The sequence below is a fragment of the Nannobrachium achirus genome (assembly GCF_963921795.1).
Source record: "Nannobrachium achirus genome assembly, chromosome: 22".
NCBI classification, from domain to species: domain Eukaryota; kingdom Metazoa; phylum Chordata; class Actinopteri; order Myctophiformes; family Myctophidae; genus Nannobrachium; species Nannobrachium achirus.
The window spans coordinates 55,054,062-55,126,150 of NC_137829.1; the positions used below are offsets into that span (position 1 = coordinate 55,054,062).

General features: G+C 41.6%; 2 protein-coding genes and 1 pseudogene across 4 annotated transcripts in view; 1 reads left to right on the plus strand and 2 right to left on the minus strand.

Annotated features, from left to right (window-relative positions):
• The window catches only part of LOC308308348 (glutaminase kidney isoform, mitochondrial-like), a 61,731-nt gene extending 61,250 nt beyond the window's left edge, over positions 1–481 (minus strand). For both annotated transcript variants that reach the window (XM_080753769.1, XM_080753768.1), the window contains exon 1: positions 1–481. This exon is cut by the window's left edge and continues 47 nt beyond it. In XM_080753769.1, the coding sequence (XP_080609895.1) occupies positions 1–255 (255 nt within the window). In that variant the 5' untranslated portion in view covers positions 256–481.
• Positions 482–6,806: 6,325 nt separating this feature from the next.
• Positions 6,807–29,912, plus strand: fkbp7 (FKBP prolyl isomerase 7; the record flags this gene model as incomplete). Its single annotated transcript, XM_080753505.1, has 4 exons — positions 6,807–6,997; positions 9,575–9,726; positions 28,061–28,191; positions 29,751–29,912. 4 exons carry the CDS (start codon positions 6,807–6,809, stop codon positions 29,910–29,912), a joined length of 636 nt encoding a protein of 211 aa, XP_080609631.1.
• An 8,558-nt stretch (positions 29,913–38,470) lies between these two features.
• LOC308308139 (protein NLRC3-like) lies at positions 38,471–54,557 on the minus strand (annotated as a pseudogene). Its single transcript has 9 exons — positions 54,470–54,557; positions 51,915–53,732; positions 51,641–51,814; positions 51,348–51,521; positions 49,664–49,756; positions 49,488–49,528; positions 42,059–42,129; positions 41,598–41,670; positions 38,471–38,499 (listed from the first exon to the last, which is right to left on the minus strand). The product of its transcript is annotated as a protein NLRC3-like (transcript).
• Positions 54,558–72,089: the final 17,532 nt, after the last annotated feature.

Below are 72,089 nucleotides of genomic sequence, written 5' to 3' on the forward strand. Positions count from 1 at the left end.
AGAGTCACTTTTAGTGCAATAATAATCAGAGCGATAAAAAGGGCTGTCGGTGGCGGTCCGCGGACCCCCCATCATCATCCTCATCATCAGCAGACCCCTCCTCCTCCTCCTCGACAGATATATAGATCCACATGCTGCGCTGCTGCTGCTGTGAGATCTGATGGGATCTGCTGTAGATCTGTAGAACCAGCTGGTGGTGGTGGTGTGACTGGTAGATCTGTAGACCCAGCGGAAGGTCTGCCCTCTGAAGAACATCTCAACGCAACACAAAGTCCTTCTGCCTGCTTCCACAGTTTAATGGAAACACAAGTCTTTCTCCAGCTTGCACAATGATTAAATGAATGATAGTAATAACATCAGTCAGTCAGTCAGTCAGTCAGTCAGTCAGTCAGTCAGTCAGAAGTGAATATTAAACTACACTTCTTCTCCACAACGCAGAGCTTTGATGACAACACTGTGTTGGAGCCAAGCTAACTGTCAGTTACAGCGTCAGTCAGTTAATACTGTCTAACCGACACACGCATACACACACACACACACACACACACACACACACACACACACACAGAAGCTCTCTATAAATACACACCGCCCAGGCCCCGCCCACCGGGCCATGCCATTGGTCGGCCACCGCGCCCAGGCCCCGCCTCCTCGACGCCGCCATTGGTCGTGAGCCCGAAGCCGGTGTTGCCACATCTGCTCGTTATAAGCAGACCTTTTTTTTTTTTTTTTTGCAGCGTAGAGTTGGTGGTAAAAATGTTGGTGTTTGAGATTGATTGATTGATTGATTGATTGATTGATTGATTGATTGATTGATTGATTGATCGATCGTCAGGTTGCATAGCAAAACGTACAGTTCCATGACAGTACAGTTGACTGATACAAGATTATTATTAAAACAGAAACCTTATTTAAACAGAAACCACTAAATGTATCTCATACAACATTGAAAGACAGATAGAACACAGTAGGCTACTATGCAGACAGAGGATAACATCAATAAACAACATGACTGGTGATCGGACTCGGCTGCGCCTCGTCCGATAACACCCTCACTGCGGACATTATGAGAGCATAATGTCCTCTCACTCGGGGTAAATTGCTTACATAATTATTAATTTTATAATTAAAGAATATAATTATATTACCTTGTTAACCGTTTTGTTAAATGTTGCATTTGTGGGTCCGGGACCCCTAGGGGGTCCGCAGAGTTACTACAGGGCCAGGGGGTCCTCCAAATCAAACCTTTTTATATTAACAACTTTAACGTTGGTATCCATATTCTGAGAACTGTAGCCAAACATAGTAGATCTACAAGCTCACAACGCCTCGCAGCTTGTAGATCAGCTATTTTCGGCAAAGAGGTTTGGTGTAGAGGGGAAAAAGAGCAGACTAAGTACAGAGTGAAAGGTCAAGTTTATTAAGTATTGACGGTTCAAGTGGTTAAATATCTGAAAACACAAATTGACATGAATCCAAAATGCACTGATGATTGTGCTGTCAAACGATGAAACTATATGGAATATATGAACAGGTTGTGGGGGTCCCTGCTTCATCTCTCTCTCAACTAAGGGGCCCCTGCTTCATCTCTCTCTCAACTAAGGGGTCCCTGCTTCATCTCTCTCTCAACTAAGGGGTCCCTGCTTCATCTCTCTCTCAACTAAGGGGTCCCTGCTTCATCTCTCTCTCAACTAAGGGGTCCCTGCTTCATCTCTCTCTCAGCTAAGGGGTCCCTGCTTCATCTCTCTCTCAGCTAAGGGGTCCCTGCTTCATCTCTCTCTCAACTAAGGGGCCCCTGCTTCATCTCTCTCTCAACTAAGGGGTCCCTGCTTCATCTCTCTCTCAACTAAGGGGTCCCTGCTTCATCTCTCTCTCTCAGCTAAGGGGTCCCTGCTTCATCTCTCTCTCAACTAAGGGGTCCCTGCTTCATCTCTCTCTCAGCTAAGGGGTCCCTGGCCTGAAAACGTTGAGGACCCCCTGGGATAGATTTATAATAGTGGTGTGATGTGTTCTATATATCAGATGTCTAGTGTATAGGACAGTTTTATGATATAGTGGCTTCTTTTGGCTTGTTTTCATGTGAACCTGGCAACCCCGCCTGAAGCCGGCTCGGGGTTGCAGAGAACAGCGCAGAGCTACAAACCCACGGAGCGTCGGGTCCACGGCGCCGCCTGGGCTTGCAGATCTGCGTTGTTCTCGTGCGCGCGACACCGCGGCGCCGCGGAGCATAAACGCACTGTGGAAACACGACGCGCTGTGACGTCATGCCCACATCCCATTGGACGGCACGTGCGTCCGTCAAATGACGTCACGACCTCCATAAATAGAAGGAGAGAGAAAAAAAAGAATGAGCGGAAAAACTGAAACACATTGACGTCATCATCATTAGAATATTATTTTTATTATTATTACATTTATTATTAAAGCTGGAAATGTATATTTATATTTTTATTAATAAATTAATGATTTGGAATTATTATAAATCAGAGGAGCTGGGATCACTGTTACTTCACAAACTGTCACAATATAGAGCTATTTAACACTGTTACTGAACACTCTATAGCAATGATTACTGTCACAATATAGAGCTATTTAACACTGTTACTGAACACTCTATAGCAATGATTACTGTCACAATATAGAGCTATTTAACACTGTTACTGAACACTCTATAGCAATGATTACTGTCACAATATAGAGCTATTTAACACCGTTACTGAACAAACACTCTATAGCAATGATTACTGTCACAATATAGAGCTGTTTAACACTGTTACTGAACACTCTATAGCAATGATTACTGTCACAATATAGAGCTATTTAATATAGAGCTATTTAATACTGTTACTGAACACTCTATAGCAATGATTACTGTCACAATATAGAGCTGTTTAACACTGTTACTGAACACTCTATAGCAATGATTACTGTCACAATATAGAGCTATTTAATATAGAGCTATTTAATACTGTTACTGAACACTCTATAGCAATGATTACTGTCACAATATAGAGCTGTTTAACACTGTTACTGAACACTCTATAGCAATGATTACTGGCACAATATAGAGCTATTTAACACTGTTACTGAACACTCTATAGCAATGCTTACTGTCACAATATAGAGCTATTTAACACTGTTACTGAACACACACTCTATAGCAATTTAACACTGTTACTGAACACTCTATAGCAATGATTACTGTCACAATATAGAGCTATTTAACACTGTTACTGAACACTCTATAGCAATGATTACTGTCACAATATAGAGCTGTTTAAAGGGGTGGTGACATCCAAAAATACATTTTGAGTTTTGTATGCTTTTTTTAATGTTTCCTGGCCTCAATTACACCAAAAAAACACCAACTTTTAACTTGCAGTCGTTCCCCTGTTATCTGTGTTTTTTTGACGATTTCTGCATAATGAGGCTCTGATGCTCTGATCATTGGCTCTCGGACAGTGTCGTCACTAGCAGTTAGTGCACCCCCCCCCCCCCCCCTCCTCCTCCTGGGCTCTACTCTCTCCCTGTCTGTATTTCTCCACAAGTTTTGAGGAAGTAATCTCTACATTATATTGTCCTTTAATTGTAAATATGGGCATATAAAATACATGTGTCCATTCAAATCTCTTATTTACATCAATATCCTTCATATCAAGTAGTCAGTTTATGCTTTTGTGAAATAGTGAAAATCGCTATGTATCGCTATGTATTTTCCGCCCTGGCTGGGTCCTTGGACAGCGCCTCCCTCCTCATTACCGAGGCCGAGGACAGCGCTCTGCTCCTGGGGCAGCAGAGCTCCGTGGAGCAGCCGACTATAACTCCACGCTGCCCTGTCCTCCCTCCACACACACAGGCACGGCGACTCGGAGAGCAGACAGTAAAACGCTATGATAACACAAGCAATAGGTGGTTCTCTAAACGGAGGCATTTAGACAAAATATGTTACTATAATAACTACAGAAGGACCGTGAAGTGTTTCTGCAGCGCAGAGCAGAGCTATTGAAACGTTACCGCGTACGGTCTAAATTGAACTCCGCGGGGGTACAGATGTAACCACAGAGATCCGGTAACGTCGGTCCCGGGGAAGAAAAAAACACTTGCGACGAGTCTCTATGCTGTTTGTGTGTGCCTCGTCAGGGCTCAGCTCAGCCTCTGTGTGTCAGTGTGTGTGTGTGTGTGTGTGTGTGTGTGTGTGTGTGTGTGTGTGTCACAGTGTGTCTTGTAGTCTACCAAAGCAAAGCAGCGAAACACATGCATCACGTCTGCGAGCATGCATCTCTCGGTCATTGTGTTGGAGCTGGGCGGACCTCTGTGTGTGTGTGTGTGTGTGTGTGTGTGTGTGTGTGTGTGTGTGTGTGTGTGTGTGTGTGTGTGTGTGTGTGTGTGTGTGTGTGTGTGTGTGTGAGAGCGTGCGTGCGTGTGCGTGTGTGTGGCCAGTGGCCACTTTGGGTACCAGTTTGAGAACTGCTGGCCTAGGCTATAAGGGCTGAAGTGAGTGATTTGTATTAATAATCCAAATCCAAATGATTGTAGTGGAGAGATAAAGTGCATTTGCCTCTGAGATGTAGTGGAATAGAAGTATAAGAATTGAAAATTGGAAATACTCAAGTAAAGTACAAATATTCAAAATTGTACTCAAGCTATACTAATATCTGTTAGAATGAGTGGGAGAGAGAGGCTCCCCTGGTGGTGATTATAGAGTATTTCAGGTGACAGACCGTTTTTCATGACACCTAAACAGAGAGAGAGACCATGGCTCCATGAAGTGGATTTTCAAGTTTAAACATTTTAAAACATGTTTTTAGGACCAGGGCAAAGACTTTTATGATTGGTAAAAACAGAATGTCATTTGACCTTTAACACTGTTACTGAACACTCTATAGCAATGATTACTGTCACAATATAGAGCTGTTTAACACTGTTACTGAACACCCTATAGCAATGATTACTGTCACAATATAGAGCTGTTTAACACTGTTACTGAACACTCTATAGCAATGATTACTGTCACAATATAGAGCTGTTTAACACTGTTACTGAACACTCTATAGCAATGATTACTGTCACAATATAGAGCTGTTTAACACTGTTACTGAACACTCTATAGCAATGATTACTGTCACAATATAGAGCTATTTAACACTGTTACTGAACACTCTATAGCAATGATTACTGTCACAATATAGAGCTGTTTAACACTGTTACTGAACAAACACTCTATAGCAATGATTACTGTCAAAATATAGAGCTATTTAACACTGTTACTGAACACTCTATAGCAATTACTGTCACAATATAGAGCTGTTTAACACTGTTACTGAACACACACTCTATAGCAATGATCACTGTTTCTCCACACCCACACACACACACACACACACACACACACACACACACACACACACACACACACACACACACACACACACACACACACACACACACACACACACATTTATAATATTCCGTGAGTGTTGTACCTTCTCCTATGTAAACCTCTAATGAAGTTTATTCCATTCTCTAGTCTTCTTTTATAAAGGACTACAAACATGGCTGTTTTCCATTCTCTAGTCTAAGGACTACAAACATGGCCGTATTCCATTCTCTCTGACCACCAGGGGGCAGTGTCTCTCACTCGGCTTTCTTCGGCCATCTCCGCCGGTCACGTGGTTTCCTCTCGGCTCCGTGTGTGGGAGCCAAAAAAACTGAAAAAACAGCAGATGTAAAAGCTCACAACGCGTCTCAGACGTAAGGCTCTGTGAGCTCGTAGATCTGGTGTTCTTCCCCCTCCTTCTTTCCATATGACACGAAGCAAAGGGAAGTGTTGCCTTGTCTGTTTATTATAAGCAGTTCTTTTTCTTCTTTCTGTAAAGTCACTCATAAACAGTTGTGGGGAAAGTACACTTTTTGTTACGCGTTGTGAGCTTGTAAATCTGCTATTTTCAAATAACTTTGGTATAAAATATAGGGCTACAATGTGGTTAATGTTGTGTGCAGTGCTAGGGATGTTACTTTGAAAGCGTAACTTGTACAGCTACAAGTAACTCACCATGCCAGTAACTTGATCAAGTGATGTGATCCCCTGGAGAAATGTAACTTATAAAGTTTCAAGTTACATAGAAAAAGTAACTTGAGTAACTTGAGTTACTTTTTTCCAGCGTTAAATTGAGAATGTACATTGGTGTGCATGAAACTAAATATAATATTCTACAAAAAAAAGTCACATGCCACACCAGCAGAAATATGCCTCTATTTCAAAAAGGTTGACATTTTTTTTAGTAAACATCTGTGTTCCTAAAATAAAGTTAAAAAAGAAGAAAATTATGATATGTTGAGGACATTTGATCGTAAAATTATAACTTCGCTTGTAACTTCTTGTAACTTGTAACTTGAGCCAAAAATAACCCAAAAAGTATCTCCGTTACTTGACGAGTTAACGAAATATGAATGTAACTCAGTTACCAGCAAGTTACAGCAAATGTAACTTAGTTACGTAACTCAGTTACATATAACTTTAACTTCCCCAACACTGAATGTGTGCAGTGGAGTATAAGTAAAAGTATTGGAAATGGGAAATAGGCCACTAAGTACGCAAGTAAAGTACAAATGCATAAAAATCTACTTTACACCACGTGTTACTTGTTTCCCTCCCAGGACGTGGCAACCTCTTAAAGAGACCTAGAAGTTTTGCCACGAAGACAAAAAAGCTCTGCTTTTCATTCCACACCTCCATCCATTCATCCAGTCATCCCTCCTTCAGTCTTTCTTTCTTTCTATCCATCCATCCTTCCATCACCACGACCATGAGCTGCTGCTGGCTGTGCGCGTGCGTGTGTCTGTGTGTGTTTGCGTGCGTGCACGCCGCCGTGCAGGACGAGGTTAAAATAGAAGTAGTTTTTTTACCTGAAGAATGTCAACAAAGGAGCAAGAGAGGAGATTTAATGAATGTTCATTATGATGGATATCTAACTAATGGAACCCAGTTCTACTGCAGGTAAACTATGTGACTATAGTCTATAGATCTGTTATTATGATCTATATATACTGTATCTGTATCTATATCTGTCTGTCTATAGTCTATATATCTGTTATTATTATGATGGATATCTAACTAATGGAACACAGTTCTACTGCAGGTAATATACATGTCTATAGTCTATAGATCTGTTATTATGATCTATAGGCTATATACAGCTGTATCTGTATCTATATGTGTCTGTCTATAGTCTATATATCTGATGAATGTTCATTATGATGGATATCTAACTAATGGAACCCAGTTCTACTGCAGGTAAACTATGTGTTTATAGTCTATAGATCTGTTATTATGATCTATAGGCTATATACAGCTGTATCTGTATCTATATCTGTCTGTCTATAGTCTATATATCTGTTATTATGATCTATATATACACACTGTATCTGTATCTATATCTGTCTGTCTATAGTCTATAGATCTGTTATTATTATGATGGATATCTAACTAATGGAACCCAGTTCTACTGCAGGTAATAGATCTATATATACTGTCTCTATATCGGTCTCAGACTGTCTATAGTCTATATATCTGATGAATGTTCATTATGTACATACAGTATATCTACAGTATAATATACAGTATAATATATACTAACCCTAACCATAGGAACTAAATAAGGTAATATTTATGTATTCATTATGTACATACAGTATATCTAAAGTATAATATACAGTATAATATATACTAACCCTAACCATAGGAACTAAATAAGGTAATATTTATGTATTCCAGTCACTCTGACAGACAAGGACTTCCCCAGTGGTTCTAAATTAATATTAATATTAATGTGTTTACAGTCGCTCAGACAGACAGGGACATCCTCACTGGTTCCTGCTGGGTGTGGGTCTATATAATATTTATATGTAATAATGTATATATTTATGTTTACAGTGTCTACACTCATCCCATCAACATGTATCTGTCCCATATAGCGCCACCTTCAGGCCGATTTTTAAAAACACATCTTGGGCCAATGCTCCTACAGATTTTGCCCTAAAATCACGAAAATCACTACACAGTATGTCTACACTCATGTCATCAACATGGATCAGGAATATTTTGGAAAAACACATTTTTGCCCTATTTGTGGAGATAAGCGACCTACGGTCGCTTATCTCCCGATTAGGGAGTCTTACTGGTTATTTATGTTTACAGTCGCTCAGACAGACAGGGTCATCCTCAGTGGTTCTATAGTAATATGTATATTGTTATTTATGTTTACAGTAGGTCAGACAGACAGGGCCATCCTCAGTGGTTCTATAGTAATATGTATATTGTTATTTATGTATTACAGTCGCTCAGACAGACAGGGACACCAGTGGTTCTATAGTAATATGTATATTGTTATTTATGTTTACAGTGGTTCTATAGTAATATTTATATTGTTATTTATGTTTACAGTGGTTCTATAGTAATATTTATATTGTTATTTATGTTTACAGTAGGTCAGACAGACAGAGTCATCCTCAGTGGTTCTATATTAATATTTATATTGTTATTTATGTTTACAGTGGTTCTATAGTAATATTTATATTGTTATTTATGTTTACAGTGGTTCTATAGTAATATTTATATTGTTATTTATGTTTACAGTGGTTCTATAGTAATATTTATATTGTTATTTATGTTTACAGTAGGTCAGACAGACAGAGTCATCCTCAGTGGTTCTATATTAATATTTATATTGTTATTTATGTTTACAGTGGTTCTATAGTAATATTTATATTGTTATTTATGTTTACAGTGGTTCTATAGTAATATTTATATTGTTATTTATGTTTACAGTAGGTCAGACAGACAGGGTCATCCCCAGTGGTTCTATAGTAATATGTATATTGTTATTTATGTTTACAGTCGCTCAGACAGACAGGGACACCAGTGGTTCTATAGTAATATTTATATTGTTATTTATGTTTACAGTTGATCAGACAGACAGGGTCATCCTCAGTGGTTCTATAGTAATATGTATATTGTTATTTATGTTTATAGTAGGTCAGACAGACAGGGTCATCCCCAGTGGTTCTATAGTAATATGTATATTGTTATTTATGTTTACAGCAGGTCTGATAGACAAGGTCACCCTCAGTGGTTCGTGCTGGGTGTTGCTCTATATAATATTTATATGTAATAATGTATATATTTATGTTTACAGTGGTTCTATAGTAATATGTATATATTTATGTTTACAGTCGCTCAGACAGACAGGGTCATCCCCAGTGGTTCTATATTAATATTTATATTGTTATTTATGTATTACAGTAGGTCAGACAGACAGGGACATCCTCAGTGGTTCTATAGTAATATGTATATTGTTATTTATGTTTACAGTTGATCAGACAGACAGGGACATCCTCAGTGGTTCTATAGTAATATGTATATTGTTATTTATGTTTACAGTCGCTCAGACAGACAGGGTCATCCCCAGTGGCAGTGCTGGGTGTGGGTCTATATAATATCTATATGTAATAATGTATATTTTTATGTATTACAGTGGTTCTATATTAATATTTATATTGTTATTTATGTTTACAGTCGATCAGACAGACAGGGTCATCCTCAGTGGTTCGTGCTGGGTGTGGGTCAGGTGATCAAGGGGTTGGACCTGGGAATGATTGACATGTGTCCTGGAGAGAAGAGGAGGATCACCGTGCCTCCAGCACTGGGCTTTGGAGAGAAGGGGAAAGGTAATCTATTACATTACTACATTACATTACTATTACTATTACATTATTACATTACTCCAGCACTGGGCTTTGGAGAGAAGGGGAAAGGTATATTACATTACATTACTATTACATTATTACATTACTCCAGCACTGGGCTTTGGAGAGAAGGGGAAAGGTAATCTATTACATTATTACATTACTATTACTATTACATTATTACATTACTCCAGCGCTGGGCTTTGGAGAGAAGGGGAAAGGTAATCTAATACATTATTACATTACTGGAGCCTGGATGCCGAAGGCCAGGGAAGGTAATCAGGTAATCAGTTTAGGTAATCAGGTAATCAGTTTAGGTAATCAGGTAATCAGTTTTACATCATCAGGTACATCAGGTTGACGTAAAACTTACAGTTAAATAAATGATATTTATTTTCTGTCACTTCAGACTCCTATACTTCAGTACACATAAATAAATAAAGCAAACTTAACGGACAACTTTAGTTTTTTACAACAAGGGTTCATATTTTAGATTGTAATTAAAGAATATAAAAGATGAGTGTTAAAATTATTTAATTTACTTCTTTCTATTGTTTTAGAGATTCTTATTTCAGTGGTTGGGGGCATGCGTACAAGTGGCTAAATAAGTCATTTTACACAGAATAGGCCCATTCCCAAGATACAAGGCAACCTTTCATGGTTGGATGTGACTTATGGGGGCTAGAAGTGTTACTGTAAATAGCAATAAAGAAACTGCTGGCTTATTGTGTCTAAAAAGACATATTTAGCCACTTGTACGCATGCCCCCATGCGTACGCATGCCCCACATTTTAGCACGGTAAACGCAATAAAACAATAGAACGAAGCAAATGAAAACATTTTAACACTCACTTTTCTTTTCTCTGATTACAATCTAAAATATGAACCCTTGTTGTAAAAAAACAAAGTTGTCCTTTAACACATTGCTTAGAGTGAGAGAAGGTGAAAACACTGTTCATTAGTTGAACTAACACACACAAACCTCTGTTTTAGAACTTTTGATATGCTGTTACCATCATATTTATGGAACAAAATGGTATCTGGTGCTGCCGTGAGCAATATGGGACGAGTACGAGTACAGCAGAATAGGCTGGTATCGGGGCGAGTACCGATACTGCGAGTACCGATACCGCATCCCTAATCGTAACCACACTGTTTTAGAGTTAAACTTCCAAATCAAACATCATGCCGTATTTAGAGCAGACCCTGAGTAGCTCGTAAGCCAGCACTGTATGGAGTCAGTACTAACTAATAAGGTTGTAATCTAGCCTGACTGCAAGCGTCAGACTCTATCACACAGTCTGGTTTATTAACCAGGCTAGTTATAATCCCCCACCATGCAAGCAGTTTTACACTCATTTAACTGTTTAGATAAGTGATCCATGCCCAGCAAGCACGGTCAGGACCTGGACCAATCAGTGAGGTTCAGAACTCGGCCAGATCACAGCTTAGATGGGGATGATCTTGACGTCATTACCAGGACGTCATATGGACCAGAGCCTTCTACCTTCGGAGAGTTGCGTCACTCCCGTTCACTTCATGGGGCCAGGTCTTCTACGCACACATCTATTGGTGTATAGTGACAAACGGCGAACCGGAAGTTTACAGAATGCATTGAAGTCTATGAGGTGTAAAGTGACCATGAACCACGTGACCAGCGCTGTTTCTGACCCCGCAGTGGCAGGACTCTCTGATTATTGTTATTTTTGTATATGTTAGTTGAAATATGAGCATGTCTGGGACATATCAGACTAGTTATGATATTTATCTGGCCTCGATCGGACCCTCTCTGATTAATCCAGGACGTCCGTTTTGGTGGGCAGGATTTATGTTGGTTGAAATCAGGTGATATTCCAGATCTGACTAGTCATGGTTTGACTTGATCTGGACCCAATGGAGACGTCACTGATTGGTCCAGGTCCTGACCGTGGAGACGTCACTGATTGGTCCAGGTCCTGACCGTGGAGACGTCACTGATTGGTCCAGGTCCTGACCGTGGAGACGTCACTGATTGGTCCAGGTCCTGTGAACAAACTGAAGACTACCGGAGACAGAACTCCATTTCAGACCCTAACCGTCAAATAGATAGATAGATACCTTTATTATCCCAAGGGGGAAAATGTGTTGCCCAGAGGCAGCACAGCAGTATTAGGTTATCTACAAAGTTACAGAGAAGTATGAAAAAGATAAAAAGAAAAAACAAGAACAGAGTACAGTAAGTACAGTAAGAGCAAGGTACAACAGGAAAGGGAACGAATAATATATATACATAACGTGTCTTAAAGCAGTAGAGTCTACATCATGTCAAACACAAGCAGAAAAAAAAAAAAAAAAAAAAAAAAAATACCAACACAACCTAATAGTGCAGTGTCCAAAGGTCAGAGCGATAAAAACAACTAGCAAACGAAAAAAAAAAAAAAAAAAAAAAGAAATTACATTTTTCTTAGAGCCGCATCCCACTTCCACGCCCATTTCGCCTCCACTTCAACTCATAGCTAGAGCAGATGTCGGTAGAGCAGATGTCGGTAGAGTGTATAAAACCGCCCATAACTCTATCATTGGCCCCCCGTTGCCATGGTGAACGCCGTCCATTGGCTCGTATTCCCAGCTATGGGACCGGCGGATCCAATTTCAACTGAGGGGGGCGTAGCCAGAACACACACACACACACACACACACACACACACACACACACACACACACACACACACACACACACACACACACACACACACAAAAATAGCTAATAGTTAGCTCACAACTTTCCACTTTTCTCTTTCACCTCAATCGCAGTAACATCCGTATACACCACGTCATCTCATCACCAATACGTTTTATTTATTATTATTTTTTTTTTTTTCCAATTTTTTTTTCTCAAACATTTTTTTATTCTCAAATTTTGTTTTTCTCAAACATTTTTTTTTCTCAAAAAATTTTTTTTCTAAATTTTTTTTTCTCCAAAAAATTTTTTTTCTCAAATTTTTTTTTCTCAAATTTTTTTTTCTCAAATTTTTTTTTCTCAAACATTTTTTTTCTCAATTTTTTTTTTCTCAAAAAACTTTTTTTTTCTCCAATTTTTTTTTCTCTAATATTTTTTTTTCTCAAAAATTTTGTTTTCTCAAAATTTAAAAAACATTTTTTTCTCAAAAAACATTTTTTTCTCAAAAAAACCCTCAGGGATTTGTTTTCGACGAATATTTACTCCTATAGACGCAACGCGACGACCTAGAGGGGAGGCCGGCGTAGCCGGCCGACCTTCTAGTACATGTACAATATACAATACATGTTTTGCTATTTTGCTTTTTCCAAAATAAGAAACTAAGAATCATTTCCATGGTCTTTTAGATGTGGCTGTGTTTCCTTAATCTATAGAGCAGGGGTTCCCAAACTTTTTTTTATCTCAGGTCACCCCATAAATATTGTTTTAATCCGAGGCATGCTATTTATAGAATATCGTCGTTGTCGGGTGGAAACCTTGTATGTCTAAAACTGTTTATTTATTTTGTATTTATCATCTATAAAATGTACTAAACTAGTGAAAACAGCAGATCTACAAGCACACAACGCCTCGCATCTTGAGGCGTTGTGTGCTTGTAGATCTGCTGTTTTTACTAGTGTTGTGCGACAGTCTTGTATGATGAAGCAGGGCTTTGCTTGCCCGACAGTGACGATATTTTAGTGATTATGTTGTGAGGAAAACGTTGAGATAACAGCCATTTTGGTTAGAACTGACTGAAAATAACTTTGTACTTCAAGTTTAAAATTATACTAAATAATATATTTTCAAGTGTCCAAATAAATTCCAATTAATGTCAAATTATCTCACGGCACCCCAGGGTGCCCCGTCACCCACTCTGAAAACCCCTGCTATAGACTACTCAAGTGTTACAAAATCATTGCCTAAACATCCAAAATAGTACCGTCATTTTTAGCTTGCAGTGTTTTGCTGAATGGCCCCTGAGCCGTCTTAATATGTTGGATATTATTATACATGCCAGTGCAATGGGTCTTTACTTATTAATGCTTGTTAACCTAACAGTTTAGTTTTTCACTACTGGCACTAATAGAACAGACAGCATAGCTTGAAGCAATAAGCCACAAGAGGCGAGTGGTTACCTGGTATTTTACACCGGCTGAGAGGCGTAGGGAGACCCTCTCAGCCGGTGTAAAATACAGGTAACCACAAGCCTCGCGTGGCTTATTGCTTTTCTAAACCGGTTACAATATGGCAACATGAAAAATCTAGACATGTACCAATTAAAACTTTTCTATTTCACTAATAATTCACGATAAGGTCTGCTCTGCAAGAAAGTTCCCAGCTACAAGAAAGTAGTTCCCGGCCAGGCTGCTGAAACAACACAGGTGCAGATAATTGGTGCACTGTGGAACACTGTGGAAAGAAATAACACACCTGGGTTTGATATAAACTGATTCAAGGTGTGGGTTATAGTCTCATATACCACAGCAACCAGCCAATCAGAATCAAGGAATGGAACTAGCCGTTTTAGAAACAAGCAGTATCCCATGCATCAACAACCTTGAAAAACACACAGCAAGCAGCAGTGAAACTCTCTGTTGTTATCTGATCCATCCTGGCCTTTGTTTAAAGACAGTATCAGTTTACAGTTTACAGTTTAGCAGACGCTTTTAATCCAAAGCGACTTACAATAAGCAGACAATACATCACTATAATAAACAAGATAATATGTCAGTACATCAACAACAATATAAGAAATGCATATGAATATCAATCTAAAAAACTATATAATCAGTAAAGAAAAAAGGATTCTAAAAAAAACAAAAAAAACAAACAAATGCTAACTAGCTTCCTGTATGGTCATTGAGTGTTTCAGTAGTGCTATGGGTTTAGGTAGAGTCTGAAAGAGTCTTCAGTCCACGGCGAAAGCTAGCCAGTGAGTCTGTAGTTCTAATGGGAAGCTAGCGATTGAGTCCGTTGTTCTAAGTGCGACAAGGAGTTTATTCCACAGCTTGGGGGCCAGGAGGGCAATCAGGTTGCTCACCTCATCTGATCTAATAATCACACCATCACTGTGGGTAACCTACTGTAACCTCACCGATATTAAAAACATCTTTCTTGACACAGTTAAACATATTTGTCTTCTCCACAGCTCAGCAACATGTTGTTCAGAGCATCAATACTGGAATGCACTGGCATCTTACTGTTGTTAACCACCTTCACTTCCTTCCAGAACTCATAAACATTGTGTTTTTCTGTAGCTTTTTGGCCGTTGGATTTTCCCTCATGGCCTGCTTGTCTCTTTTAATATAAATTAGTTTGCATACAGCATATTTAAACCTAGCATTTCCTCAGAGCCATGCCTGGGTTTACCTGCTAAAACCCAACATTTAAAAGCTTCTTTAGCCATGAAGCTCATGAACATGAAAAGGTTTGCATCCATGAATTAAACATTTTACTATTAGGTCATACATTTTACACAGGTCACTATAAAGGCCAACATCTTGACAGTTAATATTCCCACACACAATAGCGTCAACTGGTAAATCAATTGTATTTAAGTATACGTCAGTCAGTGACTGTCTGCTGTATTAATTCCTCTTCAGTTAGAATAGCCCAGTCCAACTTATCAATGTGTTTTGGACCACCATAGCTGGCCAGCTCGGGCAGACCTTTAACATTTACAGTCATAATGACAGGCATGTGATCAGCTGTGGCCACAGATCATACAGGATATCAACCTTCTCTATGCTGTCATGAGCATCAGCTGTAGATATACAGTGATGCAGCCAGGATGTTGTATGCCATGATTCACTGACATACAGTATGTATAACTGTATGATTCACTGACATACAGTATGTATAACTGTATGATTCACTGACATACAGTATGTATGATTCACTGACATACAGTATGTATAACTGTATGATTCACTGACATACAGTATGTATAACTGTATGATTCACTGACATACAGTATGTATGATTCACTGACATACAGTATGTATAACTGTATGATTCACTGACATACAGTATGTATAACTGTATGATTCACTGACATACAGTATGTATGATTCACTGACATACAGTATGTATAACTGTATGATTCACTGACATACAGTATGTATGATTCACTGACATACAGTATGAATAACTGTATGATTCACTGACATACAGTATGTATGATTCACTGATATACAGTATGTATAACTGTATGATTCACTGACATACAGTATGTATAACTGCTGTATACTGTATGTAAGAGGGAAGACATGGAAAGACATGGAAAGGTTTTGCCGTCAGACCGTAGGGATTCTTCCTTTGAGGTTTTGAAGCTGTACCCCTGTGGTTAATTTATCATACACCAGTCGACATACACCAGGTCCGTACACACTGAGGGCGAATTGGCGAATAGCGAATTAGCGTATAATTCGCCTTTTTTAAAAAACCTTATAAAGTCAATGGAAGCATCCACACCAAACGCGAATTTCGAAAAAGCGAAAAGGCGTCTGTTTTTTATTCGCCCTTGTGTCGAATTTAGCGAACGTTCAAAGGCGAATTCCTCTCTCTCTCTCTGTATCAAAGTAAGCTCACTCTACCCTATTTCAAGAGAGAGAGAGAGAATGGTGGAGGGACCTTCACGTTACATTGAGGCCGAGGGGAAAAGTGTCTTTCTCCTTTTCCGTGTCTCGTCTGCGTGGCTGCTTGGAAAAAGTAGCCTCGAATGTCTTACTGGTAAAAGCATGGTTTATGTGTTTGTTATTGTAGGCTACTTTATATCTGCAAAAAGACTAATGTTTTAAAATAAATCGCTGGGTATTAAATAGCCTACAATAGGATCCGAAATTAGTGGATTAGAAGGAAAGTACTGGAAATTCGACTCAAGTACAAATACCTACAAGTACAGGCTACTCAAGTAAATGTAGGCTACTTTTAGTTACTTTACACTGACTTTCTTTTTTTACAGACCGAAACCCGTGACATGTTGTCCCGAAATCCTTTTATTTCCGAGAGACTCATTAATTAATCATTATTAAAACCCTCTTTCATGTAACTCACTGCAGCTGTGCAGCGTGCGCTGTTAACTGATTGACAGGCAGAAGAAGGCTACCAAGGAATCTATAATATTAAGATCGAAACAAAAGCCAGAGATTAAAAGGAATACTTTTAGGCTATTTTCTAACTACAGAGAGGCAATTCATGGTTTAACTTGTACGCGGTCGCGGCTGCTTTCTCATCATCCTGGCAGCAGGCTACGCATCACGCATGCATTACGCACACACCAATATCTTTCCCCCCTGCTGTTAAACTGATCCTAGACCAGCATTATCATCTCACTGTACACAGCCATTCATCTCGCTGCCTCACGGCTAACAGACCATGATCCTAGGTCAGGCCAGCCTAAACACAGCACACACGTTAAACAGAACTCCAGTAGTTTGTTCCTTATAGCGCACGCCAGCGCGCACACACACATTGATTGATTGCTTTACAGTTTGCATAAAAAAACAGAAAGTACACACACAGTACGGGTCCTCTTGGGTCCTCTCGGGTAATACACATAATGATTGACAGCCCCGTATTCCGAGGGTGATGCGGCCATTCCGACCCGGCTATGATAAAAAGCAAAGTGACCGACACTGTCTACTCTGCCCCCGGCCGGAGCTGAGGGGAGGGGGAACGGAGAACGCGTGTTGTCACTTGTCTCTTCTGTTCTTTTTCTTATTTAATAGGCTAACAACCACGGCCAGGTCTCATCATCACCTGTCCTGAGGATGTATTTTCAATTTTTTTATTTGTTTCCCTGTCTCCGTTCTCCTCTCTCCTTTCTTCTCCTTTCTCCTGTGGCTATGCAGGCAGATATCGCCCCCTCGTTTTTAGTGCATAATGCTCTGTCCAGACCGGCGAATTAGTGAAAGCGACATGAATAAGCGAACCAAAAAGGCAAAGAATTCGCCATTCGCCCTTTTCCATACACACCAAAAAGCGACGCGAATATGCGTATAATATTTCGCTTAATTCGCCTAAAAACGAGGGGGCGATATCTGCCTGCATAGCCACAGGAGAAAGGAGAAGAAAGGAGAGAGAGGAGAGAGGAGAACGGAGACAGGGAAACAAATAAAACAATGGAAACTATATCCTCAAGTGATGATGAGACCTGACCGTGGTTGTTAGCCTATTAAATAAGAAAAAGAACAGAAGACACCACGCTTTCCCCCTCCCCTCAGCTCCGGCCGGGGCAGAGTAGACAGGTCGGTCAGTGTTTTATCATAGCCGGGTCGGAATGGCCGCATCACCCTCGGAAGGTAACAGGTAGACTCGCCGAAATGAAGGTCGCCGGAAAACGTGGAAGAGTCGCCGAGGAAGGCTCACCAATTTCGGTGGAATTCTCGCCTGCCGGATTTGGAATTGTCGCCGACAGCTTTTACATGTCGCCGACAGTGTCGCCGACGTTTTTGGAATAGTCGCCTATATTTATACCATTATAGACAACAAAGGTATAAAGGGAGTGAGTGAGTGAGTGAGTGAGAGGGGTATTCAAGTGAGTGTAGGCTACCCTACCCATATATTTATAAACCATTATAGCCTACTTAGCATTTAAAACTCTGATGCCCAAAATAGACAACAAAGGGAGTGAAGTAGGCTAGTTATATCTATCAATGTGAAGCCAATCAAAGCTCAGAGCTTTGAGAATCAACGTCGGGAAATGTCAGTTTTGGGACAGGAGTCTGGAGAGCTGGTAGATAAGCCAACGTTTAAATATTTAGATTTAATAGGGACACTAGGCTACTATAGGTTACAGTCATTGGTCATGGAAGTGGGGCTTTCCAATGAATGAGGTGACGTTTAAAAAAAAATTGCTTCATAATTGACCGAGCCATGTTCGAATGAAACTGGTGTCTTAAACTCTTACTTTGCTTCCTAAGCGCATATGGACAAAGCAGCAAAGTGGCATTTGACATCATATTGAAATGTGCACAGTCGCGCATATATGGACAAAGCAGCAAAGTGGCATTTGCCATATTGAAATGTGCACAGTCAAGTATCTGTTTCACCAAACAGAAAGATTAATAGCCCACATTGAAATTGTGGGCACATTGAAATTGCCAAAGTAGGCCTAAATACAAAGTGCATTTTGTATGGACATTCAACAATCATAGGCCTATTAAGAAAACAATCCCAGGCCAGTAACATTAAATGAGAATAGGCGCAGATTTTTCTTTTCTTTCTTTTTTTTTTTAAGATTCGATTAAATCAATGCAGTCACTGGTATCAAATAGAAATAATTTACTAAATGCCACAACTTAGACCTGACATTATAGAGTAGGCTATCATATGAACATTATAGCTTTGCGTCAAGAGTTAGGGATTAGGGGAACGTTTAGAGTTCACACTTCACATCACACTAATTGTAGGCTAATATTAGGCCTACATCCCAGCCAATTATTGTAGGCTATTACAATAGGCCTATAGGCAATTTGTGTCGGAGATAAATCGCCGTCTGATATGACGGTAAAAACAATTGAAACTCAGCCTGCACAGGACAGACCTGCCAAACTAAACGGACGTGGGTACCCTTTTAATTGATTGACTGATCATTTACAGCTGATGGCTTTGATTACTTCTACATGGCCCCGTATAGAGAAATCTCTCTGTCCATATGGCAATGGCAAAACACAATTAAATGGGCTGGCATTACGCACGACGCGTAATGCGTGCCATGTCTCCATTAGTGTTCCATACATCATTGTTGTATCAATTATTTGCTATAATATAACATCCAATTCATAAAATGTATAAGGTAGTCATATCTGTCAAATATTGTTTTAGTTCACTAATAAAAAAGCTAGTATGAAAGCAACTTCGTTAAGGTGATCTTTTGCAAGAAATATAGCCTAAACCCGACTGCAATAACATTCCATAATTATGGTCAGTATGCAGGCTGTTGTCTGTCAAATTATCTTTTATTTCAAGACAAAAGCTAGGCTATAGCTAGGCCTATAGTACAACGGGTCCAGTGTGTAGGCCTACTGTAGGCTATATGATGCCTCCTCTGTGCATTAGTTCACCGATCGACCGCATGATTATGTAGGCCTATTATTATTTTCAATCAAGCAAACACATCTAAGAAATTCCATAAATAAAAATATATAATTATGAAGTAGTGAAAATAGCCGATCTACAAGCTCACAGTCACAGCATTGTGAAGCGAAGCAATGCGTTTTGAGCATTCCATTTTAATTAAAAAGATCTTCTGTGAAATGTAATTTACTTCTGTTGTATCAGCTATCACGAGTGTTTTATATGGATCACAAATAAAATAAACTCGTCCCTTGGTTGAAACATCAACAGAAATGTAGGCCTAATTATATCAAACTATATCCACAAAGTGTTATTTTACTGTTTGACAGCATCATGTTGCGAGCCGCGACTCAGCACATAGTGGCACGTGCACACATTAGACATCAAAGGGGGCTTGAGCCCCTGCCCTTTTATCCACCTGTAAAAAGTGCCCTCTCATCCAGTCTAGACCATGAATGCAGTTTTTTACTATGGTGAAAGAAATGCAAACGCCCTTTTCCGTGCCATACCTGAATGCAGCTCCTGAACTTGAATGCAACATCTTATGTTGAAACTTGAATGCAACATCTTATGTTGAAAGAATTGACCTCTTTTAGAAGTGTCAGCCCCTTCCTCTCTAACATTCTCTGCACGTCCCTGGCACACACTGACACAGCTGCATGCACACTGTTTTCCTCGTGTCGTCTTGGTCGGAGGCGCGAGCATTGGCTCGGTTAAAGTAATTTGTGTCATGGAGGATGAAATGGATTGATTGAAGACTTTATTAGAAGTTTGCATAGAAAAAGGTAAAGTTTCATTTCCAAAGCCACGTACCTCCGCACCACTGTGGTAGGACTACGAGCGGTTTTAGTCCCAACGAAGCGATCTGTGCAGTCAGACGTGCTGCTATTAAATCTACAGATCCAATACGTTGTAGTCGTTGGTCAGAGACAAAGTTGCCAGCAGCCAGCTTGTACAGTTATAAAGCTTATAGTTTCTCTAAATAGCACAGATACATGTTGTAGCATACTGTAACTATTATTTAGGGTAATTGGATCTGCAAGTGGTGGACACTAACAGATTTGGCAACACAGTATAGCCACAAATCCTCACTCTCTTCTCCTTCTAAATGTATTAGATAGTAACTAGGTACATAACCAGTAAGACTCCCTAATCGGGAGATAAGCGACCGTAGGTCACTTATCTCCACAAATAGGGCAAAAATGTGTTTTGCCAAAATCTTCCTGATCCATGTTGATGACATGAGTGTAGACATACTGTGTAGTGATTTTCCTGTTTTTAGGGCAAAATCTGTAGGAGCAGTGTCCAAAAATGTGTTTTTAAAAATCGGCCTGGAGGTGGCGCTATATGGGAGAGATTCATGTTGATGGGATGAGTGTAGACATACAGTGTACCGATTTGCGTGATTTTAGGGCAAAAATTGTAGGAGCAGTGTCCAAAAATGTGTTTTGCAAGAATCGGCCTCATGGTGGCGCTAGAAGAGGGGCATGTGAGAAATGAGGGGTGGGGTCTCCGCGTTGCCTTGTCGGACGAATAGGTACCGGCCCCGGCTCTCCCGGACGCTCCTAGCCCGAGTTACGGCATTTTATGTGAGCTGCAGTGGAGGGGGTCCTCCAGTGGGGGCGCCACCACTTTTGCATCCGTTCTGGAGCACCAGGAGTCGGTGGTCCCCGGGAATTCCCCGTGAGCAGCCCCGTTGGGGTGGTCATTTGGTCATTTTTGCACATTTGGTCATTTTTTACATCTGGGGGTCCCCCAGGGACCTGGGGATCCCTGGAGCTCCGGGGGTCCTTGGAGGTTGTAGTTTGGCAGGTAAGGAGTGTGTGTGCAAAATTTGGCATGGATCGGGGCAACGGTTGCGGAGATATGAGCAGGGCAAGAGTGTGACGTGTGAGGTGTGACAGACAGACTGACTGACTGACTGACTGACTGACTGACTGACTGACGGACTTACACTTTGTGCAGGGTTTGATAGTAAATGCGACCTACGGTCGCAATAATGTTTGAAAAATTGCAGATCTTCAAGCTCGAGCTTGTGGATCGGCTATTTTCAAATAAACTAGGGCTTATTAAGTGGATTGATTGATTATGTATGTTTGTTAATGCAGTATTTTTTATTTGTGCCCATTGTCTCTCTCTCTCTCTCTCTCTCTCTCTCTCTCTCTCTCTCTCTCTAGTGACCCCACTGCACAGACCTGGGTGAAAGGTCCACCACCTTTTTTCTTTCTTTCTTCTTCGTCAAATACAACACAAGAGCTCTAATGTAGAAGTATAACAGTTTATTTGACAAAAGAGGCAGTGTTTAAAAGAGCAGGTCACAACACAGGTGTAATAAAATATAGGCGACTATTCCAAACACGTCGGCGACCATTCTCGATGAGATTTCTCACTGCCTGGATGAGTTTTCTATAACGCCAGGCGACTATTCCAAACACGTCGGCGACCATTCCGGGCGACCTTCATTTCGGCGACTCTACTGGTATTCCCCTCGGAATACGGGGCTGTCAATCATTATGTGTATTACCCGAGAGGACCCAAGAGGACCCGTACTGTGTGTGTACTTTCTGCTTTTTTATGCAAACTGTAAAGCAATCAATCAATGTGTGTGTGCGCGCTGGCGTGCGCTATTAAGGAACGAACTACTGGAGTTCTGTTTAACGTGTGTGCTGTGTTTAGGCTGGCCTGACCTAGGATCATGGTCTGTTAGCCGTGAGGCAGCGAGATGAATGGCTGTGCAACAGTGAGATGATAATGCTGGTCTAGGATCAGTTTAACAGCAGGGGGGAAAGATATTGGTGTGTGCGTAATGCATGCGTGATGCGTAGCCTGCTGCCAGGATGATGAGAAAGCAGCCGCGACCGCGTACAAGTTAAACCATGACTTACCTCTCTGTAGTTAGAAAATAGCCTAAAAGTATTCCTTTTAATCTCTGGCTTTTGTTTCGATCTTAATATTATAGATTCCTTGGTAGCCTTCTTCTGCCTGTCAATCAGTTAACAGCGCACGCTGCACGGCTGCAGTGAGTTACATGAAAGAGGGTTTTAATAATGATTAAATGGTCGGGTCTCTCGGAAATAAAAGGATTTCGGGACAACATGTCACGGTTTCGGTCTGTAAAAAAGAAAGTCAGTGTAAAGTAACTAAAAGTAGCCTAAATTTACTTGAGTAGCCTGTACTTGTAGGTAGGATCTATTTGTACTTGAGTCGAATTTCCAGTAGGTTACTTTCCTTCTAATCCACTCATTTCGGATCCTATTGTAGGCTATTTAATACCCAGCGATTTATTTTTTGCAGATATAAAGTAGCCTACAATAACAAACACATAAACCATGCTTTTACCAGTAAGACATTCGAGGCTACTTTTTCCAAGCAGCCACGCAGACGAGACACGGAAAAGGAGAAAGACACTGTTCCCCTCGGCCTCAATGTAACGTGAAGGTCCCTCCACCATTCTCTCTCTCTCTCTTGAAATAGGGTAGAGTGAGCTTACTTTGATACAGAGAGAGAGAGGAGTTCGCCTTTGAACGTTCGCTAAATTCGACACAAGGGCGAATAAAAAACAGACGCCTTTACGCTTTTTCGAAATTCGCGTTTTAGTCAGGTTCCTTATGTATTTTTGTCGGATTTTTGTGAGGATTTGTAAAACTATACATTTTTGGAATCTTCAGAGGATGGGGAATCCAAAAATCAATGTTTCCATTTGCACAGACACCTGCAAAGCCGCCATTTTGGACGTTAAAAATGGCCGACATAAAATACATAATTTGTGCTATCTTGGCTTCTAGACAATCTAGAAACTTAATTAAACATGCCAATCCTATGTTTTCTGGGTCAAGGAATCGAATGAGTAAATGTTGGGTGTAAAATGTTCTGGACCCCCACCCCCTTTCTGGGGGTTATCTATTTTGGGACCTCCCAGAACAGTACGCCAGCCAGTTAACTCAGTCGGTGCCATATTTAAAGTGGGATGACCTCTTATATTGCCGGTTCGCCAACAAAGGGTTAAAAAAATTGTGTGCACGCTGGTGCACACATTCGTGCACAGATCATGCACTATGCATGTGCATGCTTTTCACAGCTTTCAAACAAAAAAATCCGCTTGGAAATCCGTTCAGGCATTCAGGAGAAAGGAGCCCTTATGTTTTCTTCAAATGTAAACAAACATGGCTGCCATGTTTGAAAGATGGGGTTGGTATGGGGGTTAAACATGCAATTTCGCGATCGCGATCATGCCTAGTACACTGTTGGAGGTCCAAAAAAAATTTTTTCAAAAAAGATTTTTTCAATTTTTTTTTTTTTTTTTTTTTATTATTTAAAAAAAAAAGACGTTCAGAAGACGTCTGGCAGGGAGGTCCATAGTGAAAAAGACGTTTTAAAGACGTTTTTATCATAGAAACATATTTTTTGGCAGGGTATGAGTTAATGTCCTAATTTCATAATATTAGAGTTGTTTTGTAGGTTTTAAAACCTCCTGGGTTCATTTATTATACTTTTAAAGCAGCCAGAATAATCCTTCTGACTTTTGGTTGGGGTCTTTCCTCACCTGGGACCCCCAGACAGACCCCTAAGTCTGTCTCAGTAATCGCTCTGCTCCAGAACAATGTTAAATTAGATCATAATTAAAGCATAAAAGTTGTTGTAGCTGGGCTCTGAAAACAAAAAGGAGTAGTAGCAAATACCAGGGGTCTTCCACAGGGGGTCCGGGACTCCTGGGGGGGTCCTCAGAGTTACTACAAGGGGCCCACCAAATCTTGATGGGATTTGAAACTTTGAATGTTTTTATGTATTCAGGGTTTATGTACCGGTATTGTACTTTGATGGTTTATTAGTATTCTCAGTACTATTTATAAAAACGTTGTGTTGGACAGTTATGGTTGACAGGTGTTACTGCTGGGATTGCAATATTTAAGGTATTGCAACTTCATATTTTGGGACACGCAGACTAACATGTCCATTTATTGCACTGCACTCACTGACAACACAACGCACGCACGCACGCACGCACGCACGCACGCACGCACGCACGCACGCACGCACGCACGCACACACACACACACACACACACACACACACACACACACACACACACCTGTGTTATCGTCACCCCAAAACTCGCACCCATCCTCTTAAAGAGCCCATGGTCAATTATGCCCAAGGAGATTCACTACAATACAGTAATTTCAGACATGCAGGATCTAATCCTCTTCATCATCGTCATCTTCAATGTCCAACCTAATAGTGTTGACACAGTCTCCACCATAGCATAGATTGGAAGGCAGGTTATTTGAGCAGGGAGGGCAAGACCCCTGACTGGAACATACCCTCCACTCTCTGAATTTCACCCATTTTCTTAGATTGGTGGAAGCTTAGGGCAATTTGTCAGGTATGATTTATCCCGCATTGTGACATAGTTGGCACGGAGGATATGTGGGAGCAGTGCAGCACGAGTTGGTTGTTGGACCTTTTGAACTGTAAACACGGCATGCAACATGCTCCAATGACTGCAATGTTGATGGAAGCTCACCATTAATAAGCTCAGGAGAAATGGAACTCTTGCTAAGGTCCTTGAAGTGGTTAATGGCTTAATGTCATCATTATCAGGCTACAAGTAGGCGTTGACCCATGACGAATTGTGTAGGCCAAGGAACCCTTGACATTTGTGACATTCAATAACTTGAACTCGCTCAAATATATCTATTTACTTTTTTGTACCTTGGCTTTGACTGTTGCAAATTTCAGAGAACTAACAGCAGTGTCGGGTGACCAAACACATTATGTCTCACAAAGCACCATAAGCAGCAGAGGCAAGGACTTGATGAGGAATCAGGGCATCAGCCTCTTCATGTGTGTGCACTTCCTCAAAATAATGTCCCTTGATGAAGGTATCGTATTATGATGCCTACTTTGTCATACCTGACAAATTCCCCTGAGCTTCCATCAATTGAAGAAAATAGATGGAATTCAGAAAGTGGAGGGTATGTTCCAGTCAAGTGTCTTGCCCTCCCTGCTTCAAAGGCTTTTTTATTGATTTGATTGAAGTATTTATTAGAAGTTTTGCATAGGACAAATTACAGTTTCATGACAGTACAGTTCACTGATACAAGGTCAACTAAAAGGAAACTAAGGTAAGGCATAAGACGTTGAGATCCTTCGCTTTAACTCATATAAATATAGGCAATACTTGAGCTCATCAAATGTGGTTGCAAAGCAGATTGCAAGGGATGGTGCAGCTGCTTAAACAATACAAACAAAGACTGTCAACATTATTAGGGAGGACATGTAGTGAAACTCTTTGGGCATAATTGACCATGAGCTCTTTAAGAGGATAGGGTGTGGGTTTTGGGGTGACGATAACACAGAGGTGTGTATGTTGTGTTGTCAGTGTGAGTGCAGTGCAATAAATGGACATGTTAGTCTGCGCGCCTAAAGTAATACGTTGCAACAGGGACAGCTCCAGGGGGGGCTAGAGGGGGCTTTAGCCCCCCCTAAGCCCCCCCTCCCCACAAACTCAATTAACACCTGTCAACCATAACTGTCCAACAGAAAAATGTTATAAATAATACTGAGAATACTAATAAACCATCAAAGGTTACAGTTTCAAATCCCATCTAGATTTGGCGGGCCCCCTCCTGTAGTAACTGAGGACCCCCCAGGAGTCCCGGACCCCCTGTGGAAGACCCCTGGTATTTGCTACTACTCCTTTTTGTTTTCAAAGCCCAGCTACAACAACTTTTATGCTTTAATTATGATCTAATTTAACATTGTTCTGGAGCAGAGCGATTACTGAGACAGACTCAGGGGTCTGTCTGGGGGTCCCAGGTGAGGAAAGACCCCAACCAAAAGTCAGAAGGATTATTCTGGCTGCTTTAAAAGTGCAATAAATGAGCCCAGGAGGTTTTAAAACCTACAAAACAACTCTACTATTATGAAAATAGGACATTAATTGGCTGGCGTACTGTTCTGGGAGGTCCCAAAATAGATAACCCCCAGGAAGGGGGTGGGGGTCCGGAACATTTTACACCCAACATTTACTCATTCAATTCCTTGACCCAGAAAACATAGGATTGGCATGTTTAATTAAGTTTCTAGGTTGTCTAGAAGCCAAGATAGCAGAAATTATGTATTTTATGACGGCCATTTTCAACATCCAAAATGGCGGCTTTACAGGTGTCTGTGCAAATGGAAACATTGATTTTTGGATTCCCCATGCTCTGAAGATTCCAAAAATGTATAGTTTTACAAATCCTCACAAAAATCCGACAAACATACATTTCTTAACATAACAAACCTGACTATTTGGTGTGGATGCTTCCATTAGAGTTGCAACCAAACATAAAATGACTTGTCTTTTAGTTCTACTGGATCTCTTTTCCACCAGTCTTAGTTCTACTGGTCTAGTTGTTATTTGTTGACTAAATTGCCCATCAAAGCTTTATTATGGTTTTTATTTAGTTTTCATCAATGAATAAACGCTAGTCGACGGCCATTTTCCCTCATCTTTGATCTTTGTTGTGATTGGCTGACAGATCCATATTGATTGATTGAACATTTTATTAGACAAAAATGAAGTACAGTCAAAACTATAAATTTCTGCTGTCCGGCCAAAACCTCCTAACTCCAAAATGTTCCAGTGGAGTTAGGAGGTTTTGGCCGAAGGGCTTTTTACTACTTTTCATTGGTTCAATATTATTTTAGGAGGTTTTGAGCGAAGGGCTTTTTACTACTTTTCATTGGTTCAATATTATTTTAACCAACACACAGACGTAAAGGGTGTTCAATAGCACATATTTATGAAAAAACAGAGAGGGCCAATCGGATGGAGTTAGCTGGTTTGGCAGAAAGTGTGGAGTTAGGAGGTTTTGTCCCAAGCACTTTTTACTACTTTCCATTGGTTCAATATTATTTTAACCAACACTCAGATGTAAAGGGTGTTCAATAGCCCTGATTTATGACACAAAAAAAAATCTAAAACCTCAAAAATGGAGTTAAGAGGTTTTGGCCAGACAGTGATGAAATGTAGTACAGCATAAGTATAGTCAATATAAATGTAGTTCAGTACAAGTACAGTTAAACACCCTGCCTAAAAGGAACATCACAAACAAGACCTTTTACTGCCTTGTTTACATCGGAGGTCCTTGGTATTCATGGTCTCACTGTTCTCTGCTGTGATTGGTTAACAGATCCAGTGGTCCCTCTGATATATGTTCTGATACAGATCCAGTGGTCCCTCTGATCTATGTTCTGATTGGTTAACAGATCCTGTGGTCCCTCCCAACGCCACGCTGCTGTTTGAGGTGGAGCTTTTCTCCGTGTCCAGAGGACCAAGAAGCATGGAGGCCTTCAGACTGATCGACCTGGACGGAGATAAACTGCTAACCAAGACCGAGGTATCACCTGTTTACCCGTATTCTCTACCACTCTGTCTGTCTGTCTGACCCTAACCCTAAATTGAGGCAGCGGTGAATTATAGAGCGGAGCGGTCATTATACGCTCATAATTCACAGCTGATTTCAGCCGGGTAATAATGCTTAATAATCTATTATGTAACATTATCTATAATCTAACAGTGTCTATAATCTAACAGTATTTACTTGACTTTTACTTTATTAGTTTATGTAGACAGGACAGTAGCAGTTCATGAACACAGTGATACTGACATATTACACAAGAATACATATATATTATCTCAGTTTAAAACAGCCAGAGTTAGCTAAGGATAATTTCCATCCGTTGTGATCTGGACATAAAGAAACAAGAAACAAAACAAGACAACAAAAACAAGGTGCTTGGTGCAACAATGTGCCAGAGTCAAGATCACACAGAGTCCAAATCACACTACAAAGACCAACCTGAAAGAATAATTCACTCAAGCATCAACTCTCTACTTACAGGTGGTTACCGTAATTGCTGGACTATAAGCCGCACCTGAATATAAGCCGCACGCGCTAAATTTGGTTAAAAAACCAAATGTTTACATATATAAGCCGCACCTGACTATAAGCCGCAGGTGTCCCTCCTGCTTCCCGCTTGAGCACCCCTGGTGGCCGTTAGCTGTATAAATCTATATATAAATCCTTGCTAAAGACTATTGTAAAACAAACTAACTGGCCGTTAGCTGTAAAAATCGTTATATAAGCCGCACTGTTGTATAAGCCGCAGGGTTCAAAACATGGGAAAAAAGCTGCGGCTTATAGTCCGGCAATTACGGGTACATGTTTGTGAGTGTTTTAACCACTGCTTCAACTGACCTTAGAAAGCACTAAATGTGGGGACCCTCTCTAGTTGTGGCAGGGAGGTGGTTCCAGTATTGGCATCCATTTATGGCGAGAACGTTTTGACTAAATGTAGTCTTTCTGAATTCAATTTCACCTTTTTTGAGGGCATACGGCTATTGGTGTGGCCAGTTCAGACGCCAGTGCATAATCCCTCTCAGATACGCTACTTTGAAAGGTTCACGAGGGCAGACGCTGTTCATATGTTCTTTTCTGACAGCAGACGCTGTATCTATTATATAATGTATAACATATATAATATATAATCTAACAGTATCTATTATATAATGTATAACATATATAATATATAATCTAACCGTATCTATTATATAATGTATAACATATATAATATATAATGTAACAGTATCTATAATGTAACAGTATCTATTATATAATGTATAACATATATAATGTATAATCTAACAGCATCCATTATGTAATGTATAACATATATAATATAATAATCTAACAGTATCTATAATGTAACAGTATCTATTATATAATGTATAACATATATAATATATTATCTAACAGTATCTATTGTCTCTCAGGTGAAACAGTCTCTATTATATAATGTATAACATATATAATATATAATCTAACAGTATCTATTATATAATGTATAACATATATAATATATAATATATAATCTAACAGTATCCATTGTCTCTCAGGTGAAACAGTATCTGAAGCAGGAGTACGAGAAAGGAGGAGATCCTCGAGACGAGCCCTTCTACCAGAAGATCATGGCTGACATCTTCCGTAAGAGCGACCACGACAACGACGGATCCATCTCTACCAAGGAGTACAACGTTTACGAACACGATGAACTCTGAACACTCTAAATACATCTCCACTAAGGAGTACAACGTTTACGAACATGACGAACTCTAAACACTCTAAATCCATCTCCACTAAGGAGTACAACGTTTACGAACACGATGAACTCTGAACACTCTAAATACATCTCCACCAAGGAGTACAACGTTTACGAACACGACGAACTCTGAACACTCTAAATACATCTCCACTAAGGAGTACAACGTTTACGAACATGACGAACTCTAAACACTCTAAATCCATCTCCACTAAGGAGTACAACGTTTACGAACACGATGAACTCTGAACACTCTAAATACATCTCCACCAAGGAGTACAACGTTTACGAACACAACAAACTTTAAATCCATCTCCTCTAAGGCAGGGGTTTTCAAACTTTTTTGACTCAGGTCACCCCTGTAAATAACTTTTTCATCCACGGCACCCCTGAGTTACACTGTACATTTTTAGAATCTTACATCATATTGGAGAAATATCCATTTCCGTCAGAACTGACTGAACATAACGTTATACTTTACGTTTAACAACTTGAACCACAGCATGACTATTCTGTGGGGGAAGGTTCACCAAAAATAGCCGATCTACAAGCTCACAACGTTGTGAGCTTGTAGATCGGCTATTTTTTGGTGAAGAGAGTTGTCGTAGATGGAAAAATAACTCATCAAGTGCAGTGTGAATCAGGTCTGTTTTACTAAGCATAGTGTAGTGATGTTGATGCAGTGATATTAATAAATTCCAAATATTATCAAATGATCTCGCGGCACCCCTGGACTGACGTCACGGCACCCCAGGGTGCCCTGTCACTCACTGTGAAAACCCCTGCTCTAGAGAATACAACGTTTACGAACACGACAAACTTTAAACACACCTCCACTGAAGCTCCACTGAAGCTAGCCTTACAAAACCTTAAGCTAGCCTTACAACTATCAACTTTGATAAGATGTTGGACAGATTTGTAAAGATTTCTCCAAGACTACCCTCTCACTATAAGATTTGAAAAAGACTTTCCAAAAACTTTATAAGGATTTTTCAAAGATTTCAGTCGTTAGATGTGAGATGCCACTAAAGATTTTGTAAAGACTGGTTCAAGATTCCCTTTTATTTGCTGAAATATGCCTATTTTATAGCCTTGTGTTCCTATATAAATTATAATATTATAAAGCATTAGGCTAACCATAAATGAAAATAGCCGATTTACAAGCTCAGTCACAGCGCGTCGCATCGCAGTATTGCAGTATTGATACTTTTACTTGATTACTTTTTCCATCACTGCACATGCAGTGCACACACACACACACCGAGCTCCGCCTTCCTCCCTCAGCCCTCTCCTCTCTATAGTTCTCTCCTCTCAGTCTAGCCGGTGCAGATCCATCCTATCAACTTATTATCAACGTTGAATGTTTGGAATAATGGGAGAAATAACTAATAAAGGGCTGTGGTAGTAGCCTGCTTCCAGACCATAGACCCCGCCCACTCTCAGAGTGGACTCTTTCTCTGGTCTGGAGCTGAGTACAGGAATCACTTTTTATTTTCGGCTGCTCCAATGAGCGCGGGGGGTGGGGGTGGGTCTAACGAATATACAATCCGTGCAGCAGTTGAAACGATTCAAACGAAGTTCACACACAGGCAGGCTGAGGAAGGCACACGCACACACACGCACGCGCTGAGTTCACCAAGCTGTTTATGTTGATTACATGTTTATGGTCGCAGTTCTGTCACTGGCACAGACAGAGACACACACACAATCACACACACAGTCCGCGACCGTGCGTCGCGTCCACCGTGCGTCTCGATCACCGTGCATCGCGATCACTCGCACGCGGATGCGCGCGTGCACGCTCGCAAAAAAGTCCCTCCCTGTAAATCGCTTAGAATAGAGCACAGTTTCAGACTAAAGCGTGAGCTGAGTCTGAAATCAGGCTACTGTGGTAGGCTAGTAGCACCAACAACGACCAGACTGGCAGCTCAGCGTCTTGGGGAATGAATGGCTTTGCTTTTGTCTCGTTCTGTTTTGGATGTAGGCTGCGTCATTGTATTCATTCAGACTCGATTGTCGATTTGTGAAAATATTAAACTATAGTTTGATATTCTCGTAACAGAATCTGGTTCTCAAGTTGGGGTAAAAATCGAGTCGGAACACTACCTCACATTTAACGATTGGAAAACGACCGAATCACGGGAGCGCTCCGCGACTTTATTACGACTGAGACATTTTTTCAAAGTTGTTAGGTACCCTACACACAGTTGCGACAGCTATTGTGTCCGTGTAGTCTGAGATTGAGGGGGGGGGATTTTTGTTGTTCTTGTTCTTGTGTCAGGTACGAGTTCTCTCCAGTGATTGGAAGCAATTGGCATTGATTGATTGATTGATTGATTGATTGATTGATTGATTGATTGATTGACTGATTGATTGAAGCATTTATTAGAAGTTTTACATTGGAAAAAGTACAGTTTCATGACGGTACAGTTCACTGGTACAAGGCCAACTAAAAGGTTACCCAGCAAGCACGGTCAGGACATGGACCAATCAGTGACGTCTCCATTGGCGCCAGATCAAGTCAAACCATGACTAGTCAGATCTGGCCTAGAACAGTGGTTCTCAACCTGTGGGTCGGGGGTCCCCAAATTATTCTGGGCGGTCCCCAGATGATGAACTTAATGTGAAACATTGTTTTAAAGTCAATTCAAGTTGTACAGTATATCTCAACAGTAAACAAACCAACACAACGTTTACGTGTAGCGAGTATGAGACAATTTAAGGACTTTTTCATGCCTCTAAAATATCAAATTAAACATTGGCAAATTGGCAAATATTAGAGGCAGAAATTGTGAAAATAGCAGATCTACATGCTCACAACGCGGATATGCTATTTTCACAATAGAACCGTGTTATAGAAAAAGTAATTCCTCAACTCTTAGTGCTCGTCAGGGTGGGGGGGTCCCCCAGTTAAAATAGGATTATTTGGGGGGTCCCCAGTTAAAATATGATTATTTGGGGGGTCCCCAGTTAAAATAGGATTATTTGGGGGGTCCCCAGTTAAAATAGGATTATTTGGGGGGTCCCCAGTTAAAATAGGATTATTTGGGGGGTCCCCAGTTAAAATAGGATTATTTGGGGGGTCGCGGCCTGAAAAGGTTGAGAACCACTGGCCCAGAATATCACCTGATTTCAACCAACATAAATCCTGCCCACCAAAACAGACGTCCTGGATTAATCAGAGAGGGTCCGATCGAGGCCAGATAAATATCATAACTAGTCTGATATGTCCCAGAATATAACCTTACACGCTCATATTTCAACTAACATTACAAACAATAACAATAATCCATAAGTCCATATGACGTCCTGGTAATGACGTCAAGATCATCCCCGTATGGGCTGTGATCTGGCCGAGTTCTGAACGTCACCGGAGTCACCGGAGGACGTTATCATGACGTCATCATGACGTCATTTGGCTTGCAGTATAAGCTCAGGAAAAGAACATGATTTATTTAGATTGAGATCCTTGTTTTAACTTGTATAATAATATTGAATGACAGACAGACATTTTAGTGGTTTTAGTGGTAGGCCTAATAGCAGGAGAACATATTTACACTAAACTAAAGATGCCTTTACTGTGAGGGGGGGGGGGGGGGGGGGGTGGTGACTGTTGGGGGAATATTTCAAGACAGATAAACACAGTTTGTACATTTTCCACGTCTTGTGTAAAAATACACAATGCATTTTGAACAGCAACAAAATAGTTAATATGGTGATCATATCGTCTGCAGTGTCATATTGTTATATTTGTATAAAGATTTTACATCAGTTCCCTTGGCACAACCAACGCACATCATTTTATAATCACTTTTTATACTTAAAATACTGCTTTCATTGTTGTTAAGAGAAATGCACTAAATGTCTCCCTATGTGGCTCAATGCTGCCTCCCTCTGGGGAAAGTGTGTACAGCATCCCAGAAGAGAAGATTTGTCAACATGACACAAAGAAATGCAATGTTTTTAAACTGTTTAAATAATACATTTAAATGATGAATTAATAAATGTAAAGTTTAAACCTTTTAAATAATACATATACATAATGAATAAATAAATGTAAATGTATTGATTATGTTGATTATGATCTATGAACAGTTCCAATAGATAACTGTGTTTATATATATATATATATATATATATATATATATATATAAAAAAACAGTTCCAAACCCTGTGATCTTCTGTTGTTGTGATAAAACCACTATTTTAATATTGATTTACAACAAAATAATAAACAAGTCATGATTTACAAGTCTGTGAGTATACAGTATGTATGAAATCTATGAAGAAAGATGAATCTGCAATGTTATATGATGTGTAGTGGTGGTCCCTGCTTCATCTGTCTCTCTAAGTCTAAGGGGTCCCTGCTTCATCTGTCTCTCTAAGTCTAAGGGGTCCCTGCTTCATCTGTCTCTCTAAGTCTAAGGGGTCCCTGCTTCATCTGTCTCTCTAGGTCACGTTCTCACCCAAAGTCCGCTTAGAAGGTCCGGATCAGGGACCAAATGTTTACATTGTTGCATTTTGAATTTGGTCCGGTTAGCGTTCACATGGGACTTTTGTTAAAAGAACCAAATATGTAAACAACTGACACGTGGTCATACAGGCGGCTGTTGATCTATTGACAGAATAGGCTATTCCTATGGAAAATTACTTCACTGCCAATTCTAATTAATTCTTGTGTTATTAATCACAGCCGCTTCCATGGGCTATATCTTTTTTTAAAGAAGCACTCACGCATTTCAGGCAGTAATTAGCGATGGATGGACGGACGGACGGACGGACGGACGGACGGACGGACGGACGGACGGACGGACGGACGGACGGACGGACGGAGGAATCTCTCTCTCTCTCTCTCTCTCTCTCACGAAAAAAAAAAAAAAAAAAAAAGATATAGCCAAGCATAAATCCTTCTTCTTTAATTATTTTAACAATAAATAGCGCAAGAACGCGTGGCCAGATAAAAACAGTTAAAGCGTCACCGTTTCCACATCAAATAATCACTCTGTATCTCCCTTTCTTTCTTTACAAGCAAGTGAAGCAATGGGTCCATAATGATATTTCCTATCCTTATCAGGTTGGAAATGTGAAGCTAAATGAATAAATAACCTAAATAAAAACAATTAAATAATGTATAATCCCAAACGTTGAATCAAGCATATATGCGTGTGAGCCATAACTTTTATATGCGGTGGCGCATGCTTAAAAAGAACATAATGTAACGGGATGCTATAGCTTGCAGATCAGTTCTTTTTAACCACAGGATTCGTTTAGCCCTGAAACATAACAGCCGTGCATCGGACAGTGTTGCAAGCTTTTAAATCCGTTATTTTTGCGCACCGCACCGGGCGCACCTGATGACATATTCCATGGACATACTGCCGTCCCAAGTTGGGACAACAACGTGAAGAGTTTGACTCGTGCACGCCTGTCCTCAAGGGAACAGCGAGAGAGCGAAGAAAGAGAAAATTCTAATGCCTCGGAAGAAAAGCCAAGTATGACATTTCTGTGTTGTGGTAGGTTGGATGGAAGTTGTGTGCCCAGCGCGCCTCCTTAGTTCTCCTCCCGTGTTATACAAAAGATGGTGACCTTACTTTTATTTGTGACAGTATTTGTGTCAAAACAAACAATGATCACCGTGTTCGGAGAGCGACCCCTGGAGTCACAGCACAAGATGGGTTACCAGTTTCCATGTAACTGGTGACAGCGCCGGCCATGGCGCCGGCTCGCAGGGAGAAGAGATGATATGATACAATTATTAACGTCTAACGTGTAGCCTACTGCAGCTCATGAAGAAATATCAGCGGGTCGGGTCATATCAATAATGATTCCCCTAAGAAATTCATGCCTTTAGAACTAATTATTAATCCAGCTTTACAACTGCAAAACATGAAGATTGATGAGTGTAGTCTCTTGTAGCCGAAGTTACAATTGCTTCACGATCGTTGTTTTTTTTTTTTTTTTTTTTTTTCCATATTGTTTTTCAATGAACAACACACAATGCAGAATGTACTGTAGGCTGATCAGACCTACGTTTGGTCCTCTATAAAGTCCGGCTCCGTTCACACCAGCAGAGTACCGGACCATGGTCCGTTTGGAAGGGGACCGAGTCCTGCCTTTTCAAGAGGACCATGGTCCGGACCAAACAAAGGGACCATGGTCAGTAGTGCTTTGGGGGCTGGACGGGACCGGACGCCGTGTGGCCGGAAATATTTCCCCACATGCACGCGCACGGACGGCACCGAACGGTAAACGCGTGCGTACCCCCCGCGAGAGCCGCCGCCGCGACAACCCCCCACCCCGCGAATCCGCGATAACTACAAGCAATACTTTAATCAGTGGCTACTTGCATAACAGGTTTCTAGTGGTGAATGTGTGTGCGTCCTCAAGCCTCTATTCATATGGATATATAGCCTAACACCTAGGTTTCCAGCTGTGACTGCATGTGCATGTGTCGATGTGTGTGTGTCCTCATACATGGCTCCATATTACTGTGGTATTTAGTGTTTGAGATTCGTTCAAGCCAAACTTTGTTTCTCTATCCTACTGCAGCGCTGTATTTTCTAAATGAATTAAAAGAAAGTAGAACATAAAATCTTAAGTAACAATGCAAATGTAAATTAAGACTAGAAAACTATTGTTTTGCCACCATTAGATCTGCTGACATCCTTTCTATCTAAATAGCCTCTAGAGGCGCGTGCACGCGCGTGCACGTGACGTCAATAAATGACCGTCCGCCCGGAAAAAAAAATCCCAAAGCACCACTGACCATGGTCCCTTTACACGTTCACACCAGCGGACCAAAGGAGAAAGAGGACCATGGTCCCTTTTAAGCGGACCAAATAACCCTGGTGTGAACGCCCCCTTAGTCTAAGGGGTCCCTACTTCATCTGTCTCTCTAAGTCTAAGGGGTCCCTGCTTCATCTGTCTCTCAAAGTCTAAGGGGTCCCTGCTTCATCTGTCTCTCTAAGTCTAAGGGGTCCCTGCTTCATATCTCTAAGTCTAAGGGGTCCCTGCTTCATCTGTCTCTCTAAGTCTAAGGGTCCCTGCTTCATCTCTCTCTCTAAGTCTAAGGGGTCCCTGCTTCATCTGTCTCTATAAGTCTAAGGGGTCCCTGCTTCATCAGTCTCTCTAAGTCTAAGGGGTCCCTGCTTCATCTGTCTCTCTAAGTCTAAGGGGTCCCTGCTTCAGAATACTTTGATATCACTTCACTATGCTTAGTAAAACAGACCTGATTCACACTGTACTTGATGAGTTCTTTTTCCATCTACAGACAACTCTTGTCACCAAAAATAGCTGATCTACAAGCTCACAACGCCCCACAACGTGACGAGTTGTGAGCTTGTAGATCTTTTGGCTAATTTTTTGGTGAACCTAATTCTCCCCAGAATAAGGATTCTTAGTCCAAGCATTTCAGGCGAAAATCGTGCACTTTATGAAAGAAGCATGAAATATGGCACACAGTTAGAACATGACACATGGAACATTGTTGGCTGTTGGGACATCACACAGTTAGAACATGACACATGGAACATTGTTGGCTATAGGGACATCACACAGTTAGAACATGACACATGGAACATTGTTGGCTATAGGGACATCACACAGTTAGAACATGACACATGGAACATTGTTGGCTATAGGGACATCACACAGTTAGAACATGACATATGGAACATTGTTGGCTATAGGGACATCACACAGTTAGAACATGACACATGGAACATTGTTGGCTATAGGGACATCACACAGTTAGAACATGACACATGGAACATTGTTGGCTATAGGGACATCACACAGTTAGAACATGACACATGGAACATTGTTGGCTATAGGGACATCACACAGTTAGAACATGACACATGGAACATTGTTGGCTGTAGGGACATCACACAGTTAGAACATGACACATGGAACATTGTTGGCTGTAGGGACATCACACAGTTAGAACATGACATATGGAACATTGTTGGCTATAGGGACATCACACAGTTAGAACATGACACATGGAACATTGTTGGCTATAGGGACATCACACAGTTAGAACATGACATATGGAACATTGTTGGCTATAGGGACATCACACAGTTAGAACATGACATATGGAACATTGTTGGCTGTAGGGACATCACACAGTTAGAACATGACATATGGAACATTGTTGGCTATAGGGACATCACACAGTTAGAACATGACATATGGAACATTGTTGGCTATAGGGACATCACACAGTTAGAACATGACACATGGAACATTGTTGGCTATAGGGACATCACACAGTTAGAACATGACACATGGAACATTGTTGGCTATAGGGACATCACACAGTTAGAACATGACACATGGAACATTGTTGGCTGTAGGGACATCACACAGTTAGAACATGACACATGGAACATTGTTGGCTATAGGGACATCACACAGTTAGAACATGACATATGGAACATTGTTGGCTATAGGGACATCACACAGTTAGAACATGACATATGGAACATTGTTGGCTGTAGGGACATCACACAGTTAGAACATGACACATGGAACATTGTTGGCTGTAGGGACATCACACAGTTAGAACATGACACATGGAACATTGTTGGCTGTAGGGACATCACACAGTTAGAACATGACATATGGAACATTGTTGGCTGTAGGGACATCACACAGTTAGAACATGACATATGGAACATTGTTGGCTATAGGGACATCACACAGTTAGAACATGACACATGGAACATTGTTGGCTATAGGGACATCACACAGTTAGAACATGACATATGGAACATTGTTGGCTATAGGGACATCACACAGTTAGAACATGACATATGGAACATTGTTGGCTATAGGGACATCACACAGTTAGAACATGACACATGGAACATTGTTGGCTATAGGGACATCACACAGTTAGAACATGACATATGGAACATTGTTGGCTATAGGGACATCACACAGTTAGAACATGACATATGGAACATTGTTGGCTGTAGGGACATCACACAGTTAGAACATGACACATGGAACATTGTTGGCTATAGGGACATCACACAGTTAGAACATGACATATGGAACATTGTTGGCTATAGGGACATCACACAGTTAGAACATGACACATGGAACATTGTTGGCTATAGGGACATCACACAGTTAGAACATGACACATGGAACATTGTTGGCTATAGGGACATCACACAGTTAGAACATGACACATGGAACATTGTTGGCTATAGGGACATCACACAGTTAGAACATGACACATGGAACATTGTTGGCTATAGGGACATCACACAGTTAGAACATGACACATGGAACATTGTTGGCTGTAGGGACATCACAGATTTGTCTTGGGAAACCTATGGGAGCCAATCAAAGTTGGGCTCTCATAGACTTTACTATATAGTACAATAATAAAAAAAAAATTTTTTTTAAGTAGCATGTGCAGTAGGTGTGCAAAAAAATGAAATGTGTGCAAATCTAAAATGCATTTTTAAGCGAACGTCTGTAACTCAAATTTTGCTTCTGGGGGGTCTCTGGAACTTCCTTTTGGGGGTCCTTCACATGAAAAACTTTGAGCACCAATAACTTTTTCTTTTCCTTTTTTTTTTTTTCAAAAAACCTTAGGAGGATTTGAACAAATTGTCACGATTTAAAAAAAATAGCAGATCTACAAGCTCGCAGCATGGCACTCTGTGCTGCGCTGTGAGCTTGTATATCTGCTATTTTTCAATAGTTAAAGCACAACATAACACGTAATAATGCATTCCCAGTCTAAATGGGTTAAACCCCCTCCTCCCCCTATGAAGAACATTCATGGGGGGCCTGCAGTGTACCCACATGGCCCAGAACGAGTACAGTCCTTATGGTCTTGTTTCCATTGTGGTCATTGATGTTCAATCAACACATAAAGCAGCACCAAAACATTCAACAGCCAAACATCACAAATATAAAACACATGTTATGTATAGACAGAGTAGAAAGGGTAAAGTAAGGGGGTTCTGTATGTCTGTCTGTCTTTAAGGAGTAGTTCACCCCCTAATTGTTTTTCTATTGATTACTCACAACATGGAGACTTGAGTTCAATAATATGTTTTTGTATTTGTCACATTCCTAAGACAAACATGTGATTAAAGTACATTTCTACCCCCATTGGTTCTGGATGGGGACCAGAATGCATGGCCCTGGATGGGGAAACTATCAGGGTAAATTTACTATGATACATTGTTGTCTTAGGAATTCAACAAATAGCCTACAACCAAAATATTATTGAACTCAAGTCTCCATGGCATGAGTAGGCTGGCCTAATCAATAGGGAGAAAAAAAGTCATTTTGGGGGTTTAAAGCTCAATATACAATAAAAGCAAAATATAGTCTTTGCTGCCACCTTGTGGTGGTATGGGCACATAGCAGAATACATGAAGCATTCTTCATGTTGTAGTTTAACAGTTTAATGTGTTGTTTTTAAAAGCAATAAACTTTAATTATTCATTTAACTTGAACTAATTTAACTAATTTAACTTAAACTATTAATTTAACTTTAACTAATTTAACTAATTTAACTTTAATTATTCATTTAACTTGAACTAATTTAACTAATTTAACTTTAACTATTAATTTAACTTTAACTAATTTAACTAATTTAACTTTAATTATTCATTTAACTTGAACTAATTTAACTAATTTAACTTTAACTATTAATTTAACTTTAACTAATTTAACTAATTTAACTTTAACTATTCATTTAACTTTAACAATTCATTTAACTTTAACTAATTTAACTAATTCAACTTTAACTATTCATTTAACTTTAACAATTAATTTAACTTTAACTATTAATTTAACTTAAATTATTTTACTGGTGTTTCTGATGAGAAACGATAACTATTTAAATGTTGATATGTTCATAAACATCATTAAGGAACGCAGAGAATAGCTATTTTCCTCTCCTCTCCTCTCCTCTCCTCTCCTCTCCTCTCCTCTCCTCCCCCCCCTCTCCTCTCCTCCCCTCCTCTCCCCTAAATGAGCCAATAGTTCCATAAATAAACAGTAAATAGTTCCTTTTGAGAAGGACTCCAAACCTCTACTCTTCTGCTGTGATATTTTTAGATCATAAATATAAATAACATCATATTAACGTCATACATGGAAATAACTTCATACTGTAATGATCACATCAGTGTATTGAAGTTGTTTATTAATATTGACACATCTTAATATGATTAAAATGAATCAACTTAATGTAGAATTCTATTCATCATCATCTGACTGCTGAACTTTGACACCTGACCTCTGACCCCTGGGTGACCTTGGACTCTAACCCTAACAGAGACATGTTTACCAGATCTTACAGACCTCTTCTGTACCACCATTAACCAGCGCCGTGCTGTGAGCTTGTAGATCTGCTATTTTCTGCAGACATGTAGTGTGTGTGTGTGTGTGTGTGTGTGTGTGTGTGTGTGTGTGTGTGTGTGTGTGTGTGTGTGTGTGTGTGGGGGGGGGGTCTGACCTCTGATCTCTTAACCCTAACCCTGAGGAACTGAGGAACGTCTGACCTCTCACCCCTGACCCCTGTGACCTCTAAGCCCTGACCTCTAACCCCTTGGTGACCTCTGACCTCCTGGGTGACCTCTAACCCTAACAGGGACATGTTTACCAGATCTTACAGACCTCTGCTGTACCAACAGTCCATATCCCTGCATAGAGAGGTTGTGTGAAGGTGGTTTTCTCTGTATGAAGGAGAGTCAGAGTGTTTTCACCAACACTGTAAAAAGACACACATCCTGTTGTGTGATCTGAGTAAACCCCCACGACCCCCCCAGCCTCACCCCCCACTGTGGAGGGACGTCCTGACAGGACAGTCTTAATGCTGTTGTGACGGAACCTGTAGGATGAATCATAACACCTTAACACCCAGGACTTTTTATTGAGTCCAAAGAATGATGAATCCCCCTCTCTGCTGATGTCTTTATAACTGACTGCTATATCAACACCTCCACTCCATTCTACTTCAAAGTAAGAGCGTTCAGGGAGACTCTCTCTACTCAACACCTGAGGGTAAGGGGTAAATCTTTCTTTATGTTCAGGACGACCTTGGTCTCCTAATGTCCAAGTCACCTTCTTGTTCTCCTCTGACAGTTCGAGCTCGTTGCTCGCTGTGTTTTCATCCAGTGAAAGTTGACAGGAATCTGTGAGAAAAACAAAACATCACAACTAATGAAACACTTTACAGCTGGTGTCACTGTGTTGGACATGTTATTAATGCTGGACATTTTAGAACTTAAAACTATAAAACATTTTACAAGATAGTGAAATTAGCAGATCTACAAGCGCACAATGTGATGTGTTGTGTATTTGTAGATCTGTTATTCTAACTTTCCGTGCTGAGTATATCGTTGCTGCCAGGCAGAAACCTTGCATCTCCATATTAATCCAAACTATTGAAAATAACAGATCTATAAGCTCACCACAATGTATAGTGAGCAATGTATTGTAGATCTGATATTTACACTATTACTGTTAAATCAATGAATTTATCAATCCTTGTTGTCGGTTGTTGTTCTTATTACTAACACATTCTATAACAGTGAAAATAGCAGATCTACAAGCTCACAACACCTTGTAGAGTTTGTAGATCTGCTTTTTTGTCTGAAAAACATAAGATTTATGCTCCACGGAGAATATACTGACTCTCTCTCTCTCTCTCTCTCCCTCTTTGTCTCTGTCTCTCTCTCTCACACACATTAATCACACGCACACACGCACGCATGCACGCACGTGCGCACACACACACACACACACACACACACACACACACACACACACACACACACACACACACACACACACACACACACACACACACACACACACACACACACACACACACACACACACACACACACACACACACACACACACACACACACACTGTCAGTATCCATTGATATAAACAGGGGTCTTCAACAGGGGGTCCGGGACCCCTAGAGGGTCCTCAGAGTTACTACAGGAGGCCGACAAATCCTTGCTTTTCTTTTTACTTTCTTTTTTATACTAACCATCTGAACCCTAGCATCTCTATTCTGAGAGTATTAGCCAAAAGTAGCAGATCTACAAGCTCACAACGCCTTGCATTCAACAGAGGTTTGGTTTACAAACAGAAGGAGGAAGTATTGATGGTTTAAGAGTTTAACTGTCTGATAATAGGAGGAGGGAGTATTTGTACGGGAGAGCTGAGGAGTCTGTGTACACAACGCGTTTGTGTGCGTACAAAATAAAACCAATCTTATTTTTTACAGCATGCGTATCATCCGGGGCTCGCGCTATCTGTGAGCCTGGTGTAGCTGGAAAATAGCAGATCTTCAAACTCGAGGCGACGCACACTTGTAATTGTTGATTGGCTATATTTCAAATGGTTTACGTACGTTTGGTAGGCTAATAGTAAAAATCAAGAAACAAACTGAAAAGATAAGGCGGCGCTTGGATAGGCTACCGGTATATGCCTTCCCAAATGCTATGATGGGTATTTTTCAAATGATATACAGTAGCCTATAATAAAACAGTATGTACCTGGCATTATATAGACAGATTTCTTGTTTACAAACATTTGAGACTGCATGCGCAGGTGCTTGTTTCATGTAATCAATGTGTTGCTTTGTGGAGCGCTCAGTGCAGGTTTCAGTAAAAGTACAAAAGTGTTTTGGCATCAAAATATACTTAAAGTACAAAAAGTAAAAGTACAACATGTTTGAAAATAGCAGAGCTACAAGCTCACAACGCGTTGCGCTGCGAGAATTGGCACAAGTCGCATGTCGCCCTGAGGCGTCTTACTAGTTATAATGAAACATGAAACCACAGCATATCAAACAGAACATTATATGCAGGTCACATGCAAGTCACATCAAACTGGCCCAGCGTCACTTGCTGCGCAACCCGAGCGCGGAGCGCCGACGTCATTACAGAGCACGATTATTTACTATTAAATAGTAAAAAATCAAATTTTGATTACAGCGCATATTACGGCGCGCTGAGCACATGAGAAAAACAAGAGAGGAGAGAGAAAACACTTGAGCTAAATAGATACAACCAGAGAGAAGAGCGAAACACAAGAGTGAAGAAAAGGAGAGAAAAAGTTTTTATTGTTGTCACTTATCTGTTATGTCGCATTTCCTGAACACGTGATCAACTAGCGTCAACGTTGTGACGTGACGTCATGACGCCGACGTCGTTACCACGGTAACCAAAGCAGATATGTCGCCGCAGGGCAGCTTTGGGCTGACGCTGTTAAAATCTGTCAGAACGCACAGATCAGATCTGTGCGCTTGCAAATGCAGTGTGAAAAGTCGGGCCAAAAGATCAGATTTGAGAACCAAATCGGATTTGGTCTGGATTTGACTGCAGTGTAAATCCGCCCTAAAGGGTTTCTTTAGGAGACTAGGGCCTGGTTTACACTGCCACCCAAATCTAGCCTGAATCAGATCTGAGTCACATCAAAAGTGGAATCCGATATTTTTTTAAATAGTCTAAATCCAGACAGGTCACATGCAGGTCACATGAAATCCAATTTTGAAAAACCACATCCAGAGGTGGTTTCAAATCCGGATCTGAGGACATCTGACTCAGTCTGAAAGCAGCAACCACATCCACCCCATAGAGTTATATGCAAGTCACATGCAAGTCACATCAAACTGTCCAAACGTCACTTGCTACGCGACCGAGCGCGGAGCACGCATGGGAGCGCCACTGTAATGACGTCATTACAGAGTGCGAGTATTTATTATTTTATTATGAGAAAAACAAGAGAGGAGAGAGAAAACACGTGAGCTAAATAGATAAAACCAAACACAAGAGTAAACCACGTAATCACGTTCCACCAAATATGGGCATATGATTTCCACCCGTTCCTAGTTCCGTGTAAACAAAGTAATAATGTCGGTAGGAGTAGATCCTGCTCGTTTTGGATGGCATATGGATACATATTCTAGCTCACAATCCCTTGTACATAATACAACTGACATGGTTCAAAAGGCTCTGTATTTCAATTGAAGTCGCGCTGTTTCTGCCGAGTTGGAAGTATCCCACTGGAATGTAAGGAGGCAGGCTACATTTACCAGAGAGCCGACGTCACTGGTCACGTGACCCCCAAATCGTCACAACTCCGTTCCCCTCAACAGGAGGGGGGCACTTGGGCTAATGTTCACTCATCAACATTAACTAAAATATATAGTTGATTACTGAAAATGGGTGGTCATCCCTAGCCTGATTTCAGACTCTACGCTGGAGCTTGAGTCTGAAGTTGTCCCTATTCTATTTGATTACAAAGGGGAGGGAATTTGAAATGTGAAATTCCCAATCACAAGAGATCTGGTGGGAGGGGTTGTGTTTGACTTTTGCACACAAAACATTCCCTCCTCCCCCTCCCCTCTATGACATGCACCAAACAGGTCGTTGTCTTTGATGTTTCATTGATTAGAGAGAATCACTAACGAGCTATCGACACTTGTATTTTTTAGCTCTTCTGAAGTTCAAAGGAGGCAATTAAGAACTCTGGTGAGTCACCCCTCCCTCCACTGTTTCTGTTGATTTTCAAAAGTTAGACCCACCCCTCCTCCGTCTTGCATTGATTTTATTGGTCGGTTCGCCAAGACACCGATATCAAGAGACGCGTCATAGGCCACTTCCAGACCAAGAGAAGCAGTCCACTCAGAGAGTGGGCGGGTCTATTGGCTTGAGCCAGGCAAGGTCATCCCCTTTAAGCACATAACGTGTAAGTAGCATCTGTGAGCCTCCCTTTGCAACGGTCAAGTTCTACTGCACTGTGTGTGTGTGTGTGTGTGTGTGTGTGTGTGTGTGTGTGTGTGTGTGTGTGTGTGTGTGTGTGTGTGTGTGTGTGTGTGATAATGATAAAGATAATGTTTTCAATTGAAGTGGATGGCAGTGTCCTCACCACAACGATAAAGATAAGATAAGCCAAAAAGATAAAGGCAAAATTTACGTGAACGCCGACATATCGTTATCTTTATCTTTATCACGTCCAGGGGGAGCCTGCCGTTACTTGCACAATGTACAGTTGTATGAAACTTTTTTCTTTTTTTTTTCTTCTTTTTTTTTAGAACGGCTGATCCAACCAATATTCCCATCTCTCCATATACATGGATCTCCATATATGGGTATCAGGGATCTCCATATATGGGTAACTGGTCCGATATATATTAATAATGAATTCCGTCCTGTGCTTTTTTCCCCTTAGGTGTCTTACTGGTAGAGTAGTTATACTCTACTGTTATATACACTAAGTTTCTTGAAGGTTTTTAACAGGCCTCTGTCTGATTGTAATTGAGTGTTTTATTATCTATGTATTTCTATTGTTATGTATGTATGTATAGGGAAGTACGGATGGAAATTAGCTTACACTAAACCTATTTCACACTTAACTCTTATACTGCTTTGGACGTTCCTGTTCGCCCCAATTCTAGAGAGTGGGGACGGCCAATACGGCCGTTCGTTCGTTTGATGTTTTTTATGGATTATGATAAAAGACGTCCTTGCGCAACTTTTGAATGCATAATTGGTCGTCGGTGTCGTTTTGAGGACAGCCGGAAACCGGTCATAAAAAAAAAAGTAAACAGACTGTCCTGGCTCCGCCTGCCCAGAGCGACTCTGCGCCTGCCTATAGCTGCTAGCCTTGAGGGACTATATTGTTTTATGCATCGGACTGTTAGTAGAGAAATGTTGGTAAAAGCGATCTTTTTGTCGGAAATCAGTTGTTTTAAAGTATTAGTAGTATTGTAATTGTAGTAGGTAGTAATTCGTATTTAGCAGTACTAGAATATTGAGATGTATTAGGCCAAGTAGTATGCCCTGCTCAGCTTGTTTGTATCATTCCGCCGAAGCAAAGCGACCATCCCCCACCACCCCACGGCCGAGGTAGCAGAACCACACAGCAGATCCACGGAAGAAAAGTTTCGACAACAAACTTTGTTAGAATTAGGATTACAAACCTACCCGCGTTGGTGACCCAGGACCAGGCAGCGCCCACCACGAATGGTGGTGGTGGTCGTGATGATGATGATGATGATGATGAAGAAGAAGATAAAAAGATTCCTGTAGTGTAGCCGTTGGCTTTGAAGAGAAACATATTCCATTTCTTGGTGCCGTTGGTCGCGAAGAACCGGGTCAAAAAGTGCATCAAGAGCCTCCTGATATCCCGATATGGACTCGGAGACCCCCGCCGTACCTGACACCTCCGCCGTTCGTTCCTGAGAGTGAGACCCCCGCGCTGGATGGATCCCGGCACGGCACAGTGGACACACATCTCCGGCGCAGTAGAGATCGCCGCCCGCCGTGACCGCCGCCACCCATTCAACAGCCAGACGTACAGAGGCAGAGACTCACTGGACGATGGCCATGATTATACTGTCCAACGTGGTAAGACTTGAATCCAGTGCATCTGCATGTGACTGTATGTGAAGTGAAAACATCGCTTCAGGCTTTCCACTGCATCCGTGAGGAAGCCTGGTTTGATTGACAAGCCTAAAGCCTGGTCTGGTCAGAGTGATCTCTATTGCGAATACACCAGTGGGATCCGGTCTAGAGCCCGCCTACTGCATCCGGCTATTTACACGTACACATACATGCAAGAAATGTTTCCGTATCCGGACCGGATCAGTAACTTGATCCAAGCAGTTAGGATCCACGTGCATGCGTTTGTTTTTGTCGCTACACAGGACACGTGGAGTTCCTATCACGCGCGTGCACGTACCGCGTGTAGTGTACGTGCACTGCACAGCTACTAGGATTATTTGATGGGAATTTAGGATTTATTGGCTTAGTTTGTGTGTGCGTGCGTACGATGCGTGTGTTTGTGAGAGAGGGAGAGGTTTCTTTTTACGTGTGCTATGTCGTCATCATCATCATCATCATCATCAGTAGCTGATGATGTAGCTTTTCAGTTCAATTCAAAGGAGCTTTATTGGCATGAGAAAACATATGTTTACATTGCCAAAGCAAGTGTTACAAATAAAAACTGTTGAAAATGGGGAACATATATACAGTTGGAGGGAGTACAGCTTTGTGTAAACAGAGCTATGTTGCATTGTGACATTTTATATATTATACATACAGGGTAGGCTATAAAGGGCATTTCACTGTGACAGTAAATGCATGGTAACTATTTACTATATCTGCATTTTATGTATTACATATGAACTTATTGTAAGTCATTTGCTAAATGTCAAAATTGTAAATTGATTTGTTTACATATAAACCTTTTGATAATTTCCTGGCTATGATTTTAGATGATGAGTCGACGATGATGAGCCTACTTCTTCATTGCCACATCGTAGTCGTCCAAGGACAAGGATAGGTAAAGAACAAAAACCTTTTTTCTGTAAAGCAGACTTAGCACCAGACACATGCTCACATAGACATCAAAGGGGGCTGGAGCCCCTGCCCTTTTATCCATCTGTAAAAAGTGCCCTCTCCAGACCATGAATGCTGTTTTTACATAATTACTATATATATATAGTTTATATATATATTTGTGTGGTAAGCAGTGAAGTGCATAGAATGTTAGAGAATTTCTAAAACAGCCTTTTGATGAAAATATTAGGCCCCCAACCTCCACCCATTCTGCTGTGACGCGTTGTGAGCTTGGAGGTGTACTATTTTTCATGTATTTTATAGTAATTATGTATTTGTATAATTTACAGATCGACCATAGGCTTGTGTACGTGGTGCAGACTCGGTGTAGCCCTTCCGGAGGAGCCTGGCTGTAGTGAAACAGAATGGAGCCCCAGGCCCTGTGCAGGCTGAATGAAAAGCTAGGTCATTCACTTGCGACCTTACAGCCCACCCCCCGTAAAACTAGACAATCATTTGTACTGTACTTCAACCTAAAAAGTGTGAGATAAAGAGAACCCTGAAAGCTGAAGCAGGATTCAGGCTGAATCTCATGTCACTGTGTCAATGTTCTGCACTGCTCTTACTGCTCTTACACACTAAAAGTGTGTAAAAAAACACTTTTTCTTGTTTTTATTTTTTTGAATTTGTTTGTAAACAACCACTGATCATAGGTGTGATGTTACTGAAGCCAACAATAAAAGGCTAAAGAGAGATTTCTGCCTGAAAATGTCTTCTTCACAAAAATGCATTTTTCTCAGCTTTATGTTCTCAAAGAGCTGTTTTTTAGGCCATATTCAGCAGCTTCTAGCTAATGAATAGAACATGATAAAAACACGAAATCTTTTTCTGTTGCAAAGTAGACATTCTATTCTTCGTTGCCATATAATTGTTGTCTTTATAGTCAAAGCCAATTTTCTCCAGTAGGCCTTCAAAGATGAGCGACAATTCTCAAATTTAGCTGGCAGTGGATGAAGCTTTTTGTTAAATTATGTGGCAGTAAAAGAGTTAATCTTGTGTAAGAAATACAAACATCATGTTTTAGTATTCATTAATAAGCATTATCCAGACCAAATAAACAAATAAAGCAAAGCAAATATTGTGTTTGCTGATTTGATTTCATGAATGAAAAGGAATACACACTTACACTTCAAAGGAAGCAGTCTGTTCTCTCCAGAATGCTCCACACTGGGGTTGGAGGAGAGACAAAGGTGTGAATATTCTATATGTTAATAGGAACGTTGATTGATAATGATTTTACAGCATTAAACACTATACAGAATCACAGCATGATCCCCTCTAAACCTACTAGAACATCCATACCTGAGAGTCTGCAGTGGTAGAGCAGAGAGAAGCTCCACTGAGTCTCCTGGATGGTTGTAGCTCAAATCCAACACTTCCAGATGAGAGTTGGACCTGAGAGCGGAGATCAGATGAGAACAGCCTTTCTCTGAGATCATGCAGCTTGACAACCTACACAACACGCACGCACGCACGCACATTGACAGTTTGGTTTCAGATGTGTTTGTTTACATATGAGCTGATTAAGCGTTGTGCTCTCCATGTAGCATGCATGCTAACGTCTGCTGCTCTTTGACACTCTTTGTCTTCTCTTTGGTCAGCTTTCCCTTTATTACTGACGAGAACAACATGTCGCTGGTTCTATACTGGAGCTGCTAGCAAGATGCTAACGTTGCTAGCAAGATGCTAGCAAGATGCTAACGTTACTGAGGAGAACAGAGTGTCGCTGGTTCTATACTGGAGCTGCTAGCAAGATGCTAAATTTGCTTTATTACTGACGAAAACAGAGTGTCACTGGTTCTATACTGGAGCTGCTAGCGAGATGCTAACATTGCTTTATTACTGACAAGAACAGAGTGTCACTGGTTCTATACTGGAGCTGCTAGCGAGATGCTAACATTGCTTTATTACTGAGGAGAACAGAGTGTCACTGGTTCTATACTGGAGCTGCTAGCGAGATGCTAACATTGCTTTATTACTGAGGAGAACAGAGTGTCACTGGTTCTATACTGGAGCTGCTAGCGAGATGCTAACATTGCTTTATTACTGACAAGAACAGAGTGTCACTGGTTCTATACTGGAGCTGCTAGCGAGATGCTAACATTGCTTTATTACTGACAAGAACAGAGTGTCACTGGTTCTATACTGGAGCTGCTAGCGAGATGCTAACATTGCTTTATTACTGAGGAGAACAGAGTGTCACTGGTTCTATACTGGAGCTGCTAGCGAGATGCTAACATTGCTTTATTACTGAGGAGAACAGAGTGTCACTGGTTCTATACTGGAGCTGCTAGCGAGATGCTAACGTTGCTTTATTACTGAGGAGAACAGAGTGTCACTGGTTCTATACTGGAACTGCTAGCGAGATGCTAACGTTGCTTCATTACTGAGGAGAACAGAGTGTCACTGGTTCTATACTGGAGCTGCTAGCGAGATGCTAACGTTGCTTTATTACTGACAAGAACAGAGTGTCACTGGTACTATACTGGATTGCTAGCGAGATGCTAACATTGCTTTATTACTGAGGAGAACAGAGTGTCACTGGTTCTATACTGGAGCTGCTAGCGAGATGCTAACATTGCTTCATTACTGAGGAGAACAGAGTGTCACTGGTTCTATACTGGAGCTGCTAGCGAGATGCTAACATTGCTTTATTACTGAGGAGAACAGAGTGTCACTGGTTCTATACTGGAGCTGCTAGCGAGATGCTAACATTGCTTTATTACTGAGGAGAACAGAGTGTCACTGGTTCTATACTGGAGCTGCTAGCGAGATGCTAAAAGGTGATAGTCCTAGTTTAATTTTCTAATTTAATTCATGTTCCAATGTTTTAATAGCCTGTTTAATAAAAGTGTGAAGGGATTCTTGATATTTGCATTCGACATCTGTCTCCTCATTAAATATAAATCAATGAATTAGGTAAACTCCATTTATATTTAAGCCATGGTATAAATGTTCTTCTGTTAAAAGGTTCAGGAACACTGACCTGAGGGTCTTCAGTTTACAGTGTGGACTCCCCAGTCCAACACAGAGCCTCTGAATGCCTTCATCCTGTAGATAATTCTGACTGAGATCCAGTTCTGTCAAATTAGAGGAGCTGGAACTGATAACTGATGATAACTGCTCACAACATCTCTCTGTGAGGTTACAGCCACTCAGCCTGGAGAAACAATAGAATCAGAATCAGAATAATGATTTATCAAAATGTATCAGGTCAACTCCATATGTATCTTAGTCAGGATATAAATAGTCTTCTGTAAGAGGTTCAGGAATACTGACCTGAGAGCTGTCAGTTTACAGTGTGGACTCTCCAGTCCAACACAGAGTTTATTTACTGCAGAATCCTGCAGATCATTTTCACTGAGATCCAGTTCTGTCAAAGTAGAGGAGCTGGAGCTGATAGCGGATGATAACTGCTCACAACTTCTCTCTGTGAGGTTGCAGCCACTCAGCCTGAGGACACAATAGTGATTGTAAGAAATGTTTGTATTTCCTTGCCTATAAAACAAGATGAGATAATATATGACTTGAATCCTTTCATCAGTTCACTTACAGAGCTCTGTTTGAGGCTTTGACCACTGGCAGCATCCTCAGGAGAGCCTCCTCTGAGGCACAGTATTTCTTCAGGTCAAACACATCCAGTTCCTTTCCTGATGACAGCAAGATGAAGACCAGAGTTGACCACTGAGAAGGAGAGAGGTTGGCAGAGGAGAGACTTCCTGAGCGCAGGTAGCGTTGGATCTCCTCTTCCAGAGAATGATCATTCAGCTCATTCAGACAGTGGAACAGGTTGATGCTTTTTTCTTGAGATGGATTCTCCCTGATCTTCTTCTTGATGTACTCAATTGTCTTCTGGTTGGTCTGAGACATGTTCCGTGTCTTCATAGGAAGCAACGTATCTAACAGTCTCTGGTTGGTTTCCAGTGAGAGGCCCAGCAGAAAACGGAGGAACAAGTCCAGGTGTCCATTTGGACTCTCTATGGCCTTGTCTACAGCACTCTGGTAGAAGTAGATTTCCTTCCTTGTAACAAGCTTAGACCATCGGAAGGACTGGGACAGTAGGTTGACACCAGTGTCCATGAATGAGTGATGTACATAAAGAGCAGCCAGGAACTCCTGAACACTCAAATGGACAAAGCTGAACACCTTGACCGTCTGCACACCATGCTCCTCTTTAAAGAACTGTGTGAACACTCCTGAGTACACTGCTGCATCTTGATATCAATGCCACACTCTTTTAGGTCTTTTTCATAGAAGATCAGGTAGCCATTCTCCAACTGCTCAAAGGCCAGTTTTCCCAGGGACAGAATAGCCTGACCTGGATTCAATTCAGAATGTGCCTGAGCTTTGTTACTCTTCTTCTGATTCGAATGAACCTGTGTGAAGTGGATGAACATCCTCTGTTTGGAATGAACCAGTATGAAGTGGATGAACATCGCAGTCAGGGTCTTTGGAAGTGCTACTGTCTCATGTTCTCCCAACATGTTCTCCAGAACTCCAGCAATGATCCAACAGAAGACTGGGATGTGACACATGATATGGAGGCTCCGTGATGACTGGATGTGTGAGATGATTGTTGTGGCCTTGTGTTTCTCATCACGGAATCTGTTGTTGAAGAACGTCTCCTTCTGGGGGCCAGTGAATCCCCTTGCCTCTGTCACCCTGTCAAAATACTTAGCAGGGATCTGATTGGCTGCTGCGGGTCTTGAGGTTATCCAGACGCGTGCAGAGGGAAGCAGCTTTCCCTTGATGAGGTTTATGACCAGCAGAGCCACAGTGGTTTGTGTTGTGACATCAGTTATGATCTCACTTTTCTCAAAGTTCAGAGAAGTCCTAAATTCATCTAACCCATCAAAGCTGAACATGGTATTGGTGTTGTTGAAGTTGCACATCGGTACACCCTTGGTTTCAACAAAGAAGTCATGCATAAGTTCCTCCAAGCTGCACTTCTTTGTCACAGAATTCAGCTCACGGAACGTGAAAGGAAACATGAATTGAGTACTCTGGTTGGCTTTGTCTTCTGCCCAGTCCAAAGTATTCTTCTGAAGGAGGACTGATTTCCCAATGCCAGCCACTCCCTTTGTCATCACTGTTCTTATTGGATCAGTTTCTGTAGGTAAAGTTTTAAAGATGTCTTCACATTTGATTGGTGTTTCTTTTGTGGATGAATTCCTGGACACTGCTTCAATCTGTCTGATCTCATGTTCATTATTGACCTCTCCAGTCCCTCCCGTTGTGATGTAGATCTCTGTGAAGCTCTCTTTCAGAGGTGTTGAGCTTCCTTGATCTTCTTCGTTTAGGTTCCACCCAAACAAACGCTGTGACTTTGTCTTCAGACTCATCTTGAGTTGTTGTTGAGGAGTAAGAGTTTCTAAATGGCCAAAGAACAGAAGACAAAGTAATGTAATGGTAAATGTGGTCCTGAAATAAGAGGTATTGTTTTTTTTTGTTTTTTTTCTTAATTTAAATAGGGATCATGTGTCTGCTGCTGAACTATATGCAACAGTTTGACTTCAGATTAATTATTGACCATATGAAAACTTTAGGTTACTAGCGTTTTATGATAAGACGAGCAAAGCGACTCGCTATGGATGGGAGCTGCTGATTGGAGCTGCCGTTGTATCCCCGCCCTTCTAGATCATAGAATACACAGGGCTCTTCTAGGCTAGATCACACCTGACAGGCGGAAGTCCCGCCCTCCGTGTATAAACCCTGTCTGGGGGCAGTCTTTCATCAGCTGTTTTCTTGATTTTTCCCCCTTAGATTTGCCTACTATTTCTTTCCATTTGATGTATTGATGTAGTGACATATTACCTTGCTTATTGTAAGTCGTTCTGGATTAAGAGCGTCTGCTAAATTAAAGGACACAAAACACCTTTGCTTCTCGAATGCATACAAGAAGGGTGTTTCAGCAAGTCACTTAGTTCTTCTTATCATGAAACCGGGGTTACGCTAGTAACCTATAGTTTTATATCTAAGACTCACTCCGTGACTCGCTATGGGAAGATGTGATAAACACCCCCATCCAGAGATCTATTCGTAGGATTGTGAGTACCCATAGGTTAGTGACATGTCCCGTCATGGAGTCACAGTATGGAGGGCACCTACCTTTAGCGGCCCCTACAGAGGCCTCAAGGGACACTGCCACCTTGCTACGAGAGGGAGCCCCCAGCAGAGCTGGGTCGCAACCTCTCATCATAGGAAGCTATACCTAGCTGTCCAAGACTCAGGGAGAAAACTAATTACCCCAATATAGTGAAACCCTGCCACCCAGTAGTGCCCAGAGGCCCAAGGGGTGAACAAGAGCTCTCGCTTTTTTCTCTGAAGTTCGTAGGAGAAAACCAGAGTGATCAGACAAGTTTCTGGACTGGTCATCATGAGGAACCCTGGACCCCAGCCAGGCATGCACCAAGCCAGAATAATCCATGAGGGTCGTCGTGTCTCGGCGCGTGTCCACAATGTGCCTGGGAACACTTTGTGGTCAGAGGTACTCTCTCTCTCTCGGGTCCCAACCAACAAGCTGCCTGACATGTGGTCTCTATCCAACATCATCCCGGTGCCTAAAGCAGGAGACCTCTTGAAGTCAGACAACTACCAAGGCATCAGCCTGACCTGTATCACCGCGAAGGTCTACAACTGGATGATACAAGGTGGTGACCACAGATGGCAACAGTGAGGAGTTTGATATTCTGGGATAAAAAAATAATAATAAAAAAGACAGATTTACTCATTATGGCGGCCAACCGTGGCAATATCTGAAAACGTGTTTTAGCATGAATGCTGGCTAAATTGTTAAAAGGAAACATCCGACCCCTCCATCACGTTGTCCCAATCTTTAAGAGGAAACGCTCCAGCCAAGTGGTGGCGGCCTGAGGGTCAGTCCAGATGAGGCCTTCCTACTTCTCCACGGAGTAAGCCGGGAGGCTCATGGCTTGTCGTTGTGGTCGTCCTCAGGTCTTGTTGTTGGAAGCGGGGCAAGGTTATGATGCTCACCAGCTTCTTTAAGCAAACAGTACTAGCTATGTGAGGAAAGCTAGCGCGTTATCCACATGGGTGAGCTAGGCTAGGTTTGTTGTGCTAGGCTTTTCTCGATATAGAGAAAATCTAAAAATGAAAACGTACAATTCCGCTGTTGTGTCGTCCATTCTATGATCGTAAGTGTCTCGTGGCCAGGGTTGAGAAGACCGTCCTGTTGAGACTAATTGATAAATAATAAGGACTGAGATGTAATGTGTGTGCACTCGATGAGAAGCAAAATTAAACCGATGAAAGATCACCCCCAGACAGGGTATATACGCGGAGGGCGGGACCTCCTTCTGTCAAATGCGATCAGTTTCCAGCCTATCGAAAATTGTCCAGATAGTCAGGTCCACTATGTATTTTTGTTGGCTTTTTATGGAGATTAGTAAAACTATACATTTCTGGAATCTTCAGACCATGGGGAATCCAAAAATCTTTGTTTGCATTTGCACAGACACCTGCAAAGCCGCCATTTTGGACGTTCAAAATGGCCGACATAAAATACATAATTTGTGCTATCTTGGCTTCTAGACAACCTAGAAACTTAATTAAACATGCCAATCCTATGTTTTCTGGGTCAAGGAATCAGTAAAGTAAATGATGGGTGTAAAATGTTCCGGACCCCCACCCCCTTTCTTGGGGTTATCTATTTTGGGACCTCCCAGAACAGTACTCTAGCCAGTTAATGTCTTTTTCATAATATTAGAGTTTTGTAGGTTTTAAAACATCCTGAGTTGATTCATTAGACTTTTAAAGCAGCCAGAATAACTGTTCTGACTTTTGGTTGGGGTCTTTCCTCACCTGGGACCCCCTAGACAGACCCATGAGCCTATCACAGTAATCGCTCTGCTCCTGCTCCAGAACAATGTTAAATTAGATCATAATTGAAGCATAAAAGTTGTTGTAGCTGGGCTCTGAAAACAAAAATGAGTAAGCAAAATACCAGAGGTCTTCCTCAGGGGGTCCGGGACCCTTGGGAGGTCCTCATAGTTACTACAGGGGGGCAACCAAATCTTAATGGGAAAGGATTTTATTTTTTATGTATGTTTTTATGTATCCTGGGTTTATGTATTGTACTTCGATGATTTATTAGTATTCTCAGTATTATTTATACAATTTTTGTGTTAGACAGTTATGGTTGACAGGTGTTACTGCAGGGATTAAGGTATTGCAACTTCTCACTTTGGGTGTGCAGACTTAACGTGTCCATTTATTGCACTGCACTCACACTGACAAACACACACACACACACACACACACACACACACACACACACACACACACACACACACACACACACACACACACACACACACACACACACACACACCTCTTTGTTAATCGTCACCCCAAAACCCTCACCCTATCCTCTTAAATAGCTCATGGTCAATTATGCCCAAAGAGATTCACTAAAATACTGTACATGTCCTCCCTAATTTGCAAGACATATTGTGTTGAAAGTCTCCACCATAGCATTTGCAGGGAGGAGTGCAACCTGCCTTGCAGCCAAATTTTATGGGCTCAAGTACTGCCTTTGGAGCAGGGAGGGCAAGACACCTGACTGGAACATTCCCTCCACTCTCTAAATGCCATCTATTTTCTTCGATTGATCGAAGCTTGGGGCAATTTGTCAGGTATGACAAAGTAGGCATCATAATACGATACCTTCATCAAGGGACATGATTTTGTGGAAGTGCACACACATATTCATTATTCAAGCAAGTTCAAGTTATTGGATGTCACAAATGTCAAGGGTTCCTTGGCCTACATGATTTTTCTGGTGCTGGCTGGGGAAGAGAATTTCGTTGGAATCTCCAAAAAGACATGGGTCAATGCCTACTTGAAGCCTGGTGATGATGACCAAGTCATTAACCACTTCAAGGACCTTAAAGGGTTCCATTCCTCCTGAGCTTATTATTGGTGAGCTTCCATCAACATTGCAGTCATTAAAGCATTTTACATGCCATGTTTACAGTTCAAAAGGTCCAACAACCCTGCGATTACTCAGATGGTAACTATTTCTGTCAAAGAACTGAGGGTGAGATGCTACCTCCAACTCGTGCTGCACTGCTACCACATCCGTGCCAACTATGTCACAATGCAGGATAAATCATACCTGACAAATTGCCCTGAGCTTCCACCAATCGAAGAAAATAGATGGAATTCAGAGAGTGGAGGGTATTTTCCAGTCAGGTGTCTTGCCCTCCCTGCTCCAAAGGCAGTACTTGAGCTCATCAAATATGGCTGCAAGGGACGGTGCAGCTGCTCAAGTAACCTGCCTTTGACTCCATGGTGGAGACTGTGTCAACACTATTAGGTTGGACATTGAAGATGACAATGATGAAGACAATAGATCCTGCATGTCTGAAATGACTGCATTGTAGTGAATCCTTTTGGGCATAATTGACCATGGGCTCTTTAACTCATTTTGTGCTCCAGAAATTAACGGATTAAAATGTCCAGCGTGCCTCCCGCAGGCTGCATCCACGACCGTTGTCTTATTGTGAAGGCCAGAAGTCCATAGCGTAAACACTTCCGGTTTGACGTCATTCACCGGAATCGCTCGTCGTCAACATGCTGTTGTGTAATGGCGGATCGGTGCTTTTCAACATGTGTTATATAAGCGAGAATCTACTGCCATCCTCCCTTTGAAAGTGATGTTTGGAGATAATGGACATTAAAGATGAGATTCCCGGTCTGCCTCAATGTTATGGGATTACTATTTTGTGCTCGTGGATCCGTGATGATGATGAATCGGCGAGGGCGATCGTGTCAGGACCTTCCGCGCAGCAACAGGGTAGGAGAACCGCCGTTACAGTAATAGAGTACTTTTCACTAGTATACTCGGGATCGGCACCATGTGATACTCGAGTATTTTTTACGAGTATTCTCGGGATTGGCACAAAATGAGTTAAGAGGATATGGTGAGGGTTTTGGGGTGACAATAACAAAGAGGTGTGTATGTGTGTGTGTTGTGTTGTCAGTGTGAGTGCAGTGCAATAAATGGACACGTTAGTCTGCACAAGTGAGAAGTTGCAATACTTTCATTATGTCAAATTCTGGGTCTGGCCCTTGCCCTTCCCCTGTTCTACCACACTTTGCTCGCACCCTCCCCTCCTGTGAACCTGATTGTCAATCTGAACTCCTCCCGGCTTCACAGCTGTGAGCTGTTGCCGGATGACTACCTAGTTGTCCTTTTATGGTTCCCCTGGCATCACAGGGATCTCCATATATGGGCATAAAGGGGATTTGGTTCCCTGACATCACAGTGATGTCAGAGCGGGATGCCAGAGTGTGAGAGTCAATCAACAAAAAAGCGTTACCCGTCCAGACAGACAGATAGATACGGTCAAGATGTGACGGTTCTGATAGTAAACTGTGACCTATGGTCGCAAACTGCGACCTATGGCCGCAATAAACCCAGGATACATAAAAACATTCAAAGTTTCAGTTTCAAATGTGAAAAAAAAAAAGATCCCATCAAGATTGGCGGGCCCCCTGTAGTAACTCTGAGGACCCAGCAGGGGTTCCGGACCCCCTGTGGAAGACCCCTGGTATTTGCTACTTCTCATTTTTGTTTTCAGAGCCCAGCTACAACAGCTTTTATGCTTCAATTATGATCTAATTTAACATTGTTCTGGAGCAGTAGCAGAGCGATTACTGAGACAGACCCCTAGACAGGGGTCTGTCTAGTGGGTCCCAGGTGAGGAAAGACCCCAACCAAAAGTCAGAAAGGTTATTCTGGCTGCTTTAAAAGTCTAATAAATGAACTCGGGATGTTTTAAAACCTACAAAACAACTCTAATATTATGAAAATCGGACATTAACTGGCTAGCGTACTGTTCTGGGAGGTCCCAAAATAGATAACCCCCAGAAAGGGGGTGGGGGTCCAGAACATTTTACATCCATCATTCATTCATTCGATTCCTTGACCCAGAAAACATAGGATTAGCATGTTTAATTACGTTTCTAGGTTGTCTAGAAGCCAAGATAGCACAAATTGTGTATTTTATGTCGGCCATTTTGAACGTCCAAAATGGAGGCTTTGCAGGTGTCTGTGCAAATGCAAACAAAGATTTTTGGATTCCCCATGCTCTGAAGATTCCAAAAATGTATAGTTTTACAAATCTCCAAAAAAATCCAACGAATAAACCTTTATTAACATAGCGGACCTGACTAAGATGGTAAGGTAATGCTTCTACGCCAAAGGGCGCTCTCCCATAGCGAGTCACAGAGTGAGTCTTAGTTATAAAACTACAGTTTAAGTCCATGGCATGTCTTTTATTATTGCTTATCACTAATTATGTCTGAAATAAACAAAGTAAAATCTCAGTATAATACTGACTTGAATCAAGTTAGCGGTCTAAACTCCAGCATGTTCTATCATGAATTCATTTATGAGATTTTGAATTCAACTAACGTTGAACAACGCTGAAAATAAATATAGCCACAAAATACATGTCTTTCATAACTCACCACTGGCTTCACCATGGGGACCAGCAGGTGGCTTCTTAACATCGTTGTTAGCTGAGTCTTCTGATGGGAGTTCAACTCCTGCATGAGGAGAAGAGGATAATGAAGTGAGCTCTGTGAGCTGATATGATGTACATTAGGGTGGATCTTAAATGGCCTTTTTTAGATTTTCTTGAGTTTCAAGAAAACTACTTTGGCTAAAATTTGGTTGAATTTCAAGCATATTTAGAGGTAGCTCAATCAAGTCAAATATTGTACATTTTATTGGTCAAAATCGAATTGCACTGCAGGCACATTTAAGTTATACATTACACATTATTCTTATACACGAATAGCACTGAAATTATATTTTTTAAACATACAAATCTAAACACAAATCTGAATACATGTTTGTCATATGTCAAACCAGAATTAAATGTATTGTAAGAAATAGCAAAGCAAAGAATGACAAATTGCTGTTTTTCTTTTAACGTGCAGAATGACATGTCTTTATTGCACACTCTTCAATCATACTCACAACACACAACAAGCACACAGCCCCACTTCCTTGTTTACCCCCAAAACTCCAGAAAGTCACTGCAGTTTAGTAATTGGGGTTGCAAAGCTGGTGTCATACTGGAATGCCCCTCCCCCGGTCAGCCATTTTGAGAGGGTCGGGGGATATATATTAGTTATAGTAGCAGGGCTTGACATTAACTTTTTGAGGCACAGTGTCATCTGGACAAGTACATTTCCCATTCACTTGTCCAGGCACAAAAGTAACTGGACAATTTGCCATTTCAGTATTTTTGTCTCCACCAGCCGAAGGCATGGGGGAGAGTATGTTTTCCCCTCCGTCCGTCCGTGTGTCCGTCCGTCCGTCCGTGTGTCCGTCCGTGCGTCCTCGCAGTTTGTGTGCAGCTAATCTCAGTCACCGTTGGCCCGGTCGCTGCCAAAGTGAGCACACACATTCCCTGGATGCCAATCTAGAACCTCTGCCCTAAATTTTTCAAATGGGCCTTTTCTAGCGCCACCTAGTGGCCGATGTTCCCAAAACACATTTCTGTGCACTACTCTTACAGATTTTGTCCAAAAATCCTACAAATCGCTAGGCAGTATCTCAACAGTCATGTGATCGACACAGATTTGTCCGATTTTGCATATTCCGTCCTGATTGGCTAAGATTGGCTTCCAAAGTTTGTAAGATTGAGCCGTTTTGAACAAAATGCCTCAAATCACAAACGCAAAGTGCAATTATCATGAAATCGCACACACACGTTCCCACTAGCCCGAGGAAGAAATACCACTTAAATGTTTTTAAATCAGCCTCATGGTGGCGCTATAACAGGCCGATTTGTGGTTTTACCTATAACTCCACCGATCAGTTTCAAACTTTGTAAGCGCACTCCCTAGAGGCTAAGGATAAACTTTTCACATCAGCCTTTTATAGCGCCACCTTTGGGCCGACTTATGTAAAACACATTTTTGGATATTACTCCTTGAGATTTTATCCAAAAATCCCGCAAATCGGTACACAGCAGAGATGCCCACGAGTCTCGTGATCACGAGTCGAGTCGAGTCAAGAGTCTTTAAGTGGCGAGTCCGAGTCGAGTTACGAGTCTTTGGGCAGTTTGGGGGACGAGTCGAGTCGAGTCTCAAGTCTTTAAGTGGCGAGTCCGAGTCGAGTTACGAGTCTTTATATACATAGGCCTATAGCTGCCTGCAGCTGGTGGAACAAGACGAGAGGAGGATGCGCTCGGAGAGAAACCCGACATTAGATAAGCAGGTTCTCACAGATAATCCTATCATTTTATCAAATTATTAAACAAATGCCAAGTTAGCTGAAGTACAATAGCTGATGATGAGCTAAACATGTGTGTTTTATTTCGCCGTTTTAATATTTAAATCTTACGATGAAAGGTCCATGCAGACGGCTGTGTCTGCCACGCTTTGCGAGACAGACTGCGTTTTTCCCAACGGGCCGCTCTGCGCGGTCCAAGTGAACACAGCGAAGCGCTCCTGGGCCCCCACCGTTGCGCTTAAGTACGTTGGGAAAAACAACCCGGTCGCCCCTGTGTCCTTGCGCAGCGCTCAGCCGTACAGCGGCGCTCAGCCGCGCACCAGAGAAGAAAGAAAGAAGAAAGGAGAAGGAAAGGACAATATTTGTCGGGCTTGTCATGCATTATAGTGCTTAAAATATTTTAAGACTCGTGAACTTCACGAGTCTTATGATCACGAGTCGAGTGGAGTCTCGAGTCTTTGAGGGGCGAGTCCGAGTCGAGTGACGAGTCGCCAAAAGTGTCACTCGATTCGACTCGAGTGACGAGTCTTTAACTCGAGTCCCCATCTCTGGTACACAGTATCTCTATAGTCATGTGATCAAGTCAGATCCGTCTGATATTTCATATTCCATCCTGATTGGCTAATATTAGCTTCCAAAGTTTGCAGGATTGCTCTGTTTTTAAACAAAATGCTTCAAATCATCAACGCAGCTTGCGATTACCGTGAAATTTGCCACACATATTCCCACTAGGTCAAGGAACAAATGCTACCTTTTTTCACATTGGCCTGTTATAGCGCCACCAGCAGGTAGAGTTTAGCAAAACACATTTTTGGAACACAATGCTTCAAATCATGCATGCAGCGTCCGATTTCCATGAAAGATCTATGGTGAAGAATATATGCCACCCTTTTTACATTGGCCTATTATACAGTAGCACCACCAGGACACACGGCCTGGTGGAGACCTGTGCTCGGAAGAGCACTGCTTCTAGTTTATTCTTTTTTTTTTTTTTGGACAAATAAATAAGACCTCCTTGGCCCCCTCCACTCCACAGTCCATAGTCTGCATACATCACAAAGCTGCTAGGAGCATCACAGAAAAAGTGCCTAAAAAAGTTAATGTCAAGCCCTGCTACTATAGCTAGTATATATCCCCCGACCCTCTCAAAATGGCTGCAGGGGGAGGGGCATCCCAGTATGACACCAGCTTTGCAAGCCCTATTCAGTAGTTACTGATCAATTACAGTTTGTTTAATTAACCAACATAAAAATTGGCTTTGATGTGGTTTTATGTATAGGCCTATAGGACCTAATATTATTTCTACTGTATCCTTGCGTTCTGACGCTGCTGCTGTGCCAGTGTAGCACTGTTGTTGTATGTCTCATATGTTTCAGCCTACATCTATCATAGATGCTTATCTGGGGGTGTTTGTCCAGTCCTATGTTATGTTAGGCTATTTGATGCTAGATTGCATGACGATTCTGCAATTTGGCCAATTTATATTTTTAAAAACCCGAATTAAAACCATTATAAAATGTATTAAAAACCGATTAAAAAACAAATTTTTTCGCGGGCGCTCGCGCCTGCAGGAGGTCTCCCTGGGGACAGCACCTGTACCTGTAAATGACTTTCCACAGCCCTGGGTAATTTGACTGTAATTTGAAAATGTGTCTTGTTTAGCCCCAGCCAATCATGTGTTAGTTGTCCATAGTGCTCAGTGCTCACCTGTGTCCCATTAGCCCCTATTTAAACTATTATGTCCTGTTAGTCTATTTAAACATCTCTGTGTTTGCTGGTCACTGTCAGTTTGTCGTATGTCGTCACATGTGAGTAAGTCAGTAGTCCGGCAGCCCTGAGGTGAGGTGGGGAATTGGCTATATTGTCTTTGTATCGGCCTGTGTTTTGATTATGAAGGTTATGAAAGTGCTTGTGATATGCTTCTCTTCTAATGTGAAATCTATGCAACACTTGATTAACGTGATGCTAAATGTAAGCCATTTACCATGAGAGGGAGTGGGTTGTTGGCTGATTTACCACTGTTTCAGGGTTGTGCCACGAGGCGAAGAACAACCCACAACCTTCGAATGGTAAATTGCTTTTCTACCACTTCTACCATATAAATGAAAGAAAACACAGTTGTAACTTGCAAGTTTATTTAGTTACAATCAACTGCAACACAACAGTGGGCGGGGTCCATGAGCCAACTCAAGGTTGTTGCCTGATTTACCACTGTTTTAAGCCAATCAGAATCCAGTATCTGAACATGTGACCACACAATGTGGCTATTCGCGTGCGTATAAGAATATATTCTGTTCTAGTTTTGTTTTGTTGTGATCAGTTCTCTGTCCTGGAGAGAAATAAAAGAAGAGATGGAAACAGTAAACTGTTTGGATGGTGGCTCTTGGGAGCTGGGAAGGTTGGTTTTCCACACCATATGTTGGTTCTGGGTTCCCCTGGGCCGGGGGTAACAGCCTAGAATAGTGTCTATATATTATATACTGTTCATACATTCATGAATTGATTGATTATGTTATTAAACAAAGATGAAGAACAGTACAGTTAAGTACAATCAAACACCCTGCCTAAAAGGAACATCACAAAACCTTTGCGGTCTTGTTTTGGTTGGAGGTCCTTGTTATTCAATTCATTGACATAATGGACCGCTCACCGGCTGTCAGCAGTGAGAAATGTCTTTATAAGGGAAGGCAAACTAGCTTATGTTGGACCTCAAAATATAAGTAATTGTAACATTTTTCATTTTCTTCACAGACCATCTCTATTAAGTCACCAGAACAACATACAGTAATAAAAGTCCTAAAGAAAATCCTAGTTGCTGAAATATGTTTAATTGGCATCAATATGTCCAATAGTGGTGGCTAATAGTTGTGAATAAGCTATCGATTGAGTCCAATTTTAATTTGAATAAATTCCTGAGATTTCAATAGACTTCCAAATAGATTCTGAGGGGCGGCAGTGTCTCAGGGGTAGAGATACCGTCATTCCCGAAGGGTTCCCAGTTCAATCCCGGGTTAGTGTCGAAGAGTCCTTGAGCAAGACTCTGAATGTGTGTGTGAATGGGTGAATGTAATGCACAATCTATGAAAAGTGCCTTGGATTAAGGTGCTATATAAATGCACCACATACAGTCCACATTTTCCTTGTGAGCAGAACATACATTTATATGGCTTTTTAACAACACTTGGTGGACATGTTGGATTGATGACAATTAAACAATTATTTCATCAACTAGGATTTCTTAGGAATTGTATGTTGTTCTGGAAACCTCATAGAAATGGTGAAGGAAAAAAATACTTTGATGTGATGTGTGTGTGTGTGTGTGTGTGTGTGTGTGTGTGTGTGTGTGTGTGTGTGTGTGTGTGTGTGTGTGTGTGTGTCTGTGTGTGTCTGTGTGTCTGTGTGTGTCTGTGTGTCTGTGTGTCTGTGCATGTATGCCCAGTACAATCTACAGTACTGACTTTTAATATAATTAAAGTTGTACCATGTAACTTTTTTTATAAAACAAATCTTAAAATTGTCCTAACTGTTAAATCGCTAAAGTTTTAGAACACCCACTCCGTTATTTTCAGCTTCTGAAGCCTTCTCTTTATATGTTTTCTTCTTAGCAGTGACAGGGGCGGGATTTCGCGCCAAAATGACGTAATCTGCATCATCTGTATACGTTGTGTATACGTTGCCCAATCACATCGCCGATCATGCACACATGGTACACTACCGGCCAATCACAGCTTATCTGCTCTGGTCTCCAGGAAGCGCCTCCGCTTGGCTACAGTGTTTACCATGGTGAAGGATTTTAACCTCTTAATCCACAAATCCTGGCCAGAAAAGTACGTTCTACCATGCGTTCTACCCCTCCACGGATTACTATCGGTCGCGGTGGTTTGCGGCGCCGCTCCGGTGGTCCGCGGCGGTGGTCCGCGACGACTCCGGCCGAAAAACGGCCGAAAAAAGCAATACCGCTACTGACCACTAGTTGAGCAACTTACATAGTATAGCTTTAAGTTGTATAAGCTGATAGTGATTATTTCCTTGACCTCCTAGACGATTATGAAAAACTTGAGATATGTTTTGCCAAAGGAGCGTTTATTGTGTCAGATTTTATTTGTCAAGACAAAATACTCTGTTTAATTCTGAAAATGTATGACTATTGTAAAACATACGGTAAACTTGAAATGGTGTCTTATGAACCCATGAGGGTTGGGCACTCTGTGCAGGACACGTAAATAAACTAATCAATTAAATCAATCAATCAATCAATCGTATCCATCCATCCTCTCTTCACCTACCTTCACATATCTCTGGAAAGCTCTTCCGTAGATCTGTTCTTTTGATCTTCTCCAGGACCTTCCCCATGACCTGAGGTGCATGATCACTGGTGTAGACCTGCTTGATCAGCCGGGAAGTCTCCGGCCTATCAGCTTTCTCCAACTCACACCATGGGATTGGTTTGAGGCCTCCAAGGTTATCAGGGTGTCTTTCTGCGAAAGCAGAAAACTCATCTTCTCCCAGCTCCTGCAGAGCATCCAAGATACGTTCCTCAAGTGACCCCATGGTTGGTTCCTGTACAGAGAATGCAAACATCTCAGCTTCATTCAATTCATGCTTTGGGTGTGAAGAGACTTTAGTTGAAGTTACTCATCACAAGATACACATGAATGTACATGTCTGCTTACGTACAGTAGATAGACACACACTTCTACTGTAGGTCAGTCAAAGCAAAGCTCTATGGGTTTGCCGCTCTGACATCACTTTGATGGGAACTAACAGAATCCCTTTTATGCCCTTATATGGAGATCCCTGATATGATCAATATTACCGTAAATCCTCTAATAATGTCCGGTATTCAATAAAAAACTGGGCCTCCTTTAATTTCTGGGTGCGCAATTGAAACAAGCAATTAAACGCCGACTATCCAACAAAAGACTCCCTTTTTTCTTTTCTTTACGTCTCCAGTGCTGTTTATTATGAGAAACTGCGAGACACACCCCCTGCATACTTCCATATATGGAACACACGTGTGACATCACCCAACAACACAGCAACAGATGAGCAGTGAGCGACCCCCGGTACCAACAAGAGACAAGAGTTTGCTGTTTAAAAAAAACGTTTTTTATTGTATAATCAGGCTTTTGGGAACACCCTGGACAGTTTTTGAATTTCTTCATTCAGTATTCAGATATTTGATATTCATTTCCCCCATGTTGCCCCCTTCCAGGACCTTCCTATACAAACCCAATATAACTTCAAACTACATTTTAACCATGATAGATTAGATGATAAAATGTAAAAAAAAGTTTTCTTGAAAGTGAAATATCCCTTTAAGTAAGTAAGCCTACTTTTTACGAAGAATGTCCCTTTTAACAAATCTTCTAAATGTATAAAAATCTTTCGAAAATAGCAATCTACAAGCTCACAATGTGTCAAAAGTATGTAACTAGTAGTTTTCAAAATTGTTTGCGAATAAAAGTTTTACAGTAGGACCTTTCAGAGTCTGTTATTGACATGAACTACAAGCCTGTTGACAAAATAAATACATTTAATAACCATTTAAATGTAGTAATGATGACACAAAGGCTCTGGCTCTGATGCAGTCGCCTGTTCAGTGTGAATAACAAAGTGAACAATATAAAGTATGTAGACTACCTGGGCGTGTGCAGCTGAAGGTGAAGGTGCAGCTGAAGGTGGAGCTGAAGCTGAAGGTGGAGCTGAAAGTGGAGCTGAAGGTGGAGCTGAAGGTGGAGCAACTTTGCACACACATCACAAGAGGCAAAGAATTACCAATTAGCCGATCGCTATGCCCCTCCTAAAGCCGTCCTTGCCCAATGCCAAGCTAGGCGACAGGTTACTAAGGCGGGTGCCTTGGCAAGCTGCCATGGCGGCGTGCAGCAATAGCACCCAGCTGCAGACTAACCTGCCACAAACGTCCAGGAAGAAAACAATAGCCTATACTAAAGTCAGATTAACATACAGTACACAAGTGTTACCAGTTATATTTTCTCATGAAGTGCTCCTAAATTATTCCCGTGGGTTGGTTTGTGTAGGTCAGTGCAATCCGTTCTGTTTTTGTTTCAGTGTTTGTGACACGGAAGCGAGTGGGTGGGACGTTCGCGAACGAATCGAGTCTTTTGAACGGCTCTTTGAAATGAACGATATGATTCGGTTCACAGTAGGGAGCCGTTCCTTTCTATGAACAGTGGTGGGAAAAGTACTACATTTCTTTACTTAGGTAAACATATCAATACTGCAATCACGTTTGGAATGTTATTAATGTAGGCTACTAGAGTAAAAGTAAAATAGTATTGGTATCAAAATGTAGGCTACTTAAAGTACCAATATTAGAACGTACTCATTATGCAGAATGTCCTGTTTCACAGGTTTTCTAATGAGTAAAATGTAGAAAAATCATTTGCAAATAGCTGATCTACAAGCTCACAATGCATCGCAACGTGACACATTGTGAGCTTGTAGATCACCTATTTTCAAATGCCAGAAATGTATCCAATGGCCAAAATGTACAGGCCTATTTGGGTGGAAGTGATTTACAATCATAATCAAAATCTACAAAGTAACCAGTAACTAAAATGAGCCAGTCTTTTGAACGGCTCTTTGAAAGGAACGGATCTCAGAGATCCGGTTCACTTCAAAGAACCATAAATCCCATCTCTATCTAGCAGCCAGACTAGCGGTACACCGATGCGCGCCGCCATGGCAGCTTGCCAAGTCTGCTGCGTTAGTAACCTGTTGCTAACTTGGCATTGGACGAGGACGGCTTTAGGAGGGGCATAGCGATCGGCTAATTGTATTTGTCTACAAAAGGGGCGTGGCCTAATGGCCACCTGTTAGGGGCCCTGGGGCTCCGGCCCGGGACCCCAAGAAAGTGGCACCCAGGCCCTTCAAGCCGTACCAGCATGACAACCGCCACAAGGACCGTCAGCACCAGGAGAAGCGCAGAGGGTCTGTGGGATCAGAGAGACAGCCATCTCCAACTCCTGCTGTTGCTGACAAGGCTGACCGCCAAGCCATGCCGCCACCTCCATCTCCACCAGTTGCCCAGGTGCCCGTGGGCATGCCACAACTTGCATATTATCCAATGCAAGCAATACAACCCCTATATCCAAACCCAGGCTGCCCCCAGCCAGCTCCAGCCCCAGCTCCCACTCCACCTGTGACCTCTGCCCCCCAGGAGGGCAAGAGTGGGAAGCGAAAGGAGAAACGACACTACACTTCTCGCCGCTAGAAGAAGAAGCCAAGTAAAGTTATGTCCTGATATAATCCTTATATGTTAGTGTGGAGAAAGGGCATAAATATATATTGAAATACTTGGTTTAGTAGTATAAAATGCATATATACATTGTTGTTTGTGTAGAAAAGTTCTCATCATTTTATAATACATGAGAAGTAGGTTTTTAGTCAAAAGAGCTGCTGTTTTTCTCATATACTGTATGTAATGTGTGTTTGCAACAAACATGGGACATTCTCACAAGCACGAAAGTATGCCTTGGCACACTGCCAACACAGCTGCATCTACAAGACGCTCTCTGTCTGGGAAACCAACCTGGGACTGAGCGTGAGTGAGACAGGTGCCCGTCCCTCCCTAACGTTCGGGCCGTGCTGTTATCTCTTATCCGAGATAAGAGATATGACATCCTGGGGGAGAGCGTGTTTCCCAGAGACTTCTGAAACTAGGGCGGACACTCCCCAATCTCGAATGAATAGGGGAGTCCTAGCCTCACCTTGACCGTCTCCATTGCGTCAGGCTGTGCATGAGAGGGCATGTACGTGCACAGATGCGTGACAACGTGTGTGTGCTAAAATATGTTCTGTGTGTAAATCACGTCACTGTGACTGCAACGGACTACTGTTTAAAGGAGAATGCTCCGTGTCTCTTGTTCAGTTGTTTTTTAGTTGAGTTGTTGCAGCTATCCCCGGCCCGTTAGGGGTCGGGGATGGACCTGTTTGTATTTAGTGCAATTTCTGCACCACTTGTTCCTGTACTTAGAGAGACTTTGACTCTGTTAGATTCTCTGTTTTTAGTCAAGTACTTATATCGTACTTCTTCATTATTTCATTGCCAATTACTGTATTGGTGGTTTTATATTTTGTAACTGTTTTTATTCCACTAAAGCTTTTTTATTCACTTTTATCTGGTGTCTGTCTGAAGTCATTTTTCAAGAGTTAACAACTTTTTAAAGGTTTGACTTTCTCTCCTTCCCTACGGGGAAGGCTGCACTCATGGGAGGAAGGTTTTGAACACCTTCAGGCACTCGAAACCATCTCCTGGCTGTGGGACTGATTGAGACTTTTGGTAAGATTCAACAAGAGTATTAGGTTAAAAGTCTTTTCACCCTATCAGAAGCCAACTCAGCGCGTGCTGAGCTGGTGGGCGAGCTTGACAGATAAAGCACAAATCTCCAAAACCCCTAACCGGATGAACTGATGTTCACTCTGGACGGTTTGTGCTAATAAGTTGAGCTGCGTCTCTCCCGAGCCCTTGGCGAGAGAAGCTACAAGTTCAGACTCACACTTTACACTGTCTTTGTGGTTTTGCATTCTCCATTCAGACCTAAGGTCTACATTTCTAAAGTAAGGTGCATATCTTGGTCTCTAAAATAAATAGTCGCTGTAGAAAGTAATAATATTCACCAGTTAAAGAGGGTCTCATTGATAGCTCAGCTTTCATTCAGAGAAGTGTATTTATGTTAGTGTTAAATAAGTATATGTAATGTAAATATGTATATGTATATGTGTAATAGTAGGTTTACACAAGCAAGGAAGGTTATTAAAACTGTTTGTGAACTTAGTACACCTACATAGGTTTACACAAATGGGAAACTGTTTGTGAACTTAGTACACCTACATAGGTTTACACAAATGGGAAACTGTTTGTGAACTTAATACACTTAATGGGTTTACACAAATGAGAAATTGTTTGTGAACTTAAAGGTGTAGTGACAGTGTTTCATTTTAAAAGATCCGGTAACTTCTTGGGCTTAGGACCTGGGAAGGGTTCCGGGCGGCGTGAGGAGTACTTTAAAAGGTGGAAGAGTACTCAGTAACTCAAGCTCATTACATGGCGTCCCTGGGTGGATATTGATTGATTATTGATTATTGATTAGTAATTGATTAATTAAATTCGTGTCCACTGCCACATAAAGAATAGCCGAGAGACCCTTGGAATATAGTTATTTACTACGGAAGTAAAGGATAGTTAATATTATCAAGGCTTAAGTGTTTTTATTCACAAAACTCCCCAGAGCGTCGGAGATTTTGAACAGAGTGAAGTGGAGGTCTGTAAGCGCAGCAGACGGCCAGTAAATCGGTAAAAACAACTCCATCAGGAACTAGATAAAATAGCAGTTGAGAACATCTAATAATATTATAACGACTTTGCGACCAACCTAAGTTATTTGGGCATGGACTCCGCCAATCCCACCGCCGCAGACAACGCTCCCTCGGGAGCGGTCGGCGGGGCGAGCCCACATCGGCTCAGCTTAGGTTGGAGAACTCGGTAATAGTACATATTGACCAAGTTCGCAAGACCAGGTGAGCACTGAGAAATGGCCGAAGCTTCGGGTTGTAAACCCCTAGTTAGGAATGGAGAGGTTACGCCAGGCATGGGGCAGGTAACTGTTGGTTCTCGTAAGGAGATGCCCTTTGCCTTGGAGTGTGCCAGACATGAAGTGTTGATCTGTGTAGCGCCAGGACGGTCCCCTCCAACTGGGGACAGTGGAGTTGGAAAGAGTGCCAGCGCCTGGTTAGGCGTATCCTATGGTGTGGTGAAGTTGGCCAGGGAAGGCTTCATGCAAGCCTCTCATTCGCCCTGGTGGCGAGGCCTTTACCTTTGGGCCCAAGGAGGGGCCCAGGGGATGTTGAGCATTGGTTTGCCCGCGGTGCTACGTCCTGTATGGACTGTGTATCGTCCTGGCAGCCTATCCTGTTATGGCCGCTGAAGCTGTGGTCAGATGTTCTTGCTCATGGTTGGGCATTGCCCTGGCCGAATGCAAATGCCAGAGGGGGTGTTAGGGGTCCTGACTGTGACCCCAAGAATATGGCCCCCTGTCCTTTTAATCCATATGCACTGTTTGTACTGCATAGAGAGAGAAATACATGCTTTTGCACACTGCTGACAAAGCTGCTCTGTGTTCATGCATCCAGCTAGACAAGGTGGCCTTGAACTAGGGTGACACCTCAACACAGCTGGCCGGCACTAATGAGCTCTTATCTCTTATCTCTCAACGGGAGATATATTTCCCGTGGGAAGAGAGAGGAGGAACCCGGAGGGAGGGGCACCCCCTCCCTAGGGAGGAGCTGTGGCCTGAGGCTCTGTATATAAGGAGCTCCTCAGGCAAGCTCTCGTCACAAACGTCTGCTGACCATCATATGGGACACTTCTCAAACCTTCCTATTCTTTGTGGAGAATTGGAACCTGACGACGACCTAGACATGGCCAGCGAA